We start from the raw sequence: 72,089 nt of genomic DNA, 5'->3' as shown, positions 1-72,089 counted from the left end.
CAGCCAGGGACCAGGCTACAGATCTGCAAACAGGCTGTGAACTCTGCTGCTAAATGGGAGTGCGGCGAAAGTTGCATGTTTGCAATCTATGATTAATCTATTCTTAAAAATAGCCATCCATCAATGTAGTTTGAATGTAGAAGAGAAGAAAAGCTGACTAGAGATTTGCAGTGGGAGAAGGATTTTCAGGACGCTCAGCCCGTTCGCTGGGTTCAGCCGCGGAGCCTGCAAAGAGCGGAGACTTGCGAGCTGAAAGAATGAAGGGCTTGTTCATTTATTTGATTTCCATTTCTGCTCTGGAGAAAGAGGCCCATTTACACTGACACTGGCTGTTTTAATGTGTGAAGTAATACAACAAGCTGAAATGCCAAGATGGTATGTTGTAAATTCATTATTTCATAAGCCAGCTGCTTCTTGTTGGAAAATTCCTTCTAACTCCCTTTTGAGACAGATATTAAGCAAGTTCTATGACAAGACTGTATGGACTGTATATCATTAGATACTTCTTAAAGCATAAAATATGACTGCTGTTTTTCAGAATGGAAAAAAAAAAGAATAATTTCAGACAAGCAATGCCACAAATAATAATTCCACTTCTGCTGTTTCAGGAAATGAGGAATGACTCCCCCAGTGGCTCTCTCAGTAACAATCCAAAGATGATTTCAAACCCCTCAATCTTAAAAATATTGTTCCACAATATTATTTCCAATGTGTTTTTAATCTGCATTTGATTTATTTTTGCAAATGTCCTAATTTAATCAAATTGGTAGGATATTTGGCTATGTTTCTTCATAGTCATTTTTTGAATGAATTAAAAATTCTGCAGTGGCTTTGTCAAAAACTAAGTTATCAAAAGAAATTTCATTAAGATGCATAGTTAGTAAAGTCCCTATTCACTATATTAGATATTTGGTCTCAGGAAAGTTCCTTAATTTCATAATCTTCTATCTTTCATACAAATTGTATTATTCTGTTTCTACATTTTTGATGTTAGAATAATTCATATTTTAAAACACTATTTCTGTCATTTATGAATATTTGTCAGAGTTGTGAATACTTGTGACATTTTGTAACTATTTTCATTAGTCCTGTTCCTTTGCAGGCTTATTAGTATACTGTAACTTAAGGACATCCTAAGAATATTTTCACAAAATGAAATTATTTTTCTTGATGTATTTGCACAATCGTGCCAGCATATAATAAAAATATTTCAATTATGTGGATTTCATGCAGTGTTTGATTGCCTCTGCCTGCACAAAGATAGCAAAAAATGAAGACAGAAAGGAGAATTGTCTGCAATTCTGCCAAGGCCTGGGGATGCTGCTGGATCCTGAAGGTTAGACATGAAAATACGGCACAAATGAAGAGCTGTGCAGGGAAACATGCCTTTTCCAGATCTACAGTTGTTCCTCCTTCTCGCTATCTACTTCACAACAAAGATCTTTACACTTCACAGAATCTGCAGGCAGGTACTGGGAATGAGCCTGACACTACTGTTCTTCTCCAATCTGTTTGAGGCACCTCAGTCTTGAAGGAAAACTGAACCCCGTGGCACAGGAACATACTGAAACACTCAGTGATCTTGCACCTAATTACCTGTCCCTCTTCTTTTGCACGGATTCTGCATTGTCAAATGTCTCTTGTTGCTTGGGACTATTTGTATGGAAATAAAAAAACACAAGTAACCAACTGAAGGCTGGCCAAAACTACATTTGAATTAGACGTAAGATCTGCCAACACTGAAGGCAAGAAAAACTAGTTACAAAAAATGCTGAGTTAAAAACAAAACCCTTGCCTTCCCTACCTACATTCACCTCTTTATGTTTCCATTATCTGCCCTCCACTGCAGCATCTAATTTTGTGTAAACAACTAAAGATCCACACAGATTTCTGTGAAGCAGATTTCTTGTGTTTACCACGTCAAAAATTTCTCCTGGTTGTTGAGATACAGAGCAGTATAAACTGTTCTGATTTGTCTTTGCAGTCACTTTCATTAATACCACTGAAGGTAATTATAAATTGGAATTTCCTATGGGAGTGGTAATGTTAAAAGCGGAATGAGACACAGTCTCCTATGTGGCTTGTTTACACCTAAAGATGACTCACCAACTCTTTTGCTATGTCTGTAATCACATTTATCACAGCGCCAAACAAAAAGCCCAGGACCTATTTGTACCACAATCTCTACAGACTGATATGGGTTATAAAAGCAGACCTGAATTTATTCTTGCAGCACAGTGTTATAAGAAATCTGGGGACAGAGCAATGACGTGTGTAGTGAGAAGGAGTCACAGGAGAGAGTTAATAGCAGCTGTAATTTCTTTACCTATTATTTCCTGGCTTTGAAGTACACAAAATGATTTTATTTGCCTGTTCCCGCTTGCTTCCACAGTTGCAGATAGCAATTAAGCTGCTTTTGAAGGTAGGAAATGTTATTTGATTCCAGAACTTGAGTTAGTATTCATTCAAAAACAGCCTTAGCTGGCAAAAGAGGCCACCACAATGAATTATTATTTGGAAAGCAGCAGTTATCTGTACAGCATGGCCTTCACCACCACCACCACCAGTACCACCACTAAGCTGGCAACCAAAACGAGGTGACTCCCAGAGCCGACTGACAACATCTGTGCTGGTGTCTTAACAAGGGAGCCACTACAGGTCATCTCTGGCAGGGATTTACCTGTTTTGGGTTTCCTCCTGTTGCCGAAAGTAGCCTATGGCTTTCTTTTTTCTTTAATGCACTAAAAATACCTAGTTAAATGGGGAAAAAAAAGAGGAACAGAAAAAGAAAGAATGATCAGGGCAAAATCTGCTTGTTAAACTGTCTGGATGTGTTTATTAATTTTAAGAAACGGTCGTTATTTTTTGGGTAAGAAAACAGCCTTCTCCTTTGGGAGATATTACTGATAAGAGTTTTTTCTCAGTCCTCCAGCTCACCTACAGTCACCCTTTGCCTTCGTAGAATCATTAAGGTTGCAAAGGGCCTTTAGAGATCATCTAGTCCAACCCCACAGGACTTAGCGCTTCCCTAAAGGACTCTGCATCCCACACCCCGGCGGCGGCTTGATGTGCGAGAGAGCGGACGCCGCGCGTGCTGCAGCGCCTTCACTCACGAGGGCCTCAGGAAACCCGCGCTGGGCCCTTCCACCACCTTCCCTATCCCGCGGCCGGGCGGCTCGGCAGGGAAAGGGAATGGGAGTGGGAAAAGGAAGACACACGAGACAGCGGCGCCACATCCCGGGGGACACCCCGGCGGCCGCCGCCTCAGGGCGCCGCGCGGCGCATGCGCAACACCCCGCCGGCGTCTCCTAGCAACCGGGACACAGCGGCGCGGGCGGCCGCGGCGCCATCGCCCCCGGGCGGGCGGCGGGTGAGTGAGTGAGTGAGTGAGTGGGGGCCGCTCCGCTCGGTCCGGCCCCGCTTCGTTCTGACCGGCCCCGCTCCGCTCCGCCCGGGCTGGGGTCGCGGTGGAGCCCGGGGCCGAGGGCAGGAGGCGCCGCAGCAGCAGAGCCCGCCAGCAAGCGCGGAAGGCGGCGGCGGCCGCCGGTAGCCCGCGGGCCCCGGTGCGTTACTCGCCAGTGCTGCCTTCAAGCCAAATTCCTTAGTTTCTTTTCCCCTCCCTGCCGCTTTTTGGTTCACAGAGTTTTGAGTTAATTAAGAGCTGGGCAGTTGTGGTTTTTGAGAGGTCCCAATCAAAGTGAAAAGAACAGTCATGTGTTTTTTGCTTATTTTTTAATATATATTTTTTCCTCAGGACGTGGCTAAAGCCCCCCAAATGTAGTATCTGATGTCGGCGTCTATGCTTTTAAGAGAAGCAGCAGAAGGGGCAGGATTTATAATAAAATCATAAGACTTAGCGACAGCGGGAGCAACTGGAGCATGTGCGAATGAGCATAGTTAAATCTGAATTAAAATTTAAAACTACAAAATGCAAAGTTCTGCCCTTCGGGGCTGAGGAGGGTATTTCCTTCTAGACGCTGTGAGCTTAGAAACGTGTCAGCACGGGGAGGGATGGACACGATGAACTTGTTCCTCAGAGGACACCTGAGAGCAGTGCTCAGACCTACCCCACGGAGGTCTGTGTGGCAGCCAAAAACATTGGGTTTAATGTCCCTTCAACAGGGAGTGCTGGCGAGGAAAAACAGTGCGATACAGGCAAGATAAGCTGAGCTGGTGTGCGACAGTAACATGCAAGGTATGGTATCTAAAAACGTATGGATAAGAGATGAGAAGGGGAAAAAAAAAACAGGTGCCTTGCCTGCTAGGGAAGAAATTGCATCAAAGTTAGAACAGAATATAGGTACAGTAAATTGGTAATAAATAGATGTAGATGGAAACATTTTTAAAAAGTCCCTGGTCACTTAAGCCATCAGCTTGTGGAACTGCTTTTCAGTGAGACAAGGTGGGAACAAAATATCTAACAGTTTTTAAAATACAGGAGGTTGGTTTCTGGTGCGAGCGATGGGCTGTTTGGCAGGGAGAGGAGGGGATGGGATGTAGTTGTGCAGAGTGCCACCATCAGCCCTATGTGCCTGTGAAACTGGAGTGTGGGACACTCGTTTTAAGACTTTTAGATGGCACAACTGCTTAAAAATTTAGGAGTATCTTTAATTTATACTGGTCTTTAAAATGTCTGTCTTTTATGGCAGACTATCTTTGGCTTTATATGAAAAGTATGCTGCTATATAAAATGGTTGCATAACTACTATCTCTCACTTATTATAGATTAATATTAAGTTAATTTTTCTTCATCTCTCTCTTATGGGATGAAGGATTTCGCTATGTGGCTCAGTGATACATTTAAAATTTTACACATTATTTCTAAAAGTCTCCTTCATTCAGATTGTCACAGCTTTGATTCTCCAAGGATATATCCTAAGTCTGGTATTATTTAATATGTTCATTAATAATTTGGAAATGAAAAATAACATAGAGAAAGCAAAACTTGCTGATGAGATAAAATGATTTAGATTAATCAAGACTAAAGAAAATTATTAGAATTTCCCGAGAGACTTTCTGCAGTTAGGTGAACACCCTGACAGATAAAAATTTGCTTTTGACAAATGAAATATAATTTACTTTGGAAGGACTATTTGAAACAATATACTCCTCTGTAGCCAACCTAAATCAACTATAATCAACAGAAAAATTGACCTGTTTACAATGTGTGGATAGGTTGGTAAAAATCTTTGCTGAAGAAATTGGGTAAAAAATTAATAGTCAAAAAGCTATAATGTCACTAATAAATCAGTAATGTTCTAAAATTGCATACAGTATTTCAGGTTAGTTTAATCATATCTCAGAAAGATTTAGCAGTCGTAGGGGGGCCCTGATGCAAGAAACACATGTCTGCAAAAGCTATATGGAAAAAATAAGTTTAGAAAGGTGATAAATCACAATATACAGGGAGTTATAAAAGAAAGTAGAAAAGATCAGATCAGGTCTTCTTTTAGCTAAATTTGTTACACAAAAACAAGGAAATATTGTGTAGAATTAGACACTTAAACTGTTTTCATAGTTTTGAAACATAAAGAGCAGTTGTTTAGTTGGACCTGTGCCACAGCATATAACAAGCTAAGAAAAGTTTAGACATTTATGTAGACAGTAAAAATAATGACCATTGTTAGGAAGAACATAAAAACTTGAGGAGATCTAAACTTTCAGACTTTGGGGAAATAGAAAACCTGAAACAGATGGAGATGGATTTCAAGGTTTATCAGGAGCATTTGGCTCTTCCCACTCTTGAAGCAGGAGACTGGCCTGCTGAGGGCTTGGCCTTGTTCAGGGCAGCAGGTTCTTGTGCTGAGGCATCTCAGGTGCTCTGCGCCTGGGAAAGAATGTTACCCTGTTCTTCAATTCCTGACACCTCTTTCTTTTTTTTTTTTTTTTCTAGCAATCACCTACCATCTCTCACACGGTACAAATTGGAAAATTACATCGTGCTTCTGTAGCTTAGAATCTTAACAGGACTTTATTTAAATGTTTTAGCACGGCATTTGCAGAGGGCAACTTATCTGCTTGTCATTGTGGCCTTAATTAGAGATCAGACTTTCAGTTCTTGTTGCTTTTGGTGATTTATCTGAAAGGAACTAGTAGTCAATTAATTAATTGACTGATATTGAGACAGGGTATCAGAAGCGATAGACAAGAGGCAACAGCTACAAACTGAAGCACAAGAATTTTCTGAAGTTGAGGAAAAACTTCTTTACTGTGAGGGTGACAGAGCCCTGGAACAGGCTGCCCAGAGAGGTTGTGGAGTCTCCTGCTCTAGAGATCTTCCAAACCTGCCTGGATGCCACCCTGTGCCACATGTCCCTGCTGGAGCAGTGGGATTGGACTAGATGACCTCCAGAGGTCCCTTCCAACCTCAACCATTCTGTGATCATCTGAGTCAGCATTTCTGTTGACAGGACTTGAGAGGACACGGAGACTGAAATACCCTCATGTTAGGAGTGCTGGTCTTCAGAAGAGGAGTGTAGAAACATGAAAAAGGCCCTGCTATCAATCAGAGAATCTATGGTTCACCGTTTTTGTTACAATCTCAGGTCCTGTTTACAAATTCTTATTTGTAGTCTCAGGTCCTAGAATTTTACAAATACCTGAGAATCTCAGCTTTTATTGAAAATATAAGAGTCTAATTTTGGGGATTTTGGAAGTCACACTCAACTGAATCGAAACACAAATAGAAAGTACCAACCTATCTTATAATTTTTTGTTTTTGAGGGTGTGTCTGTAGAGTACTCCTCTATGCATCTCTCTATTTTGATTTTGGGTTCTGTATAACTTATAGACACATCATTTGAAAAAAAAGAATTTTTCTGTGAACTCTTACAATGATTAGTGTGTATTTAGTCTTTTTTTTTTTGAATTAAGTGATTTTATTCAGCTGAGTCAAAGTAGAAGCTATTACTTTGCACCTAGGATCAGATTCTGATCAAGTTCAGTTAGTTAACATGTTTTACTAGATAGCTAATGCTTGGCATGATCTTTTGCTACTTTTTTTTTTTTTTCCTAACAGAGGCATGGACACAGATAAAAGAGAATGAATGGGTAGATTCAAAGGTGTTGACTTAATTGGTGTCACTTATAATGTATTGTTTTCATACAATGTAAGGAATTGAAGTTTAATTTGAACCAGATGTCCCTTTTAAACTCTCCTATGAAGTCAAGTTTTTATAATGTATTAATGTTTTGAGGTTTCACAGAAGAAAATTCAAGGAGTAGGAAAGAAGAGAGCCTGCCAGAAGTATGGGAAGAGAAGTAAGAGTGTTTCAAGACTGCTGCCCATTGCTCTTATGATAAAGCTACATGGATTTGAGAAAGGAGTGGCCTAGAGTGTCCAAACAGAAAACAATTGAAAGAATCAAAAATGACCAGATTAGAAAAAATAATTTGTCTGTTATCGCAAGAAAAAAAAAAGAAAAAAGTTTGTATTTCAGTGAGAGAGGAAGAAACAGGAATACTTCACTAAAATTAGCTAGGCTAAATTAAGATTACATAATTATCACCTGGAAGGGAATAGGAATCTGTCTTGTAGATAAGAATTTGAAAATTAAGGCAAGGTCATAGTCACACAGCTTAAGATTCTTTTTAAAGCATGGTACTATCACCTTCTAAATTAAATTGTGTAAGAAATTACTGTTTAGAAGCTATTCTTAAACCCTTTTCTTTGCATTGTTTTTTCATAGGAAGTAGGTGCTTTCAGAAGAAACGTTTGATTCCGTGACTAGGAGGTAAGTTCCACATTTGGCCATGTGTTTAACTAATTCCTTTACTGTGCCTCATTTTCACTCAACATTTGCAGGATCTTAGATTGTTCTGTTATTTGACATTTTAGAAAATGAAAGTGTGAATGGAGCAGATACTGTTTTGCAAATGCGTTATCTGACTCAGAGACCACGTTGTTTTGTGCTTTTAGGGGTCTCCAAAAGACTGCCTCCTGAGATTGGTCCTGTAAAGGAATTGTTCATAAGCTATTGATATTTGAACAGTGCAGCCACCATAAGATTTCATAAAACTTCAAACTGTGATTTTACAGACTTTTTTTTTTTGGTTGAAGGTCTCTTTTCCTTTTCTTTTCAGAAGCACACTCATTAGTCAACAAATATATGAGGAAAAATGTGTTGAAAAGCCAGTGTCAGACTACTTTAAATAAAAATTATTTAGCTGTCAGTTGCCATAGATATAAAAAACAAGTTAAAAGCAGCAATGCCTAATGTCTCGCTACTACTAATCAGAGAAGTCCAAATCTTAATTCTTTATTCAGTAAGTAGGAAAGGTTGGTCTGATTTGCAGTCCAAGAAATTGTACAGTAGAAAGGTTCTTAGAGAAGGCCAATAAAGTGAAGCAAGCACAATGATCAGGGGCATCATCATCTTAAGCTCTTTCCAGTACTTGGAGTCAGCTGTTCTGCAACCATTCTTTCTAAAAACTAAATAAAATAAGCAAAATGTATTTGAAATGGCAGAAATGCCTGTTTTTGATATAAGAGTCAAGGGGATATGCCTTTTTTTGATATAATAGCCAAGAGAATGGAGGGATCTACTCTTGAACTGAAAGGTCCATTTTTAGTTTCCTCAAAGAAACATGGATATGTTTATCTCACTCACTTTAGATACTAAGAGTATAGATGGGAATATATGAGGTAGCTGCTCTAAACACTTTTTGTCAGTGGAAAAATAGTAACTTCAACGTGCAATTCACCTGTCTAATTTTAGATACCTACTTTAGGGTGAGTGTGCCTTAAGAGTTATACATAGGTGACTAATTTATGTACTGACACTTAATTTAGTTGAATGGGTCCCACACAGATTTTCTCACTACCTGAAAGGAGGTTAGAGCAAGGCGGGGTCGGTCCCTTCTCCAGAGTAACTACCAATAGGGCAAGAAGAAATGGCCTCATGTTGCACCAGGGCAGGTTCAGATTAGGTATTAAGAAAGATTTCTACATGGAAAGAGCAGTGAAGCATTGGAACAGGCTGCCCAGGGAAGTGGTGGAGTCACTGTCCCTGGCAGTGTACAAGAGATGTGCAGATGAGGGACCTGGGGACATGATTTAAGAGGCCTTGTGGTGATGGGTTTACGACTGGAGTCGATGATCTTGAGGGTCTTTTCCAACCATAATTATTTTATGATTCTGTAACTCCATGATACTGATGAAACAGAACTTACCTTCAGACTAAAGTATTTCTGGTGATATGCAGAAGCTGGAGCCCCTAATTAAGTTAACTGTGAAACAGGGAAGCGTCTACAGATCTTGAGCAGCAAGATTAGCCAGAACTGAGAGAAAGTTTTGGAGGCTCTGGTTTTGAAATGAGTGTGTAATGACTGTCCTGTTGGCTGAGAAACCACCTGATCATATCACTGCCCTAAGAAAGAGCTGGAGCAAAATAAAATAGATCAATTTGTCTGCCACCAAAAGTGGTAAGTTCCGACTGAAGGACTATAAGTAATATAGGCTGATAACATCCCATGTCCTTGACCATGTATTGATTGCATCAGTTATGTCTAAGTCTTTTATTACCTCTATCCCTACCTGATTTTAAAATTAAAAAAATGAAACCTTTAATATGTTATAAAAATGAAATATCCTGTGACACAATCCTGTGATTTGAAAAACTTGCAGATCAGAAAGGGGAGAGTATCACCAAAATGGGAATATTCTTTATTTGATATTAAAAATTTAATTAATTATACTTAATTTCTAAATAGTAGAGCGCTTTATTTTTTTAAAAGAAGTTTTTCAGAAAACGCAGATCAAGCATTCAATGATATTTCCCAGTGAAAATTATGTCTGAATTCTAAATATATATAATAATAAAAGTTTTCATGCGTTGCAATCCTAAATGATCCATACTTCGATTAGCAAAGCAACATGATGTTTAAGTTAACTCCTCCTCAACAAGGGATTCCTCTCAGAACTAAGCCAGGCAATTTACAGTTAATTTATACGGGTTCAAATTGTGGTCAGAAATGGTTTTAGAAGCAGTGAAAGTACAGTAAAATGACAGACTAAGAGTTTTCCAAAATATGGCAGAAGTGTTCACATACATGTGGAATTCTTAGGCTTATCCTTCAGGGAGAAAGCTGGTCAGAGGGCATCAGGCTGAGAAGTAGAAGAGTCTGTTATGGACCTGGTGCAGAGAATAGTAGGAGCTGAGAAGTGAAGATGTAGCGCCACGGAGAACAAGGTGACACACAGTGATGGAGAGAAAGAGATTTGAATAAGCAGTTTGCTTAGGGGTCAGTAGCCATTCAATACCTGTGCACATTGATTGTCTGTGATGATTAAAATTCAATACACAAGACACATTTTTAATTAACAGTAAGCCAGAGAGATCCGTGTGCATCATTGCCTCAAGTCAGAGAATGGTTGCTGAATACAGAGAGCTTTATGGGGACCAAGCTCACAACAAAATTTGGTGACAAAAGGCACTGAAATCCAGAAGAAACACAGCAGTAAAAAGGCAGACTAAGGGACATAATCCACAATAAAGTAACTGTACACAGTTTTCTCTGATCGTTGGTACAGATCACGCTGGTTTTTTTTTTTTATATTATCAAAGAACCAAAAGTTTTTGAACATGTAGAAAAATATATATGTTTCTTGAAAATATTCTCAAAAGCTAAATACATTTATATTCATGATTAAAGGCTTTGGTTATCTTGGAATATGTGTAATTATTTGAATCTGCTCATGTTAAAGGTACAACATTATGAATACCTTTACTTAAATTAACTTTTTAAATAGTTTAGTTTAAACCTTATTAAACCTATTCAGAATTAAAATTCTAATGGTTTTAGCTTAATCCATATCTAAAATAAATTAAACTGAACAGAGTTGAGGCTATGTTAATTCTGAATATGTGTGCATATGCCCTTACCATTATTTATCAGTTTAAATAATCCAGTTTTTCTGAATGTCTTTTATAAGCAAACCTTATTAAATTTGTTTAATGTTGGTGCTCACTTTGCACAATGACTGCATAAGTAAGAAGGTAGAATGTCCATCATTTTTACCGAGTACACCTTCAGTAATTAGTCCTCTATTTTTTTTTTGCTTTTATGAAGTTAACTATTGCTTGTCCAAAGCTGCACTTCCTGAAGCAGTGAAGCTTGTGTGTGTGTGATTATACAGCTGTACCTCTTAAAACTCTAAAGTACTTAGTGACCAGTCTATGAAGTGTTGAATTCAGATCCATTTTTCATCTTCATGAGTAGTCTTATGAAGCAGATTTACTGCTGCTGTTTGTTACAGTTCTAAGGACCTATTGGTAGGAGAACAGTGCCTGGAGGAATTCAGGGAGGTCAGCTCCAAAAACACAACAAACAACAGTCCTAAGTTTTGAATTTGTGCAGGTTGCAGCTCATATTGAACTAGATAATAATCTCTTAAACCACAGGAAGGCTGTAAAAAGTTGTCCTAGCAGAGAGGTAATAGTACCTTTGTGTTCATGTCTAGTTCATACATGCAAATAAAACTGACTTATAGAAATGCATGTTCTATGTATTTGTACAACATTATAGCTTGAGTCTGTGGTGTCTTACATCCTTCTTCTAAAATATATATTTTGTTAGATGTATTTTACCAATTGTGTTCAAGTGTTAGGAAGTTTGTTTTGTGGCACAAATGAAACTTTACGGTTTAAAGGGAATGATTTACTGCAAAGAAATTCTGTCTTGCAAGCTTCCCTAAATCACCAGTAAGCTGATTCCTAAAACACAGGAGGGAGTTTGTCTGTTTTATATTCTTGTTTGTTTGTTTTTAGAATGGGTAAAAAAGTGAAGAAGGAAGTAGAGTCTCCACCCAAGGATGTGGTAAGTTAATAAACTGCTGTGCACTATAAAATATACATTACACAATTATGTGCCTGGCTCTACCATCCTTACATAGTTCCTTACTCCACTAGTTTACCCACATAATTCTAAAAATGTTTTTTAACGATGATTCTGTTTATTTTGGACAGCATGCAAACCAGGGTAACTGGGTGTGTCTGGTTCTTCGTGGAGCTTGTTGTCTCTGGCAGGCTTTGCAAGTAGTAACCTATGAAACAATCTGGGCTTATTTTTATTGGAAGAACAGTATTGACCTTCCACTTGTAAAAAATCAAAGGAGAGAAAGGAGAAGAGAGCCCCAAAATCTGCCAGTAGTTTGGATCTTTTGCAAATATACAAATTCACTATCAGCGGTTCGAGGTCTTCTGTTGTCGTTAAGGGTACTATGGTGAGAAGTAGTGGGACTGCAGCCAAATACAGACTCCAGAGGTTGGAGGTCTGGGATTTATGTATACATACATACATACATACATACATACTTTTTTGAGAGTCTATGCAAACCCATGAGCTAGAGCGGGACCCAAATAATGATAGCAATTCAAAATATAGACATTTTTGGAGTCTAATTGGTTTGTTCAGAAAGAAAAAGAAATAAGACTATTGACCAGAGTATAATGTAAATTCTGTACCAGATGATAACTAAATTGATGAGGAAGTAGAACCCCAACCAGACCATGAAAAATCAGTCACTTCAACTCATATCCAAAGCCATGATATCACTGAGACTTCGCAGCTGATAACAGTTCTCACCCAACTGTTCTATGGACAGATGAATATTAAAAATGTAATACATAATCTGAAGACACCAGTGAATCCTCATGAAAGGAGGCTTGAAATAAGACTGTTAAAGAAACATGAGAGGATAAATAAATTTAAAGTCTTTTCTGCATGGAATAACCTAAAAAGCAAGGAAGGAGGTGAAGGAGTCAAAGTAGTTGTCTGTGTAAAATAGGCCTGAAGAATTAAACCAAGTATCTTTGGAGTCTAAGAAAGAAAGAAAAAAAAAAAAAAAAAAAAAGGTAAGGAGACCATTTCAGTAAATATCTAGAAAGTCAGTAGAAGCAGAAGCATAGTTTCTAGATCCAAATGACACTATGAGAGTTTCTGAAGAAATGTGTGGTACCACCTCCTAACTACTATAGTAACTATGGATAATGTTAGAAAAAGATGTTTAACAAGTGGAAATATTAAATGAATAGTCAATAGAGTGATTAAAATATAGAGCATTGGAAAGAGTGAAGTCCAGATGGCATCTGCAGTTTTTGGCTTAAATGCTTAACATTACTGTACTTCAGAGTAGCACATTCCCTCTAGCAATCCTATCAGGAGAAAACAACTGAATGTTGCATACCAAAACTATTAAATATGAAAATAGCTTATTGATTAGTTCTAACTAGAAGCCAAACAAATATTCTAGCCAATTGAATATTGGTAACAGTGATCTTGTAAAATCAGATTTCAGAACTCTAAGCTTGGCTGGGGTATCTCAGATGACGGGAAATGAGACGCAGACAAAGTACAAGCTGTAGTAACTAATATCGACTGCGTATTAAACTGTGCATGGAAATCATCAAGTTCAAGAAAAGAGACCTTGAGATAATGTGGCAGATAAGATGGCCTCTGTGCCTGCAGAGTGTCCTGGGAATATGTGGGACTGCAGGTGACCGCTGATTTTTGCAGATTTCTAGAAACAGGTGAAGAACCTGTTCTCAGCTTAGAGAACACTGCTTATACATACCAGAGAGTATTCCTGAGGGCCCTTTTGTCCCTGCCTTTCTTAATTTGGCTTTTATTTTCTGTGTGCTGATCTTCTCTGTATAGTATATAAATACTGCTTTCACCTTGCTGCTCTATATGGATAACCTTAAAATGTGTTTTAGATAGATGAAATATGGTAGCTTTGGCATGATTGATAGGAACTTTCCATACAATATCTTCATTAAGGTTAGTCTAGAAGTTTTTCCTATTTGACCATCTATTGGGGCATAGATATAAAAATGGAAGTTAAAGCTTACCACTTGAGAATGTACTGAGGCGTCAGCCCTGAAAACTATAAATACCTGAATATTTTTGAAAACAGCTTCATTTACAACACAATGTTATAAAGGAAGCGATGCTGGAATATGAGGAGGTGGTACTGTCAACTCCTGAAATTCAGTCTGCAGAGAAACACTTTCTTCTGGAGTCAGTTTGACTCGAGTTTAGCAAGGCTTTCAAAAGTACCTGTTGTGATATACACAAACTGTGGAAGTAGGGACTAGATAAATGGACTAGCTTTCATGAGGCCTGAAAAATGGCTGAACTGCGAGCGGAAAGGGTTGTTATGGGTAGCATGAAGGCTAGGAGGAGGCAGTATGAAGCTGGAAGCCCCCAGGGGCAAATACTGTTTATTCTCCTCGTTAATTATGTGGTTGAGGGGACAGAGCGCACACTGCGCGGGTTTGCAGTCATTGCAAAACTGGGAGGAGGGCTTGATCCACCAGGTGGTTGTGCTGCCATGGAGCGTTATCTCAACAGACTGGAGAAGTGGGCTGAGAAGCATCTCATGAAGTTCAAGGAAGTCCTGCATCCGGAGAGGATAATCCCAGTCTGCAGCACAGGCTGGGAGCTGACATGCTGCAAAAAAAGCTTTGTAGGGGTTTGCCTTTGTACAGGTTTGCCTTAATTTGATTCATTTGTTAAAAGGATTAAATTGTAGAAATGATTTAAAAAATGAAATATGTATGTGATTGCATATTGCAATAGCGGGGCAGAAGCAACCTGACTTGTATGGAGAAAAATCTTATATTAGCAATCTTTTCAAATTGTATAAAGAAATCAGTGAGCAAGGAGATAGTGATGATCTGTTTATTTAGATTTTTCAAGTCTTTAACCAAACTCCTCTTTGACATAAATGCTGACAGGTAAAAAAGAAAGTCCTCTCATGCCTATAATGTCTGGTTATAAAACAGAAAGCAAAGGTGAGAAGACAAATTAGAGTTCAGTTTATGTAATGGAGAGAGGTTGCCAGTGCCCTGTCATGGGGATTTATTCTGCAACCTGTGTCATCCATCCCATGAGGATTAATGGGCTAGCTTCATGAAAATGTCAGTCAGCAGCCAAAAACATGAGTTCAGCCTTCAAATTATTAATGAAAAAAATCAAAGGCAAAACACCACACCAATAACTATTCCATTAGACTTTCATATGTTGAATGCAATTAACAGTTGAGATTTCTGCATCTCAAAAAGGATACAGATGAACTAGAAAAGTACCAAGACAGACAGCAAGAATAATCAGAATAGCTTTTTAGTTGGGAAATATCAAATAGAGTAGGATTCCTCTTCCCAAAAAAAGAATGACTGTGAAAAGGCAAATAATAGAAGCCTAGAAAATTATGCATGTAGAGAGAAGGCAAATAGGTATAATTTATTTCTCTTTCTCACAGTGAAAGAACTGCGGAAGAAGGGAGATAGACAGAATTATCAAGTGATAAATTAATCCGAAGAAAAGGCACTGCTGTTTACCTAAGACATTGTTAACTATGATACTTATGCCTCGGTATTAAGGATAGCTAAAATACAGATGGCTGCAAAAAATATTTACTTAATTAATTGGCAAAAAAAGTTCTCTTGTGCTTTTTAAGCACAGAGGCAGGAGGTGAGGTTAGCAAAGGTTAATAGTCTGCTTGCGCTCGCTGGTTACTGGCCTCTGTACAGGGACAGGATGCTGGGCTAGATGGACTATTTAGTCTGACTAGAAACATTTTATGTTATTTTTGATTTAGCATTTCAAAACAGTGGGTTTATGGAAGCCAAAAATCTGATGGAGATTCCAGAAGCTTCCAAGTTAAATGCACAAAAAAACTTTATCATATATATATATAAATCTCTCTCTATATATGTTTTGAATTATAGCATTTTTTTCATTTATTTTTCTTATATAAAATTAGAGTGGAAATATTACTGTTTATTAAACAAGATTTGGGGATTTATTTCAAGCTTGTGTGTGAGTTCAAACATATTCTAGCACTCAGTCTGGCCTGTATGTACCTGAGGAGAGTCCAGAGAAAATCAAGAAGATTTTGGAGCAAATCTTAAGAACAAAAAAAAAAAAACAAAACAAAATGAACACTAGCTATGCTAGCATCATGTTGAGGAAGTGTTACATCCAGTTCTGTGATATTTTTGACTGAAAATATTACTTTCCAGAAAATCAATCAGGCTCAGACCTCTTTTTAAACATATGTTCATTTCAGTGACTCTTTTTACTACATTTTAAGTCAAACGATACTGCTAATAGGAAGCTGACCGTTAAATATTTCAGGCGGTAGCAGTGAATCTGATGTCTATATAAATGAGTAGATCAATTGACTCTGCTCATGCCCCAACTGTGATAAAGCTGGGGAATTGTCAGTGAATTGTAGTTTATACAATTACTTGTGAGCAGGAGAGAGGCAAAGGAAATGGAGCAGTGTGATAGTGTCTTTGGTATTTAATCAATATAAATAAATTACTGAGACCGAAAACTCTTATTCCATATTTCATTTCTTATTAAACTTTATCTGAGGTCAATCTTTGTGTTTAATTTATTTTTCTCTGAAGGACTAACAGCATTTACTAAAAATTACAATTTCCTCCCAGCACCATGTATGTGGCCAGACTCAAGCATGCTGTTGGCAGTGAAGTTTCTGCAGGGTTGAATTTGTCTCTGCCTATTTAGCTATAAATCACCTTTCATTCAAGGCCTAGTAAGATTAAAATCTCTGAAATAGCTTTTGACAGCTATTAGGAACCCATTTTGAATTTCAGTAGAGAAATTGTAGGTTTAAATTTATTCTTTTATTATTTATATTCTTACTTCATAGCAGAACGTGTCATTAATGGAGGCTCCCAACAATCAGCATGGAGAAGGCCTCCAGGGCCGGGTGGAGGAAGGACGGCCGAGGTGTGGGAAGGGTCCTGCTCTGCTGCAGCCCCTCGGAATGCCCAGGTGGCCCTGAGGAGCAGCTGAAATGGAAGGGAGGATTCAGGGGGGAAAAAGGGTTTATCTTTCGCTAGGATAAAAAGTGCCCTGGCGAGCTCATACTCAACATCTACATAAAGATTTTTGGCAATATAGCTGCCTTGGTCATAGAGAAGTAACCTGTGTGCAGCCGAGCTGCGGGTCAGCTTACAGCAGACACAGTTGTGGTGTCAAAGTGATACAATTTCTTTTGCCTCTTTTGGTAATGCAAACCTGCATCTGCACAGGTTTAACTCTATCCACATTAGGTCCAAACTGCAGATACAGTGTACCCATACTGATAAAGCAGTCGCAGCTTAAACATACTCCTAGTGTCCTCTGCTAATCAAACAGCTAATTGCAACAAAGTAATTGTTGATGTAGAGGTGCACCCTTCCCTTCTTGTGCTGGGGCGCAGAGCTACCTGTTGCAAAGGATACAGCTACGCTGGCTGCAGCCTATAAAGAATCATCTCAAAGGATTTCCTTTCCTGTTTGCCAAAATCTTTTTTTCTCCTCTTGCTGTGACCTATATGCTAAAAGTTCTCAATTTGCAAAATATTTGGAAGGCAGCATTTGTACGTATGGGTTTCGTTAGTGACCCTGTCACATCTGCTTAGTATTTAAGTAATACTTTATTTAAATTTACAATATATACGATTCTGAATTTGTTACCTGAAGGACCATTTAAATTTAAATACATTCTTGAAAAATGTCATGTCTTATCTTGTACTTTTATCTAGCATTACCTCCAAGGGACTAATCTAGGAATAGCCTAGAGTGGACTGGGATTTCTTTTCTTTTTTTTTTTTTTTTTTTTTTTACTTGCTTTGATTTGGGAACCCGTCAGAAATGCACATTGAGATGCCTGGGCCTTAACATCATATTTTGCCTTATTTTTGAACATGTTCAGAAGGAGAAAAAGCTTCCTGTTTTTTCCTTTTCCTTCCTCATATCTTTGATGAAGATTTGCTCCAAATAATTTCCTCGATTGATAAAGGATGTGTGTAGATCTCCATGCCCTCATTGTTCAGCTACCTGATATTTTAAGGAACCCACAGTGTTAGTATATACTGTAACAGCAATGCAAATTATATCCTATCTAAACAAATATATTGATATTGAGAAACTGTGAATGACTGCAGTGTGTATGTAACACATGCGCTCTCTGGCCGTTGAGTGTGAAAAGAGTGGGACAGGAGAGAGTTTTCACATATAAAAAATGTATTTTAATTCCAAATGGGATTAAAACTTTTTATTGGGTAAAATTTTGATAAATTCTTGTGTCTTATTAAAGAACGAAGAGGCTTTTTTAGAAGAATGCCCTTTCTCAAACTATGTTAGTCCCAAAGAGTCTATTAAGAGGGTCAAAGCAGCTGGATTTGCGGGAAGATTTCTCTCAGTGTGAGAGGGGTCGGGGATGGAAACGAACACTTTGTATCACTTCCAGCTGGCTAAGCTGGGATCATATCAAAACGCTGCAGCTAGTACAGGATCATGGTAAGCGAGTGTTTGACAAGTGAACCGAGTTGAAGAAGGCTAAGAAAAGGTCACTGTGTATTTTTGAAACTATCACAAAATAGTAATGACACTGAGAAATCACATCCTTTCTCTCATGCAGCATCTAAGTTCATAGATTTTGTGCACGGCTTCTTCTTGCATTATTTTTCCCAGAGGTTGTTTCATGATTGGTTCTGATGCCTCAGGATGCTTCGCTTTCATACAAAGCAGAATTTCATAGCCTGTTGCCTTCACAGCTCCTTTCATGTACAGGAAATTGCCAAGGTTTCCCAAAATTTTCATACAAAATGAAATCATGAATCAATTTTGAAGTCAATTATTCTTCCTTATTTTTCAGCAACAACTCAACTGTTGTTAAAAAAGTGAAATTCTCTAGGTAAATAGAAAGCCATGATAGTATTTATAGTTCACTGCAGATCTCAAATTACTTTTTTATAATGAAATATGAGAGTCTACCAAAGCACACCGTAAGGCTCAGTATAAACTCTGACTGTTCTTTCCTTGTTTTGGTTGTAGTTTGATCCTTTATTAATTGAAAGCAAAACAGCAGCAACGGCCGTGCTAATGCTCAGTTCTCCTGAAGAGGAAGTTTTGATCAAAGCATGTGAGGCCATATATAAATTTGCATCAAAAGGTTAGTCTTATTTTGATAAGCGTTGTTCTGCCTTGCTTACAGATAGTTGTTCAGAATTTTTTAGTTTGTTAGTGTTAACATCTTTGTTATCAAAGATTTCCATCAATTTTTTGGGGGGTCCTGCAGTATCGATCACACCTATGGTTGCTGTAATAAAGGACCGAAATCTTGTGAGTATTATGAAGTAAATTTTTAATTTTGTGCTTTCAGATTTTATAGATATTCTCTTTTTAATGGAGCTTCCTTTAAATGCAGTCTAATTCTGTTTCGTTATGGGTAACACACTAGCATCTTGGATTAGATTCTAATTTTCATACTAGAATTTGAAAGTTCTGCACTAGTAATAGTTCAAAATGGGAAAACAATTATTTCAATGTTCTTGTGTTTTGGTAGGCAGTGTATTTTGAATGAAAATTGCTTTTTAGTCTGTTTATGTTAGTTTTTCCTATTCTTTGTAAGAACTTCTATGATAGATAATTGCTGGTGATCTCTTAGCCTCCAGTATGTAGCTTGTTTCTGCGTGTGTGGGAAATCTAACAAGTCTCTAAGATACAAATCCTCCAGGTCCCTGTGTGAATCACATATAATTAAGCATCATGTTCTGGATGCCCATTAGACAACTGTCTAACAAAGGCTCAAAACAGTCAAGTACATGATTTCCGAAGTTGTTTCCTACTCATTCCATACCACCCACTCCAGTCAAACTGGCATATGCTATTAGCATCCTTGGTATAATTCATTTATTTTTATATTAATTGTCATTTAATTTATGTTCCCTTAAAAGATTATGTTTTTGTATATGCTGATGATTGTGCTGGTAGTAATTATCAGCACTGCTGACGTTATGAGAGAAAAGCTGAAGGCTTTGACAGTTGTCTAGGGATAATTTGGATTCTGAAAAATGTTTAAGTTCAGCTTAAAAAGGCTAGTTTGGCCAAGGACATGCAAACAATTTGTAAATATGTGAAGAGAGAACTTGAAATGTTGGGAGACAGCTCTTAACCGCCCACTATACGCTGGCTCCTTCCCTAGTGTCCAAAGTAACATATGGAATGCAACAAGATGACAGATATTTTATTTTACTGTTTCTACTAAATGAATAATCCTTTAAATTATTAATGTAGGTATTCCTGTAATCTTCCAGAAGACTAGACTATCGCTTCTTGCAGTATTGTACAAGGGAAGGGTTTTTTTCACCTCAAAATTTATTTATTCCTTGGATATTGCTAATAATTTAAGCCATACTCCTCAATAAGAGGTAGTTCCTGTCTTAATTGGCTGGGTTTTGGCCTGAAAGTGATTGTAGTTCTCTGGTTTCTTCTCACATTGCCTTATTTTACCCTGAAAGGGTAGGCAGCTTGTCCCACTGTTCTTTAGAGAATAGATTATAAGGCTGGTGCACAAACAAAGGGAAAAAAAAAACAGGTTTGGGATTTTTTTTCATAGGATGTAGAGGGTTTTGAAAGAGCAGAAACAGACGAGACTAATCATACAAAACACTTGCTTACCTGGAGTCTATTCAGGTATGAAGTTCTCCATTCTCAGGTGGTGGAAAACTCAGAATTTAATGATCCAAATCCTATAAATTGCTTCAGTTGAGGAAAAGTGCGTGTCCATAGAATGAATTAGCTGTTGTTTTGTTTTGTTTTGTTTTTCCAGTAAAATAAAATAGGCAGGTAAGAAAAGAGGAAAGTAAAATGAGGTGCTATAATAGCTTTCACCTCTACTTCCCCAGGTAGGAAGGTATCCTTCATACTATTCCTGCAGCCTCCAGGAAGTGGGAGTTCAACAGAAAGAAGCATCCTTTTATTATACAGATGTGAATCAATCCTAGAGGCTGTTCCAGTGCTACATTCCAAGGAAATAGTAATATCTGATGGTGTTTTTAAGGACTATCCATCATACACATTAAGATGGGAATATTTTAATTTGAATAGTAAACTCTAGTACCGGAATTTTTGGCTTCTGAGTGCTTGACTTTTCTCTCATTGATGTTTCTTAAAGTAATTATTTTTACCACATATATTTGAAATATCCAGGTTGAGGTGAACTCTCTTATGACTGGATGGATTAAGGGCATCAATGACCCTAAACATACCTGATGGTGCAGAACCAAATTATATCCTTCCCTGCAGCATGCAATGGTTCTTCCTTACCATCACAGAGTACAGACAGGTTCTTCCTGACTCCTGTATAAATTTGTAAAAGTGTCAGCACTGGAGATCTCTTGTGCTGTAGTCTGTCTTTCTGAACAATTGCTTTGAATTATCTTTAAATTCAATTAATAGCATGCATCAACAAGGACATGGTCAAGCATGGAACCAGAAGCAAGGACTTCTTTGTTTCTGTAGTCCAATGAAAGATTGGTAACTACTACTAACTTTGTTACATTAGAAATGTTGACTTCCCATTACATTTTTACCAGATTTCTAACCTAATTACTATTCAGGTGATGAAAACAAAGTGACACTTCTTGGTCTTGGAGCAGTGGAACCTCTATATAAACTCATCTCACATGAAGATCCAACTGTACGCAGAAATGCCGTTACAGTATTTGGGATCATGGCATCGAATCGTAAGAGTCTCAATTTCTTAATATTTTTCAATGTCCAAGAGTATAATTGTTAAAGGAACAAGTGATCCATGTGAAAAATTCCTGTACTAACCTCCAAACAAAGGACAAGTTTACCTCTAATGATCTCCACTAATTTTGAAAAAAAAATAGGAAAAAGTGGATTTCCCTTCAGTTCTTATTTTTGATAATTCCAGATAATTCCTTATTTTGATAATGTTCCAGATCGGAACAGCCTATTTCTGGAATTCTGTCTGTCTGGAAAAGCCTGACTAAATAAGTGGACATAACATTCATCTTTTACATGATATTGATAGCAGTTGAAGTACTGAAATGTCAAACATTGGCATGCAGATTTACTGAGCTTCACTGGCAAGTCAGTGCTGATGTAGATGCTCTAGCAGTATCTGAGCTGGTAAAATTCAGCATGTCTCAAGTACCTTTTGGAGACATTGCATTCACATCAGTGTAGGGCATTTTCTAGAGCCATAACAGCGTATGTAGAGTATATAGAGAGTATACGTAGAGTATATAGAGTATATGTAGCGTTTATGTAGGCAGATGATCTGCCCAAATGATCTGTCCAGATTTATGTAGGCAAATGATCTGTTTTTCATGGTGATGCCCTAATCCCTATTAATGTTGCTTTCACCAACTGCTCTTTGCTTTTCTTGTTGCATTGAACCTTATGTCCTTTACGCTACCTTCAGCTCAGCACTAGATCACAGTTATTCCCATCAGACCTTGGCATGCTTTGCTTCCGCAGAAATACAGGTCTGAATGACTCTAGCTCTTCCATTTTAGTCACAGCTTTATTTTTTTCCCCTTAAAAGTATATTCACTTCATATCTTTTCTCTTGCATGTTAACACTGTGATGTGTTGACAGTCACAACACATCCCTTAAGATCACGACGTCTGTCCCAAAGAGTGCTTTTCAGTATTTCTAGCTAGTCATCATGTTTTTTTTTTTCCAGTTTGCTATTGACTACAATAGAAGTGCTTTCTGAAAGTCATTATTGAGGTTTTAATAAGACAAATATAATTTATGTTTTCAATTTGCAATCTGGGCTGTGTTAGCAGAAAATTAGAAAATGATGGCTTTAAAATTAAATAATGGAAGGATTGTTTTTAGTTCAATAGAAAGCCTTAATACCTATAAATAATTTTAATTATTAGGGCATGACTTTTTTGACAACTAAAACTGTACAGTGCTTAATAAGAACTAGCTAGATGCAAGTGAATGAAAATTTAATGAAGAATCAGGGAACTCTTCTGTATATCAAACAGCACTGAATATGTTGTCTGGTGCTTGAGAATCTCCTGTATATGTTTTCTGAGCCCATTATCATCTTCCTATAATTTGTGCTGGGTGTCACTCCCAGTTGGACCTTTTCCTCACCCAGGGAGTAAACTTAAGTGCTTTTTGTTTGAAGCAGAAGTCCTGTTTCTTTACTCAGTTCAGTTAGCCAAAGAAAAGACTTCATATCTATGTTTATTTCCTTGTAGCTGATGTAAGGAAGTTGTTGAGAGAACTGGATGCTACAAATTCCCTTATATCACGGCTGGCACCGGAAGGTAACTTGTAGTATTCCTTTCTTGTATGAAAATGCTATTGGAAATAATGTACTATTGCCATTTGATCAGGAACCTTAATAGAACACTCTTTATAGCTGGTGATTGTCGCAATACATATTAAAGTGGTAACTGCTTTTATAGGCACAGCTCAGCTATTCAGTTAGTAGTATTTTATATTGGACAGATGGAACAACATGTATATGAAAAGGTATGATATGATTAACATTAATGCTTATTGACTTTAAATAATGCTAAATTTGATACTAAAGTATCAAATTAGTGAACATATACTGTGTTGAATAAAAAAAAATGTTTCTTTTCCCCATAGAAGATGTAGTCATCCATGAATTTGCTACGCTATGTCTAGCACATATGGCTTCTGAGTATACTAGTAAAATACAGATATTTGAGCAAGGCGGACTAGAACCACTTATCAGACTACTAGGTAGCCCTGATCCTGATGTTAAGAAGAATTCGGTTGAATGTATCTATCTCTTGGTGCAGGTAAAGGCTTTTTTTTTTTTTTTCCCCCCTTCCCAATTGAAGAGGCAGATAAGCTTTCTCTGCCAATCCCCTGCAGGGTTAATCGTTTAAAAATATTTCATTCTTGTACTGTCCCTTATACATGAATGTATTTGAAATCACTACACCCAAATCTTTGATGGTAACATTAGTTTTAAATTAGCTTATTTGACTCTAATTTTGTTGACCTTAATGCACTTATCCTCACAGTACAGCAATGTAAGTAAGATCAGAATCAGATTCAAATGTGTTCTTAATTAAATATGAATTTGTTTTCTTATGTGGAAAATGTTAATCTCAGTAATGAGAGCATAATGCTTCTATCCAAAAGATAGGAATAATCCTGTGAATTAAAGAACCACAATTTGCATTCTGCCTTGTTTTGACCAACAAGTCCCATAGTCGAGATTTTAAACATCTTTCTAATGATAGGTGAATGTTGTTAACAACTGCTTTCCATATTGGAAGGAGTAGATTTGTTATTGGCTTCTTTCACACTCAGAGCCAGTGTCATCCATATGCTGCTTAGCAGAAGAATGATGCATTTGTATGGCAGTTCTCTTCCCAGGCTGAAGCGACTCCATTCAATAATGAATTCAGTTTATAACTCTATCTCTTTTGGGGCATCAGAGCATGTCTATTCAGAATCACATTTTACTCTTTCCCCTTTCTTACTATCTCACTGTCTTTGTTGTGGGGTATATCTGGATAACTGCACCTGGTGCTTGCTTATATTGATAAGGATAATTGCATGCTGCACATGTGCAATAAGCTATTTAAAACCAAATTGTGATTTATTTATACTTTTTCTTTCTTAGTATAATCTACTACTGCTCTTTATTAAGCAGCATATACACTGTTTAAATTTAATTTTTAAATTGTTATTTTATAGCTATTGAAACAAAAGAAGATGCAACCAGGCAACCATAATAATAATCTTTTCCCTCCAAATGAGGAAAATCAAAATGGTCAAACTAAATTTAAAAAACTTTCTCAAAGAAATATGTGTATGTGCAGACAAAAAAAAACAAAAGCAAGCAGGCTCCCTTAGACAGAATGAGATACTGCAGTGTATACCTCACTCATGAAAAATAGTTGGATTTTATGTTTGAGGGGAGTTTTTTATACAGATTGTTTGATTCTTAGCTGAAAAGAAAGAAATCTTCAGAACTGGCAGTTCTGGAGTATTGACTCAGTGTTGTGTATTTGAAATCAGATTCTCCCTGTTCCTTCTGTAAGTCAGGAATTGTTGTGCTGTTATGTTCTCCATCACTTACACTCTTCCTTTGAATATTTTACTGCAGGATTTTCAAAGCCGGGCTGCAGTTCGTGAACTGAATGTAATTCCAGCCTTGCTGGAACTACTGAAATCTGAATACCCAGTTATTCAGTTGTTAGCCCTCAAAACCTTGGAAGTAATTAGCAATGACAGAGAAACCAGGATAATACTGACAGAACACCAAGGGTTGGATTATCTCCTTAAGATCCTAGAAACCAAGGTACAGTTTACTTGCCTTAGAAGTTGCTGTTCCTGCTGTTTATATTTGTATTACTGATCAAAAATACTGTTCATATTATGGGAGAATGAAGGAAAAGAAGGAACTCCTTACATATTAAACAATTAGAAGCAGCATACAGTTTGGTTTACTTTCTCAGATTTTCACTTTGCCACAGTACAGTAGATAAAATAAAATTATGTAGCATTAACAGTAGATATGGAACAAAGGAATTCACCCAAAACTATGTTTTATTTGCTTAACGGGCAGTTAGTATAACTAATTGCTATTAGTTATATTGATTTGCATTTGCTATCCAATTCTCAAGCTGTTGTAAATATCAGAAAAATCGTAATGTAACTATTTATACAATGTTTTACCCAAATTGCTGGTTACATGTTGAACTATACTTGGTGGTCATTCCTAGTTTGAAAGTTAGTCTTGCTTTCTAAATTTACTTCGATAGCAACAGCTATAAATATAATTTCTTACCTTGGAAATTTAATTGTTTATGTTAATATGAAACTCACTTTAGTGCTTCTTGCCTTCAGATATCCCTATATATTACCGCTACTTATTTCATCTCATGGGAAGTATGTTTTCTAGCAAAATTAGTAAAGTATTTGAAATATTTTGAAAAGTTTACTATCATTCTGAATACCTTCTGAAGCCACTCAGAAATAAACAATAACTTCCCTGTTTTTTCGCTGTTTTAGACAAGTTGTACTGTATCTTAAGGAACATTAGGGAAATTATATGAACAACATGAGAATTAAAAGATATTCTTGGTAATCTAAGCAAACTGTCCAAAAGACAGGTATGCCAATTATGCTACAAAGATAAAAGCTAAACATATTTTAATGCTGATTGGAAGATTATTTGTTTGTTTTTTCCCTTATTAGGAATTCAGTGATCTACACGTGGAAGCTCTTGCTGTGGTGGGGAATTGTCTCGAAGATGTGGATACTATGCAATTGATTCAGCGGTCGGGAGGCCTTAAAAAGCTGCTTTCATTTATAGAAGTTTCTACTATTCCTGAAGTTCAGAAGAACGCAGCGAGGGCAATTGCCAAGGCTGCTTATGACTGTATGTGACTTTTTAGAAATCTATGCATACTATTTAGTGAATTTGTTTATGAAGTGAATTTTCATGCAGCAGGGTAGTGGTTGTGCTGAGGAAGACATTGGCGAGAATGAGTTAAAATGATGAAGCTTGGCAATCAGAGCAGCAAGCGAATGCTACGTTGTACATATAAAGATTTTAAGATTTTCCCTCAATTCATTTGTAATATATCTTGCAAAGTACTCTCCTCAAAAGCAGAAATGGACCCCAGAAACTGGTCTTTGCCTTCTATTTAGTGATGCCATTTAACTGCCATCTTAAACCTTCTCTGCCAGCACTATTTCACAGTGGTATTGGTTAAGACTTAAGCACAAGCTTACTTCCTTCTACATTCAACTCCTCATCCAAATGCCAAGCATTTTCAAACACAAATTCCTTTAATGGGAACATGAAAAAAGCCCTTCACGTGGCTTGCAGATTAATATTCCCAGTGGAGTTAAATATTTTCATTGTCATCTTTTTATAATTACTCATCCTACGGTTCTTTTTTATAGAGTTTTCTTTAATTCAACAAGGAATTCTGAATTAGGCAGAACAGGCTCATCATTTTTGCCCACAAGGATTCTTTTTAAATAAATCTGCATATGAAAATCCTTCCATACATTGGTTTCTGAGTTGCAACATATGCCTTGTACTGCTATATAGCAAAATTCAATGTAAGAAAGAATATATTTCTGTCTATTGAAGATTTAGATTCTGTGAAGGGATTTTATGACAGTAACTATGACAGTAGAGCTTAAATATTTTGTTCATATTTCCATCATTTCATGGCTGAATCATGCCTTTAATTTATGTATATTTTACAAATATATTACCTAATTGAATACATGGCTAGAAAAATCTCTCCTTTTCTGCAGTATTTCAGACCTTCTTACTTCTTATCTCAACTTATTTGTCCAATTCTTTTCTCACCTTTCTTGGTTTGACATCCAGAATATTTATAATTATTTGGATTGCAAATTATAAATGGAAAGAGCAGAAGCTACCTTTGCTAGTATTTTGTAAGTTTCTGCATGCTTTCTGATGCTTCATTATTATCCCTTGGAAGCCTTACATGTCACTGAAAATTATCTGAAATAATGTTATTAGAGGTATGAAAGATTAGAAGAGTCCTGCTTATGCCAGTGTTTTCTTTTGTGTATTTTTCTTGTAGTTTTATTTTATTATGCAACTTAGGTTGGTCAATATTATTTTTATAGTCCTGTGACACACTTGTGAGTAGTATGCTATTTATATTTGTTCTTACTTTCTACTTCATGTTACTCCGTTTTCATATTTATTTTCACATAAGCGTAGCCTTCTTTCTCTCTCTTCTTCATTTTTTTTTTGTTTCTGGTGGCCTAATATTTTAGCAGCTGTTAGTAAAAGCATGTCTGAACACATTTTTAAAGCACACAATGCAAGATCTAAACATAATATGTTATAGTTCTGCATATGATCCTATATCATTGGATGTTACTGCCAGTGATGATGCATCTTCTTGTCACTTTTCTTTACAAATGGAGTCAATGTGGTTTTATTATAAAGGTTTGCTCTCTTCTTCAACCTGTGACAGTTGGTATGGATGTGCTAAGTTGGGAAAATAGATCAAAAAGAAGATATAAAATATTTGGTTCAAAACTGAAGAATTTTGTTGACAGACAGTTAGATAAATGGCAATGCGTTGTAGTGGCACAGTGGAAAACACAGTCCGGTAAACTTGCTGCTCAGTATGGCCTCTGGAAACATTAAATTTATTTCACATACTCAGAGCTGCAGGTCTAGAGTCAGACAGAATAGTTCAAAGGCAAAAAGCAAGCAGAAGCAAAAAGAAGGCAAAAAAAAAGATTTGCCACACTATGCAATAGTTGTGTCTTTTGATCCTGCTTGGAAATATCCTGAACAGCCAATCCAGTCTACAATGCTATGCTAATTAGTAAATGTATTCATTAGTGCTTGACTTGATGTAGGATCCAATATGATACAACAGAGCTCTAAGTTCATATTTGACATTTTCATTAAATTTGCAATAGCCACACAGTAGCCTGCACTCTTCCGGTTTGATAAACATAGCTGTATTTTAAGAACATTTCCTGCATAGTTGAGAAAAAATAAATGCTGCTTTTCATTAAAATGAAAAACTGAACTGCTGCCATGATGGAACATGTATCTGGTTTTTACTCCCAACAGCTGAATATACAGCAGTGCTCGTTTTTGAAAGGTTTATCAATGACAGATGGCTTTTTTTTTTTCCTCATAGGTGTGATTGTAGCAAGCAGTTTTGTTCTGTGCCCTCTGGAAGGGGGGACTCCTGTAGCTTTTTTGTTTCTTTCTTTAGAAGACAGATGATGGTTTGAGAGCTATTCTCAATATCAAAATAACTTGGAGGCGCAAACGTGACATTCAAATTGAAATTGCATGCATCTTTAGGTTGCTACTTTGTTTAAGTAAGGTAAAATTGATCACATTTTTATACACAATCATTATCACTTTGACATGGAAAAATCATTCATTCTGCAACATAGCTCTACATTAATTCATCAATAGTTTTATTTTGTATTCTCAGAATTATGGCAGTGATTTTTATTCTGATTCTATTATTTTCCAGTAAATAATGCAGTAATTTCAGACCGCAAAATACAGTGTAGTTGTGTGAACTATTGAATATTTCAAGGTGGATTATCTGGACTGTTGATTAAGTAGGGCCTGACATTTCCTTTGCGCTGCTAGCTGCAACAACAACAAAACACTGTGGAGAAAGTGGTCATCGAGCTCCCTTGAGTTCAACCCCACTTCTGATCTGAACCTTTCCCAGTTCTTTACATGTATCTAATTGACCATCTTTTCAAAAGGGAAGATGGTAAAATGCTCTGTAGTCTGATTAACATATTTTTTTTTAATGCAGGGTTTTTTTCTACTTATTTGGGTTATTTCAACTCAAGGTTAGTGGGAGTTCACAAGACCGTAATCTTTTCTTCATTCAAAATTGGTATAAATAATTCTGTAAGGTCATGACAGAGAGCTGAGCAAAAAATGAGTAGAACTCTTTGATTGTGATTTTGGGGCAAGAAGAGGAAATAGAAAAATATATTGAAAAACAAAGGTCAGCTCGTGATGGGGTCAATGCATGAAAAACTGCTCAGAAGTGTTAGTGCTCCAGAGCCTCTGGGTAGGTTGTGCCTGAGTATTTTGCTTGGTGTTAAATCAATATATTCAAATGACTTAGGGGTCAAGAAATTTAATCCCCCCCAAAATGGTGTTGGCACTGAGTATAAGCTGAGAGCAAAGGACACCTCTTAGCTGCACCTTCTTTCTGCTCTATAGCAAGGCCAAAGGGAACAGCTCATGCAAACATAGAAAGGAACTGCAAAAAATGCTCATCTCTTAAATAGAATCGGCGTCTGGATCTGAATACATTAATAATTTTCATCTATCTGTCTCACAGTTTTTCTAGATTACTGAAAAATATTTTTTTATTTAAAACATCTTAAATAACATTTTCAGCAGTTCAGAGGAACTTTTTCATACTACAATTTTTTTCATTTGGATTTAATATAGATGTAAAATACTTTAAAGTGGAATGTTTAGCCATCATCATAAATATCTATATGATTATTTATTACTACTAAAATAAACTCCTGAAACTTGCTGTATCAAAAACACATCCATGAGGCATGAAGAGTCTCTATAGATCATTATTAGGGATTATGGACTAGTTTGGCAAGCAACAGGCCAGAGGCATATTTGATTGCTTGTCAAAGCAGGCTGTAATCCCAATTAAGGGCTTCTCTGGAGAGCTGGCTGAGACACATCAATGTTGCAGCCAAGGTTTTGCTTAAAATCCTCTCCTTCCTGTTCTTTCTGTTACATGTTTAACATTGTAATTTCAATTGTATATTTCTGATGATTCTAAAAACATTTAAAACTGCTAGAGAGGAGAAAAAGTCTATTTTTTACATGATAGGCATCAAGTCATTTCTATCGTAAGTAGATTTTCAGTCAAACCTCCTTCTCATTAACTCTGTTGACTATTATTCACAACATATTCAGTTTTATTGAAAAGGGAACTTAAAATATATCTTCCAAACCCGCTGGATGCCTCCCTGTGCCACGTGCTCTAGGTGTCCCTGCTGGAGCAGGGGGATTGGACTAGGTGATCTCTGGAGGTGCCTTCCAACCTCAGCCACTCTGTCATTCTGTGTGTAATTCTGTGTGAAATCCTCTACAAAATATTCATTAATGAGGAAGGGCAAGGGGTATAGGACTTAAAATGCAATTTTAAATTTATTTTGCTTTCTTGATTCTTGTATTTTAATGGTGCTCCTCTAAGTTCAGTTACTACATTTTATTTGCTTGATTTTTTTATACGGTAAACTGAAGGAAGGATACATTCCTGAGCAAGTATGATTCTGAAAGGGGGAAAAACCTGTTTTCACCAAGCCTCTATTCGTTATGTGGCACTAACTTTGCATTTTACTTGGCTATGTAAACTTAATAGCCACGTGCATTTAATAGGCATCTTTTGAGCTTGATTCAGAGCTCAGTGAAGTCTTATGGGGTTTGGATCAGGTCCTTTGTGCATGTTTCTTGATCACTGATGCCTATGTTACCAAAGTATTTTCATTTCCATGGCATCAAAAGCAAGTGTTACGATGGAAATAAATATGATATTAAATTCATGCCCTTTGTCCAGTTGTCTGTAAGGCCGATTTTGGTGCTTATGGGTCATCTGGAATAGATTGCTTCTCATCAGTGTTGCAACAGTTGCACTATCTCTACTAACTGGTTTAGAAAATGAGCGAAGATTAATGCTATTTTTCTTTCTTTTGTTTAAAGCTGAAAACAGAAAAATCTTAAGTGAGCATGAGGTTGAGATGTGTCTCATAAGCCTTTTGGGAAATGATAATGATGGAGTTAAAGCTGCAGCTTCCCAAGCAATATCTGCCATGTGTGAGAATTTAGCTAGCAAAAGAGCATTTGGACCCCAGGGTAAGTAAGCTATGAACTTAGAACCCATGCTTTTCCTTTTGCAAGGAAGCATATTATTATTTTGCAGATTGTCATGGTTTATTTAAAACTTCATTTAGACAATTATTTTTTTTTCCAAAGGGATTCCCCAGCTAGTACAGTTGCTAAGCAGTGACAATGAAGAAGTAAAAGAATCTGCAGTCGTAGCTTTAGCTAATTTGACAGCAGCCAGTCCTGGTAATGCCAGGTGAGTCTATAATAATCAGATTATTAATTTAAACACTATTATGAACACAAGTGATACTTATGATAATACTTCGATTTAAAAAAAAAATGAACTCATGTTGTTCTCATCCTACAATCAGGTCTGTCTGAATTTGTTTGTAAGGCCCATTTCGGTGTTTATGAGTCATCTGGAATAGGTTGTTTTTCATGACTGCTGCAACAGTTACAGTCTCTCTGCTAACACTTGCTTTATCAGGGGATGGTATGAAGCACATGTAATAGAAGCAGAGATATAAATCATGATTTGAAGAGAGCACATGAGGAAAATATGTTTCATAATATAAGTCATTTGATGTTGGATATTTTTTGAAAATCCCAAATCAGTAAGCTGTTCTTTAAAATTTCATTTTTCATGCAAATTTTTAAACTATTTAAGCCCATTTTTGATTGTGATAAATATCAAATATTCTGAGTAATATCAGCACTGCCCTCCTCTTTCTCTTTTTTATTATTTTGCAGGTAATAGAGATACTCATAATACATTCCCTAAAAACAAACAATTAGCATAACTTTGGTATCCAAAATAGTTAACAAAGGGAGGTTATTTGGCCATAACTGTATCAACTAAATTCTGCTGTCAGTTGCAGAGTTCTGTTATCTCAACTCTATTAAAAGTTCCATTCAGGGAAAAGAAACAGAGCAGTCTGACGTATAGGAGCAATCACACATAACTAACAAACCATAAAATAAAATTCCTTAAAAGTTTCCTGGAATATTCTCAAGGAAGTTGTAATCCATTCGCAGGCATTCTTTGAAGTGAAAAAAAAGTAAAATAACTCACCAAATAAATTATTTGTTTCAATGTATTGATTCAGCTCTAATAGTCACCAGTATTCACTTAATGTTACCAGATGGAGCCATAATTTGACACAAGAGAATAATATTCTGTTCTCAGATTCACATAGTAGATTTTTTGTCTGATATTCTGCTCTCCTCATGTGCATGACTTTCCAGTTGGTGTCAGTGGGAGTTATACACACATAAAAAGAGAACAGTGCTGGAGTCCAGGGGTCAAACTTTCAGCTCAGCTACAGCTGGTTTTTGTAGTGCAGCCCTTGGAGGCTTCACGTTGTGCAAAGGGAATTTCTGGAGAGTTTTGAGCTGGGGCAGCAGCTTATGCCAACTTCTTCAGTTCCTTTTGCCAAGGAGTTGGTGAGGACGCTGTTTAGCTCAACTGCTAGAACAATTCCGAGACCTCAGGCAGGGAAATATCTGTCTCTGTCCCTCTGAATTATAATGGAGGCTGCATTTCTTTCTTGCTGGGCTAAGAGTTCAGGAAATTGTAAGGGTAGCTTACATACGCTTCTCCCTCCTTGCAAGGCTGCTTGAAGTACAATATGGATGTACCAGATAATCTAATCACAGGTCTTCTGTGAAGATCAGGAAGCAATAATTTACGTTAAATATGTATATTGGATGAATGCCATGTGACTATGTAATTACTTCAAAGCTTCATTTCTAAATCAAAACCATTACTAAGTAATAGATGAGCCCAAGTGTGACTCGGAACTATAAATTAATATATGGAGTTGAACCCTCAGCTGCTACAAATTGGTGTGTTTCCAGCTCGCTAGCTGAGTGTCTGGCCCATATTTATTTTATATTCGCATAATTGAGAAAAAAATAGTTTGGAGAAAATGCATTCCAGATTGAGTTACCATAATCATATTTAATTTTGGAAGATTTTCTCTGTGTGTCTTGTAAACTATTGAAAATAAGTGTGTATATAATGAAGATGCTGATATATGTTTATAATGATATGACTTCTCTGTGTAATTATGTTGACAATATTCGAGTCCCAAATGGGACAAATGAAAGTTGAACCGTTTTATTGGTTATGTATTAGATTCTAGTTATAAGCTGTTCCAGAATATTAAACCATAAAGCTAGTAATAGTATACAAACCTTAAGTGACAAAAACAGCAAAATGGCCACATTAAAGGGGAAAGACTAGAGTTGCTACAAATATGTTTTCACTATCTACTGGCCAGCCAGAGCACAAAGCTAGAGCTGCTTGGGCTCAAATACCTGCACCCTGCCGTGTCCGTGTGGAGGATTTTTGCATGAATTGTATTGATTGAAGTATGTATAGCTTGCCCTTCACTATGGACTGTATATTACAGAATGCAAAGAAAGGGCAAGATATTGCACATTTGCTGGAGGTTCTTGTTCTTATCAGGGATATTTGATCAAGAAATATTGCTTGACATTAAAAAAACATACAATTCAAAACATAGTGTGCCATTAAGGCTCCCGCAATAGCTCGCTCAGAGGGAGAAAGTCTCCCAGTGATTTATAACAGGGAACAGCGCAGGCAATGGGCAGTGCTGCCCCCACTAACGTGTGTTAACCTGGACCTGGAGGGACTTCCCCCAGCAGGGACAGGCCGGGCCGTCCCCACGCCGGCCAGCTGAGGAAGGGGTCGGTAACGGGAGGTTTTGGCTCTGTGTCCGCCAGGAACCGGGCACAGACCGGCCTCTCCTTTCACACGGGTTCCAGGCAACCTCTACTCGGCAAAAATCAACCCATCAATCAGTCAAACACTTTGGACTCTGCAGGATTGTGACCCAATGTCTTAAGCCTAAGGACGCATGACCCCAGTGCTCTCTGAGTTTCCTTCGTGGCTCACTGTGAAACACAGATTTGCCATCTCATCTCTGCCAGAATGCATAAAAATTATTGTAAATAACCTTAGAGAAATTCCGGCTTTTAAGTATGTGCTGCATATCTGAATTTGTGTGATGCTTTCTTTGGTAACACAATGCTTTCCATTCACAGAAACAGAGTAGTGTAGGAAGAATATAGGCGACAAATGCCTCATTAGTTTTAAGATTCATACTCTTAAATAACACTTTTATCAGAATTTTATCATAATGTTAGCATTTTACTGGTGGTCTATGCTGAAGATAAAGTCAGTGTACACAAGGAAATAATCAGGCTAAGTAAAAATAAAATTGCAAATTACGCTGCTGTTTAGAATCCCATGTACTTATTCTAACACGTTTTGATTGTAAGGAAATGATTTTGTGATGTTACTTTGAGAATCTATAGCTCTAAAGCTCTTCTTTATGTATGTGTCAGAATTTGTTTCCATGTGTTGACTGCAGGGAAAAGGGGAATTATGTTCAACTGAGAATTTGTGTCCACATAGTGTTTTTTTAATCCACAAGACTAATTTGTCTTATTGAAAACTGTATATAGTTATTTGGACAGCAGCATGCCATTTTAAGGAGTGTGTGAAATCTGCCTTCTTTTGATGTGTCCAAGCATCAGGAAATGCAAGCACAATCACTTCAGTCATATGTATTATGCACAAATTGAAAAATTATGCACAAATAGAGAAACAGCAGTGCCATCTATTGGACAGAAAAATAAATTATTCTATGCTATAAAGTTAGCTACAGAACAATCGTGCTTTGCTCTTTGCTTCTATTTTGCTTTTTAAAGTATAAACAGTTATTTTTGCCTTTTATGTATGTAGGGCAAGTTAATAATGCTAAATATAATTATAAAATGGTATTAATTAGAAGTAATGTACAGAAATAAGAGCTCAAATGTAAAAGCTGGTCAGGCATTAGCTGATCTGGCCAGTTCTTCAGTATTGTATTAGCATGAATGCCGTTTCTAATAACTGTCTTCATAAATCTGGCAATGTATGAATTCCTTGCATCTGTGGGAGTTACCACTAATGAAAAACATGTGCTCTGTAATTTAGAGCTTTGTCCTGGACATGAAGACCCTCTATACTGCTTGTCATGAATTGTTTATTTTAAATACAAAATTTGTAGCATGCAGATAGAGTTTGGTCTGGGGAAAGCAGAAAGGGGTGGTTTTGTTCAGCTGTCCCAGGGACCACAGGGAGTTGTGGTACCTGATGATCTGGGCAGAATTCTTTTCCTGGGAGTTATAGTTAGTGTCATTTTTCTTATTTGTAAGTAACATATCAGAATTCAGGATAGTACAATATCATCCCCCAAAAGCATGAAGTTAAAAAGCTTGATGGTGTATGATTTTCTAAATTTTGAACTCTTCACAGGATTCAGTGTACCTAGGCACACCAGCAAAATTATGTCTGTGTAGGTAGTCCTAGGCATCACAGCAGCACCTGAAAGGGTGTTTGAGTCTGCTCCTGTGTATAAAGATTTGCAAGATTTGGACTCTGGAGGCTTGAAACTCATTGCTTATGGACAGTGCCCAGCAAAGAGAAAGCAAGTTGTTCCCTTGGCTTCCGTGAGCGCCGCATCTGCTCCAAACTGGAATCTGTGCACTGCTCTGTTGACTCAGAATACATCCTTGGTCTGTCCTGTGTGAATATCGCTCACCATTAGGGAGAGTCTCCTTCACAAAAGGGGGTTTTCACCACCTGATAGCAATTCGTGTTATCTTTATGGAGGGTTCTGCTGTCAAGGAATAAATTTTAAAAAACATCCTGTTCTCTTACATTTTGGATTTTGTTACTAGTCAGTAGTGGCCTGCCCTTACGATTAGTAACAGATAAAATGAGGTCAGTTTTACTTCAATGTTTCATTAAAGTGACATTATCTGTCAGAAACAGGAAAACTTAAGCATAGCTCTTCACTTGCAAGACTTAGGTGGAATCTAATTCATATGAGTATCGATGTTGAAGAGTCGGTGCTATATAAGATACTAACAGGAACATATATGAGCCTATGTGAAAATAAACACAAAAATGTCTAGTATGTGAGTGCTAAATTTTAAAACAGAAATAGTAGTAATTTGTAGTATGGATTTTCTTTTCTTTTCTGATTTAATAGTTCCTCTTTTTAACGGAAGTTTCTATTCCTGAAGAGGGGAACTAAGGGCGGAATTCCACTACCAATATTGTATAAAGGTAATGTGTCTTAATACTGACCCCTAGTGACAGAATTAATTATATTTTTGAGCTACGGTGCAAGGTAAGGGGATTTGGTTGTTTTTTCGTGGTTTGTGTTGTTATTTTTTACATCAGCACCTGTTCTGCACAGTCCTTACAAATACAAAGAGCTAATTAATAGGTTCCTCTTTTGACTTTCACTTACTGTGCATCTGTAGTGCCATAGATGCTTTCCAAAGAGAAAAGGCAACGTGCTCGTTTCTCAAGAGACACAACACAAGCTTTTAACACCATGCTAGTAGTTTATGGTTTACATTTTATTTGTTTTTCTTTGTACAAGAAAGCTATAAAAACAGGCACAGTGAACAGTCAGTTACATAATGCCTTCCATTAAAAACTGCAAAAAGTGTTACAATAAATTTCTCCCTTCAAAAATGGCAGAAAAACTGAATCAAGGTCTGACGTTCTGATGTTGTTTAGAAAAGGGTCAGCACTATGACTTTAACATCACATCAGATATCTGACAGACAATTTATGGATAGTTTACTAAATCATCCTCTGCTGACAGGTACAAAACATTTTGTTGAACCAGTTGCTGTTTTTCTGTCCTTGGTTTGTGAAGGTATGGCTACGTGGAAGAGCACTTCTCTCGGTCACTCTAAATGCAGTTTGCTGCCAGTACAGACCTTCTTTTATACACATAAAAAACCCTATGCAATTTTATGTTTTTTTGTTGTTGTTTTTGTTTTTTGTTTCTAACTGTGATGCCTATCAAGAGATATAATGAAGAAAAAGAGCAATATTATGTATTCATCCCTATCTATTTAATGCAAATCTCATGTCACAGTATTTTAAGGTGTGTGAGGACCAAACTGTATACAAAACAGTTTTAGACAGAAAATAGAATACTTCCAAATTGTGACAATGTTAACTGTATGGAAAAAATAACAAAATCTTTTGGATTGCTGCACCCTCAAAGTCTTGCAGTATGTGGTCACTGTTTTTCTTAGCTGTGGAAGTTTGGAATTTCATTCAGAGAATGTGTGTTGTCACTGGTAATTTCCCAGGGTGGATTTTTGTGGGATCAGATGAGACCTTTCTTCTCTTGGATGGCAACTGGGAATAAGATAAGCCTGGGAAAGAAAGCTGTGTTTTACACAGTGGTGCAAGTACCCTGATTTCTCTTGACTGTGTCCCCTATGATGACGTTCGGTGCTAAGCACTGCGGTGAATTATAGCAACAGTTATTTTACATTTCAGGAAAATTCATGAAAAAAATAGTGCTGTTTTTGCATGTATGTCTCATTTGCAATGTTTCTGTAATGAATATAATTAAATACGTGTTATTTAAGCATACCATTTCACTTATTTTACTATAGTATAAGTCAGGTATTCTGTGTATATATAAGGAAATGGCAGATTTATGGTTGTTTCTTACAAGCTCAATTGTGTGCTGCTGTGAATCTAATCTGTGCACTGACAGGTTAGACACATTGACCTGCATATGTTATCTAATTAGAGGCTGTCGTATGCACAAGGGGATAAAATTACGTTTGAAAGAACTTTAAACCTTTAAACTTGCAACCTCCATAACATTATCTTGATGTAGAATTTTCTGTGGACTTCTTTAGAGATTTTATTTGATTTTTGAGATTTGATTTTGATTTTTAAGGGATAATTTTATCCCGTTTAAGGGTAAAAAAAGATATCTTCTTTTAAGGGATAAAACTATCTAACAGTTTCACCACTGTGAATCATTGTATGAACCTGAATATTCAGCAGGGCAAAAGAGATTGCTGCCAGCAGAGATAAGTTAACGGTTGTCTGGAAAAGGCTCATCCGAAAGTGAAAGATCGGATTCAGCTTCAGAGCATGAGGAGTATTTGCAGAGAGACAGGCTTGGGACAACTGAGTTGTCCTTCCTCACCTGGTATTTCCAAAGCAGAAGTGGAACTGCTGGAGAAATCCCTGTGTTCAGCAGAGCTGTTGCAAGGACCTCACATTGGCTCTTTCCTTCCTTTGGTCAGACCTCCACAAAAGCGGCTCCAGCAGCGTCCAAATGTTCTCCATTATTTTCCTCTCTCTTAACAATGTGGATTCCAGACGCTCAAGGTTTGTGCTGGATTATTGATTTTTTGCATGCATTATTTTTTTGGATCAGCGGGAAGGAGAAAGGGGGTAGTGTCTTTCTCATGAGCTTATTTTAGGTGAGACTAAATAGGATTTTGAGGAGTAAAAAGACTTTCTTGATGACTTTCAAGCCTATCTGTTGACAGTGAAAATGTCAGAAATTCTTCATAGAGGTTGTAAAGAGACTTGGAGATCATGAATGGATAGTTCGTTTCCAATGCCCCTGCAATATTTTAAATTAGGTAAACTACAGTATTATAACTGATATCTTTGTAAACTCTCAGATAAATTTAATGACATTCAGAAACATCACTGAATCCATAAAGGAGAGTCAACCGTTACAGTTTCTGTCAATCCAGATAGTTTAACGTTTGATTGCTTTTAGACCATGAGATTTACTGAATTTTGGGTTTTCTGGTGTTTTAAGAGGGTACTTTCTTTTAAAAAATAGGAGTTATTGAAATAAAGAATGAAATGGTTTGTTGATATAATCAAGTTTTTTTCCTGTAGCACAAAGGATCCCCAAATTATAGATCAGAGTCCCTTGTGCCAGATTCTGTTACTCAAAATAATCGAATTAACATTAATTTCCATTGCATAGTGAACAAAACGGAAATAATGTGAGTCATTAATTAAAATATAAGTGGTAATGTACAACAGTCAGTTGCATTTGAAAGTAATGAAATCTCAAAGTGAAATTTTTGGTAAATGGAGAAGACATTTATTGAATGTGATTATTCTGATGGTATAACAAGGTAAATGGAAAAATAACAAACTAATACATTTAAGGGATAAAAAGGAATGTACTTCTCGAGGTTTCCAAGCTTCAGGTTATGATGTTCTTGTTTTGGTTTTTGAAGTTGCATTGCAGTAAGAAATTATGTAATAGAGCAGGATCAGAAGTGCCTTGTGTGAAAATGAAGTCATACGATTTAACACAGCTAAAGCTTGATTTTAAAAAAGTGTGTGTAATTAGATGCATAATTCTTATGCATAATTTACATGCAATTATGTATGAAAATGAGGTATGCACATGCATAAACTGCTAGCTAAGCACCTCACACACAATCACAGTAATTTTCACACAAATTAAACATGCAGTTGCAAATACATTTGGAAAATGAAGTCCATAAGGAGTCCAGTGGTCTTTGTGAGGAGGTAGAATTTAATTTTTTTTTCAGGGAAGAAATTGTGTTAAAACCTTCTCAAGGAGAAAAAGAAAGTAAACGGCATAGAATAGGATCGAAATAGCTTTTAATATAAATCAGTTTACGTTCAGTAGTGCTGGAGGGTGCACAAAAGAACATGCTTGATCGTTCATATGAAGTGTCACTCTTTCAAGTGTTAATTAAGCAGAGTTCAGCGTAAACAGTGGCGTGAAGCTGGGCCACTCCTCTCCCCCTCTGACCTCTCCTCCATGTGAGGTTGCTTCTGCTTAGCTTAGACAGGTTAAAGGGGTTTTTGAGGAGCAGTCTCAATGGTTTCTATCAGATCTTTAGAAGAGTGATACTTGCTTTCTCCACTATGCTGAAACCTCCCTTTCAGGGGAAAAAAAAAAAAAAAAAAAAAACACTAACTGGACCATTTCCTATGTAGTACCTAAAAAAGTAAATAATTCATTATGTGTCTTGCCAAGGCTTAGAGGCTTTGTCAAGGACCAGGGCTGTTTAGCTTGATGTCATGCCAGCAGAAACGTGCTTTTTGCTCCAGAAGGCTTACAGCCCTACTAAAAGGAGGTTCTGTCTGACTTTTACTGATGAAAGTTTTCACAGTACTTTCCACCTTTGTTTGGGCATCCCTATTGCACCCTCAGAAATTAATCAAATATTCAGTTAGGTGAAATGCATATGCATCTTCACCTTAGACACTTAAAAATGTTATTCTTATGACACATTTGGTAATAGTTTTATTGTCAGTTTTGAATATTTCTTTTGCTATGGACGAAGAAAGCGTTTGTTTTCACTAATGTTCAACATGGATTCTTTGAGTCTTGAGCAATCATTTAGAGAATTTTCAGGTAAATATCTTAACAACTTCTAAGTTAAAATGCATGTTTAAAATTAAACCCTTAAAAATAAATATTTCATATCAGACCATTTAATGCTTGCTTTTCCAGTGACACATGATAAAAATATTTTAGGTGTTCTTGAATTACAGGGATTTGAAAAATATTTTAGGTGTTCTTGAATTACAGGCATTTGAAGCAATTCAAATGTGACCAGAATTGTACTGTTTCACTAAAAGGAATAGTTAAGGTCATTAGGCTGCCTTAACTATGTCCATCTATGTTGTTAGATATTTGAATTGTTTTAACTTTAATTTGAATTCTGGGTTTCCTGATTGTGTCAACCTCCATTTTTCAAAGTAACATAGTGATGTTTTGCATATGCAGCATCCTCCTTATTCTTTGTCTTCTTTCCTTTTTCCTAGTCATTTCTTTCCATGATTAGGGAACATGATGTGTTTTGGAACGGCACACAACATGAAGGAAAAAAAAAAGCTGTGGATTTATATAGTTCACTCCTTTTACTTGCTGGGAGCACTAATGAAGTGCATCATACCCATAGGTGGTGTCAGTGCTGGTAAAAGCCTCCGCCTTCGACTTCTATTTCCTTGTACCCTACACAGTGACTATGCAGTTGCATAGCTCCGTACAAGATTGGAGGGGACAAAACCTCTATACTTAGCTCTTAATGCTGGATATTCTAACACCTTAATATCTTGCGTGAATTTCTTCTTTTAACTTTCTTTTGTGACACTACCGTGTGTTTGTAGCAGCTGGAGCTCTGTGGCCCATGGAGGCTGCGGGATGGGAATGGGCTGAACTGATGGGAATGGATTGCCCTTTTTCTCTCATAACCATTTCCGTATGTATTTCTGTTAGTAGGATGCAGTCTTGCCCTTAGGTGTTCTAGCCCCTCATAAATCTGATCCTCCAATATATTGATTACCTTCAACTGTCATTACTTTCTATTGTGACTTTTAACATGAATTCTTCTAGGCTTGAGATCCATTGTGTTGCTTGATGAAGCTATAGAAAGGAAACCATGATTCAATATGATTTTGCACTAAAGTAGGAAACAGGATTAAAATAAATATGTATGATCTTCTAAATCAGTGGTTCTCAACCCTTTTGAAGCTAAGTGGCACTTGAGAAAATTGGCTGTGCTCCGTTCCTCACTGAGGTCAGCGCTGAACATAAGGAGCTAGAACCTTGTTCTTTTGTTATGCATTTGTATACTTGCTGGGTTTGATGCAAATTATAGTAAATCTGCTTATAATATAATTGGCTACATCTTTCAATTCTGTGTATCCTTCCAGAATCAGTCTATTGAGAGCTAAATATTTATAAGGATTGCCTAAGGGGGCCTACATGTGTAGCATAGCAGTAAGTTCAGCCTTTGCAGAGGTGCTGGATATGCTACATGTGAGGTACAGTGGCGCAATTCATGGGTGCGGGTCTGTTGCATAAATCCTGGAAGAACTGGAATTCATCCGTATATCCACTGTATAGGAAAAAATGTCTCCTCCTCTCCCTGTCCCTGTGCCTCTTCCTCTCCCTCTTTTTCTCCCTCTCCTTCTCTGTCTCTTTCTCTCCCTCTTCCTCTCCGTCTCATCTCTCCCCTCCTCTTCCTTTTCCTCTTCCTTTTCCTCTTCCTTTTCCTCTTCCTCTTCCTTTTCCTCTTCCTTTTCTTCTTCCTTTTCCTTTTCCTTTTCCTCTTCCTCTTCCTTTTCCTTCCTTCCCCCTGTGTACATACTGTGTAATAGTGTAAATCTCCTGCCGTATGGACATGGCCGTGTGCAGGTATGGTGAGTCTCTCCCACACTTCTCCAGGAGGTACATCGTATCCTTGTTACATATGTGCTGCGAATCTGATGTTTTCCTGAAAACCTGTGCTACAGATGCTGCGTAGCTGATCCTTACATGCGCTATCAACGTGTCCGGGATATCTTTATACACAGCAGCCTGCACACAGCCTTTCTGGAGTTATGTCTGGTTTAAATTCTCGTGGGAGTGGGAGGGGGGACAGTATGAGGCAGAGAACTCATAAATACAGTGGCCTTGCACACAAAAGTTACATTTTCAGCTGTTCTCCTTTATCTGGTCAAGGAGGGCAGGGGAAGGGGAGACTTAGGTAAGGGGAAATCAGGGGTGCTCTGAGTGCATTGCAGAGCATCGCCTGAAAACATGGAATTCACTAGTATTTCAAGATTATTCATTATTTTAGGTGCAGAGCAACACCAAATAACCTCACCCAAGCTAATAAACTGAATCACTTTCAGTGCACAGATTGCCTCCTGTTCCCCGATTTTCCAAACTGAGGACTGTGACCTGCCCAGCAGCCCTCATTGCACCCATGCCCCAGCACTTCACCTATGAGCTGTCGTCACCTTGTAGTTGAGGCACAGGCTGCCAACCCAGCCTCTATGATTCCTCTGTGATTCCTTCCAGGTCTGCTCCACTCTATCTGCATTTCCCCTCTCTGAAAACGTGGTTCAGAAATGCTCACACTAACTTTGCAGTAAGCTATGCACCATATTGCCCATGCGTTGTGATTTTGTCTATGGGTTGACATGTATCCTGATGCCGTGTATTGTACTTGCACCAGAGAGCAATTATAGGCATTCCTGAGGTTTCCTGCTTTTATGGATGCCTTGATAATCTTTCTTAGCATAACTCTTCCTCTCTCATGTAATACTTGTAAGCTTGTGGTTGTTTTGTAATGGTAAAAGTTACCAAAAGATTGGCTAGATTTTTTGTAACAGGCTATAAAAGTAAGATTTGCAAATCCAGATTTCTGTTATTAATGTCTTGACAGAAAGTTAACAAAACTTATAAAAACAATGCTATTCTATTGCTGAAGTGCTTAGTTACACTTGTATAGAAATGGGAGAGTTTGTTACTCCTTTGATATAGAAAATATACTAAAGTAAAGATATGAAAAAGTAATTGCAAGAAAAATTCATGTGGCCATCTGCGCTTTCCTGGTGCTAAGAATATTGCCAACTTTTGTTTAACAAACAAACAGTTGAGCCTGGTATAAAATTGCTATGAACATATAGTGAGTTGGACATATGCCTCAAATCATTTGATCAAATACTATACATAAATGCATAAGGAGTAAAACTGAATTTTTATATGTGGTGGTATATAACAATGTTGGAAACAGTAACACTGAAATGCGTGACAAGACAATGGCAAGCATACATTAGACACATTGCTTAGTGAAAAAACAGTCTTGGCAAGAAGGCAAACAAAAATATCAAAATATGGAGGACCTTATGGTATTTGAAGAATGTAAACTACATTTGTATTCCTTGCCTAGGGTAAAGAACACATGAGGAGTGGTAACCCAGATCTTTTCAGTATGTGAAAGTCAGGTTTGTTAGAGCACTGGAGAGTCCCCTCAGCAAGTCCAAGTTCTCTCTTCAGTATTTGCATCAGCCATAGTTGAGGATTTCCTGTCATTATAAGCAGTGTCACCAGAGACTTTCAAATATATTCTTTATCCCAGATATTAAATAGGAAATTGATTTTAAAGGCTCTTTTCAGCTGAATAGCAGAAGCAGAACAGCAGTGCTAGCATGGAGCTCTCACAGACTGATTCCTTCTACTGTGACTGAGATGAAGTCCCACATTACTATTAGTTTGGCAGCACATCTGATTTATTTCCAAATGTTCCCAGTAGTGCAGCTGTCCATACCTCCTGCTGTCTCCGGCCTGAAGTTACTGTTTCCTCAGCGCTACTGCTTTGGCTGTCTTATTTGTCTGCCCACCAACCCAGATGTATGAAGTGATCCTTGAACCCTCCTTTCAATGATCTTCCTTCAGTATTGTTTGAAATAGGTGGTTTGCAAGTCACCTTAGACAGGGGCACCCTAGGAGTTGGCTTGGCCCTGCTGAAGAGCCTCAGCCCAGGGCAGCAGGCTGCAATGACCACCTGGGAGCAGCAGGAATGTTTAAAGGGATCTGCTGCTGGTAGCCCCGTAGTGTGGAACTGCAGAAGCAGCCAGCGCAGAGCTGTGTGCCGCTGCGTCTGCTGTGCTTGTGCTGCCTGCATCAGCTCACGTGGAGCTGCGGCGTTAGGTTTCTGCCATCCAGGTATCCTAACACAGAAGTGTAAGGAGAGGGCACAAAGAGCAGAAGTGCGATTCTCTCTGCACTAAAATCTTCATCTGAAAAGTGTTAGAATGAATTTGAGGAAAGGTGATAAGCCTCTGCAGAGGCGTTTGACTGGAAGTATAGATGCGGAAATTTGGCTTCTTTGGAAAGATATGAGATCTAATTCACTGGTTTGAAAGAAAGAAAGAAAGAAAGAAAGAAAGAAAGAGTCGATGTCTTAAGCTAAAGAATCCAGAAGTCTGTAACTTGTTTCATCTGTTTACACTGTGTCTCTTGAGCTTCACAGCTCCCACCCCTTCATGGCATCAGAAAGGTGGGTTTTCACAGTTCAATGTTTAGTTTCACTTTCCTATTGTAATTCAGACTATATGTGTCAGCCTTGCAACTTACTGCAAGTATGCCATATTTTAAGCAATACTTTATGGACTTTCTTCTTGAAGTGTACTAGAGATGTAGTTGGTACATATAATACATTAAGGGGAAAAAAAACAGTTCTAAAATAGCAATTTTTTCCCCTTTTGTTTTACTAGTGCTGTTGCTGAAGCTGAAGGGATTGAGCCATTAATAAATACATTGAGTGCTCAGAGAGACGGAGCCGTTGCGAACGCTGCTGCAGTGCTGACCAACATGGCCATGCAGGAGCCGCTGCGCCTGAGCGCCGTCAGCCAGGGCGCGATGCGCGCGCTCGTGGGGCCCCTGCGCTCCACCAACAGCCACGTGCAGAGCACGGCGGCCTTCGCCGTAGCCGCGTTTGCTTGCGACGCCGACGCAAGAACTGAGGTAAAACTGCCTGCAAGGTTGCGGTTATTCATAGCATTTCTAAGCTCAGAAGTTTGCATTATACCTTGGTACGTTACCTTGGTTGTATTTTGCATATCTGTCTTAAATTCTGTTTGTTCTTTCATCATAGGCTTGTTTAGCTGAATTTGTCATGAAATGTTGAAAGGGTTTTCTTTAATTTTTATTTTTACTGCTGTATTTGCTTTAACTCAGTCCATCTTTTATAGCTTGCCAGTGGCTTCAGTGAGCTTCAACTGAATAGCTGCATCTAGCTAGCTAGCTGTATCTGAATCCCCATTATTTATGAGTATTAAAATGTCTTTCAACTGGGATCATCAATTGCATTTTCAACATGGGCACTTCTACCCTATTCACCTTTCTTCAGTGTTTTTTGCTGTGCATTTTCAAGGCCTGAGTGGCAATGTCTGACTGGATGTGACTGGAGTAAATAAAACTCAAAATATAATGAATCCCTTGATCAGTAGCATCTAGCAAGTTGAACTTAGATCTGTTTATCAATGGTCATGGTATTTTCATAACAAAGGATGGTGCCATCTACATTCATAGAAAATAAACTGGAGATTTCTCAAGCCTCAAGGCTATTAATTAGGACACGAATAAGGGGCACAGTCAGTCTACCTTACTCAGTGTCCTTAAAAAGTATTGCTCTGCAGGAACCCAGCTGACCAGTATTTCCTCTAGCGTTTAGGAGAGAGTACAGCATAGAAGAGAAAGAATGTTATTAAGATTGTCATACATACAGTGTAGTGCAAATTCAAGTATATTGTGATATAAATTAGTTGCTAGGAGGTAGCAGAGCACAGAGCAAGCTGCAGGATGGGTAGTTCAGGAATGAGTTTGCATGGACCATTCTAAAGCCCTCAGACTCCAGCCTCCTTGGAGTTAACAGAAGGAGAAAATCTCAACAAATGTCCGTTCTACCAGCCCAGCAGAGCTTGTCTTCAGGGCTTAAATGTTTCAAAGAAGAATTTCATGGACTGTTCATGTTGGGATTGCTGTTAGTAGCAATCACATCTCTTTTTTCTTCTTCTTTTATTTTAATAGTTAAGAAATGCAAATGGCCTGGGACCACTCATTGAATTGCTGCGTTCTAGGAATGAAGAAGTCAGAAGAAATGCCTGTTGGGCTGTTATGGTTTGTGCAAGTGACGAACCTACAGCTATTGAGCTGTGTAGGCTAGGGTGAGTAGAAACAGTATCAAGGGGAAGATTTGAATGAAAGAGCTCTTTCAATTGAATCATTATATATTTAGAGCAGAATAGCAAAATTAAGATACGCTTTTTTTTGTAAGCTGAAATTACTTTTACACCATAGTTTTTACAGATGAAGTGGTATTGGTTTTAAGTAGCAGAAGTATGAAATAAAACGTGCAAACCAGAAGGGAGAGCTCTCTGTCTGGAATTATAAAAACATATTGTTTCTGTGACTGAACTGGGTTTTACATTGAAGATAGGCATATGTCAATCAAAATTAGGGGCTGCAATGCTACAGACAATATGAAATTGAAATTAAAACTTCAATATAAATTCAACGTTCAATGAATTGTACTTGTTACATTGGGGCTGAATTTGGTTTACAAGCTTTAGTCAACTGCAAGTTAACTGTTGAAGTGCCATGTAAAGGAGACTATTTTACTCTTTCTTAGAAACTCTGAGTTCCATATATTTATATTTGGATTAGAAAAGCTATCTTAGATTGTAAGAATTATGACACAGGGCTTTTGTACAGGGTGATTCTTTTAGTTACAGTTAAATGTGTGTAATTGTGTGCAATTGCCCTGCTGGCTCTGCTGAATGCTTCTCAGGTTACTGAATACATTCACTTAATCTACCTACAACAGCACCTGCAAGGTCACAATCTTAAAAATGTAGGTTTGGATGGAACCTTATTGGCGATGCCATAAGACTCAACCAGCTATGCTGACCTGTTTACATTTATTGAGGATGCTTGTAAATACCAATTCTGAGCAGATTTCACAACTTTCTGAGGTAACCTATTTGAGGGCTTAAATAGAAATTAGAAGGGTTTGAGGGTTATAGATTGAGGTCTTAAATAGAAATTAGAAGGTTTTGGGGCTTATAGATGTGCCTTACAGTAAATCAATCCAATTACATTTTGTCCTACTATCAGTGAGTTTTAATAACCGCCTTTTTTTGTAACAGTTCAGATTTTTTAAGCTATTGAGTTTTCTCATGGTCTCATGGTCCATGTCCGTTTCTCATTTTCCCTTCCATGACAAAATAAAAGCATTGTTAAACTTTTTATTGTTTTGAACTCTTGTATAGTTTTGTCACAGTGCCTGAATTTCTTTCATTTATTTATGACATTTTAAAATGCAGTCTCCCAACCTGGATGAGATACTTCAGTTGAGGTCAAACCACCATCAAATACAGCTCAGTAATTATTTTCCATATCTTGTATATAGCACTGTTCATATTTAATCCCTTCTTTATGACAATATCAAAGTAGGATTCTAATTTATGTATCATTCCAGTTTGACAGCATATTATTGATAATAATGCATTAAGCATAGTTTTTCAACCAGTCAGGCACTACTTCATGTTATTTTCATGTAGATCATATTTCGCTGACTTGCTCATGAGTATTCAAGTAGGAATATGTGAAAAGACATATTAAAGTCAAAACATATCTCAAAGTCAAGACATATCTCACATTTCCTGCTTCTGCCTATACATTACATCAGTTACCCTATCACACAAAGGATTAGATTGGCTTTCCATGATTTATTCTTGACAAATACATAATGGCTATTTCTTACCATCTTATCTCTTGCGTGCTTTCAAACTGATTGTTTCATAATTTGATCTAGAGTCCTTTGGACTCTGAAATTTGGATGAATGATCTCTTTTTATTTCCTGTTTTTTCTTTTTAAATGTAGATACTGTGTTTGCCCTTCTGTGCTCTTCTGTGACCCAATCTGTCCTCTCTGAAATTTCAAAGATATAACATGTATAAAATATATGTACACACACACACTCATTTCCATATGTATACATACACACATGCACATTCACGCTCATATAAAACATGTTAGAATCTCCCTTTCCGTTTTCTGTCTAGACAGAAGGCAGCTCCAAGGCGGCAGCGTGCAGCGCCTGCTTTCCTCCTGATTCAGTTTCTGTTATTTCCTTAGTGAGCTTCTCCCAGAAAGCTACGTGGGTTTCAGCACCAAGAGCAGCTCGAGGAATTGGAGCTCCTGTCGTCCCACGTCCACACGTTATTACCTGCTTTTCCCTCCGCGCTGCGGAAGTGCTGCCATCCTGGCCATGGCTGGCACAAGCGTTAGGTGGCTCTGCTAGCCCGAGTTTAGCAAATCTCTGCCAGCTGACCCTCCCCATGGCCAGCAGCAGTCAGAAAACAGGGAGATTCACACACCTGATAATACAAAACCGGAGCTGGTAAACTGTATCACAACCTGGAGAGAGAGAGATTCCCTGAACTATACCATGTGGTCTGCTCTGCACACTATTCCTTTGCTCTGCTTTTATATTCTTTTTATTCTCGAGTTCTCTGTACTATCTTTGTGATAAAACGTTAGCTGTGGCATCCTGTCAGATCCTTTATGTAGCTGTTTGACTGTCTACAGGAATTGCTTTTGCTTTGCAAGGCATTTTTTCTTCTCTAGAGAAAGGATTGTAGGCAGCACAGTCAGCTCCTTGCTGGCCTGGAGGGCTTGGAAATGAATCTGTGTCTTGGGCTCAGTAATGCTGAAAACCAGCCCTGAATTGTGTAACAATTAGCTGGTACCTAATGATGACTTAGCCTTGGTGCTTTCCCAAACAGGGCTTTAGAGAACTTAGAAGAAATTAATCTGTCAACGGGGCACAAAAATAACTTCAGTAAAGGAGCTCTGGAAAAGCTACTTGATAACAATCTCTCCCAAAAGTATGGCCAGATGGGTTATTTATCATCAAATAACATTATTACTGATGGATTCTATGAGTGTGGTCAGGTAAGCCACTTTTGATAAATTGCTTTACTTAGAAAGAATAACATTTTCTTACAAGTTTCTTTTGATTATCTCTTCCTGTGGGGGTGAAACTTCATCTTCGCGCTATCCCATAGTCAGGACCTTTTGCCAAATCCTCATTCCATTTCAGATCCTTCCTCTTCTGGTCTCTTTCACTGTAGTATAGTTAATACTTACCTAACACTTAATGAGCTTTTTTTTTTTTTTTATGCAAACAAGTAAAGAGCTTGTATTTTCATCTTTGTCACAATCCTTTCTCTCACCAAGCAGTATTTATATAAAGTCCGACTCTACTGTGTATCACCACTTAGTACTGTGTTTGGAATTAAATCAGAGAATTAAATTGGAGAAATTGCAAAATTACCAAATGAATGAGAAATACCAGTCTTATTGAAAATCAGTAAAATCCATGGTACTAAAGCATTCAGTTGCTTTTGAAAAATCCATTCAAGACTGTGAAGTCTTCAGAGGCAAAAACAATTATCTATTCTAGATCTAAGATGACATAATAAAAACAAATTTAAAATAAGTTATAAACCATCTTGCCTAGAGAAAAATAAAGAAGTAACTGATATATTTTGAATAATTTTAAAAGTTTATACATATACTATTCTGTTAAAGATTTGGAATTTTAAATGATGCTTTAAGTGTTCAGCTTTAGAAGAACAGAATCAACTGATAGGTTTTATAATACAATATAATATTTATAATATTTCTGTAGATACAACCTGGAGTGAAATTTTTATCTTTGGAGGAACTGAGTAAAAAAGAGCTTACTGACCGTCGAGCCATAATCTTCATTAATGCTAAACCACAAAATACGTGAGTCACGTTTGATCTGACAGTTTTCATTGCAGTAGCTCACCTTTTTCATCTTTCCACCTTTTCCACCTCGTCCACCTTTCAAATAATACAAAATTACTGTGATATTTGTATTGTGAGAGATATATTTTAATCCCCGCACAATGCTTCATGACCCTGGAGACAATAGATTTGTATTTTATAAAATAATGAATTTTGATAATTACTTTCCCTTTAGACAGAAAAGATATATTCAGTTTAGTTGGGTTTCTTGGAAACTTAGCCATGAAGTCTCCTTCAGCCTTTATTCTGAATGGTGGGACATTCGGTGTTTTATTGGTGTTTTATAGCAAAAATTAACAAAGATTCATCTAAGCTGAATATCAATATGAATGACAACGAAACCTGATTTAATCTTCTTCTTGTACCAACAAATAGATGGAATTTTAAGGAGATCATCCCAGGAAGCAGGACAAAGGCAAGCATCAAATTTTCACGATGCTTTCAGTATTTGTAGTACTATAATATAAAGTATTTGTAGTACTATAATATAAAGAATCTGTACACATTTCTTCTCTATTTAAGTTGAAGCCAGTCTCGATTTGAATGCAGGAAGTTGATATTTGGCTTGTTTAACTAGAAGTCATTTCCTCTAAACAGTCTTAAAGATCAAAGAATGCTCTACCAATATTTTGCAAGTCCAAAACCTTCTTCTCTGTCAACACATCACATATTTGGTTTATAGTATCATTAACTTCCCTTTTAAGATTGTACATGACACTATAAAGATGTCTGAGAACATCTATGACAAATTAACCATCCACACTCTTTGTTGATTCCTAAAGTTGTCTTTTTCTATCAAGTTTTCTTTCTTTGATACAGCTTCTTGCCTTTGTACCTTGTCAACAGTCTTACTCCTGAGTTACTTATGTATCCACTACTGTCCATGCTTCGTTTTTGACCCCTGAATGAATCACAGGTTTTCTAGTTGCTATGTTATTTCTTTAAGTTCCTGTCTTCTTGCTAATATATTTATTGTCCTGTAAAATAAGAAGCCTATTTGCTTAGCTTAATGTGCAAAACTATTTCTAAAAAATAATATGTAAAAATATCTTGTTTCATTTCAGTGTCCCTGCAGCAGAGGAAAAGCCACAAGATGCATCTAATGAACAGGCTAACTTGGCATATTCTTCTTCAAGACGAAGCAGTAGAGAAAAACCCAGGTATGATCTGGAGATTATACTGGACGTCAATGAACGAATATTGTACTAACATCAGAAGCAGAAATCTGATTGAAAATAGTGATAGACAGTTTTCAAACTGAGTAAAAAGGCTCAATAGTGCTATTGAGCATTTATAGTGTTAATATAGTGTTAAACATATTTTCAAAGTCTTCCACCTCTTAATCGCAATGATCTTCCTCTGTCTATCTATCTGAGTTATATATCCCTCCTCCCCATGCTGTATTTGATCATCTCATAATTATTCAGTTTTTCTCCTTTCAGTATCCTTAGGAACCAGGAAAATGCTATTATTGTGCAGCTTGAGAATCAAGATGTCGGCAAATCAGGGCAGATTTTTTTTCAGTTTAGAACCTAGGGCCAGAGAAAGTTCCTATGCTGCCTACATGCATCCTTGTTTCTAGTTTAAATTTCTGCCAGTAAAATTCCATACATGACTAAAAGCTGAGAAGAGTATGCCCAGAACCACCTCAGTTTTGATAATGCTCAGCTTAAAAATGCCTGGCTCATGAAGGACTCCCTGTGATCCATAGAGTAGATACAATTCTCCTTGGAACTTCTTGTGGAACTGCTCTCCTGGACATGTGTGCTCATGCCATGGGAGCCACAATCTCTAAGGCTGCAGGAATTTTATTTCTTTCTTTTATAGAATGAGGACTTGAGCCTACCCCTCCCACCTGCATGGAGCAGGTCACACGATCTAGGTGCCTCACTCTGCTTTGTTGTAGCTGTTCACTAATGATGAGATACAAGAAACAGAGCTTTCTGCTTCAGCTGCTAGGACACTTCTCTGAGAGAGTGGAAACTTCAGTTCTAGTCCTGGCCATGATGACTGTTAATATAAAATACTTAAACCTTAGCTTGTTAAACTGAACCATTGAAACAGTAAGTCCTTATGTAGAACAGTATCACCATCATGATCACAGCTGGGCCTTTCAGAGAAGACTGGAATATGCACCTGATTCCAGGGAAAGAATTTGAGTTTCTGAATCCAGCCCAAATAGAGCCTCCTTGCAGTCAGTGGCATGCTGCCTAATCCTTGATACGAACATGGTGTAACCTATAACCACTCCTGACTACTTCTGTTAGCTAACCTAAGGAATTTGCGGTTTGTCATGCTGGTTTGTGTGGATTCTGGTCTTGGCTTCCTATTTTTTTTTATTTTATCATATAAGGGGGCCTTGGCACACATCAAGGCTGTGAATTTTAACCAATGGTGGACATTATAAAATACTGAGTGCTACAGAACTTGAAAAGGGGGAGAAATTGCGTCCTTGTTTCAGAGACTGAGCTACTATGTTTTCAAATTTTAAGCTGGAGCTCATCCATGAACTAATCCTTTTGACAGAGTTGTTGATTTCTTATGCTTTTTGTATTTACTTGTACGTATATATATGTTTGCATGCTTGAGAGATCAAATTTGCAGTAAGAAAGAAAAGAGAAAATTGGAACCTATTTTGTGATCTCAATAGTTTAACGGCATCTCCAGTGGAAGAAAAACAGGAATTAGCTGGACGAAGGTCTTCACTCAACAAAAGCAGCAGTAGAGAGAAAGGCTCAAGGTATTATATTATGAATTAATTTAGAACTGACATGCAAATTGTTGACAGGTGATGGCTCCTGACTATGAAGATCTGAGTTTCTGCCCCTGTTCAGGACTCAAGTTGTAAGGGTATTCTCTTATAAGTTACAAACTTACAGAGCAGACACTTACATTGATTAGTTATTTAGACTGCAAGCACTTCTGGAATGCAGTTTAAATAATTTTATAGTAGGAATGAATCATGTGAATTGTCTTGATTTTTCAGCATAAGGGGAACATACCCTTGCTAGTTGCTTTTTAGTATAATTTATGTCAATTACTCAGTAAATGACTGCACTGTTAGCAAGAGAAACTTTTGGAAAGCAGAAGAAAAAATGTATTTTGGAAAAAGCAAATGCCTGGCTCAATTTCCTCATAGCAAATTTGCAAGGATACCAAGACTTCTTTTTTCAAGTATGAAATAATTGCTTTTGAATGTCATGATCAAGCTGTATGATTTATAACCCCATTGTCATTCATTTTGAATCCATAATTCATATATCATTATTGCTATTAATTTGTGAGATATATGGGAGTTACTTGAAGGTCAGTAGCTGTCTCCAAGTCTCACACATGCTTTGACTTTTTCCTAAATGCTTTTTTCCTTTGATCGTATGTTTCTGTTTATCACTGTTTTTTGCTAAGTATGACTGAACGCACAGTTTAAAACCATTGTTTTTAAAAAGTGATACTAGTTTATGTAAACTGAAGTTGTAAGGTAAGAAGAAAGGACAGTTATAATTGTCTGCTGGTAAAGTTTTAAGTAGTTGTAGAGGAAGTGCCTAGTAGATAGTTTGACATATATTTGCATAGACAGATAGCAATATTTTTGATCAAACAGTTGCATATCTGATATATACATTGACTGGGTTAAAAGATAATCTTTAATGTGCACTGATAAACATGCATTCTTTATGTGCTATGTTATGATAGAGCATATAAGAAAATACTTTTCAATATTCATTTACTCCTTTTCTAAAAATGGCCAAAATATTAATTTATGAAAAAAAAAGAAACAAAATAGGTGTCATAGCTGATACTATGAAAGCAAGTTCATGGTTCCTTATGAGACAAATATGAGACAGACATGACAGATTGAAGAGCTGAGCAGTAGGGTAGAGAAAGCTGGAAGACAATCTTAAAACAGCCATTCCACCAAGGAGCAGAATCTCAGGGAAATAAGAAGCAAAAAGCAGAAAATTACTGTTCATACTTCCCCTTCTCGACTTTTTTTTTCCCTCCTAAAGACCACAGAGAAATAGAATAAGTGTGATTCAACAGTAATTTGAGTACTCAGAACTAGAGGACACATTTTCCTGAGGCAGTGCAATGATTGAACAGTGCACTTTTCATAGGAAAAAAGAAGTATTGGGAGGATAAAAGGGAAAAGCAGCAGAGAAAGAGGGAAAATGGTAAAAGAACAAGAATCGTAACATTTGCAGAAGGCTGTTGTTTTGAAAAACTGTTAAGTGGGACACCAGAGATGCAGAAAGAGTTCATTTTTAAAAGGTATTTCTGAACATTTAGTATAAGAGTATAAATATGGAAGTAGGTAGCTGTTTAAACTAGCATTATAATGTTGAAAGCTATAGTTAGATAGAATCAATTTAGATAAAGAAAATTGTTTGTCTTCTGTTTTAAGTAAAAATGTAACTAATAGCTGGAACAGTTATTTAAGAGGGTGCTGAATTTATCTGAGTGTTAAATCTAAATTGTTTGATAATCTAAAATGTGTTTTATTTAATCTATACAAAGGGTTTTTGGTGAATGTGACTAATCTCAATAACATAAAAGAAAAGTTTGCAAACTATTCTGAGAACAAATGGCTTGAATTATACTACTGATTATGCCATATGTCCTTCTGCTTCCTACAATGCTTTCAGTCCTCAGAGTGCTGAAATGTGTTAATTGCAAAAAAAAAAAAAAAAAAAGAATAAATCGAAGAACATAAAATAATAAAGATGTGCCCTGGAGCTATGTTCTCTGTAAGTTCTCTGGTGGTCTTTTTTCTTTTCTTTCTTTTTTTTTTTCTTTTTCTTCTTTTTTTTCCTCCAATAATGCCAGAACTGTAAGAGAAAGGGAAGAAGATATTTTGTCATATTTCACAGTAGAATTATTCAGGACATATACTGAAAAGGCTTATGATATCTGTTCAGGATCACAGTCATCTTTCAAATCCTGAGTTTTAGTGGTAAATGTAGTAGGTACAGTGAAAAAAAAATCATCAAAACATAGATTTCTTATAAAATCTTCATCTTACAACCATGCTGTAGTTTGCAAAATACATGAATTTACAGGTACATGGACTATTGCCTGGTATGTCTGGTCAATATTTTAGCCATGGTGTTGATACCAATTGTTCCTTTATTTGAAGTAGATATTTCTGTCAAATAAAAACCCATGGAAATTTGTTATTTTTAACTATGATTGTATGTAAGCTGTAGCAGTCTAAAAATGTTGCCTCTCTAAAAGCTTCTTGTTATTGTTATGTAGCTGTATTTAGATAAGTGACTTCTAGCCTAGATAATCCGTATATTTATCCATACACAAATGTCAAAAAAGATTTTACAGGAGTATTAATATGGAGACAGTGTCAAGTGGTTCTTAACCATCTCTTCCTCAAGTGTTCTCTAAAGTTTTGTAGATTCTGGAGGATTCATTATCAGGAGGGAAGAGTTCTCATACCTTTCCCTCCAAAATCAGTTTGTCTAAAATGTTCTGGAGAGCTATTCTGTTGGAGTACTTTCAAAAATTACAGTATTCTAAAAAAAAGGGTATATTGTTTTCTATGTAAGGAAAGGGAAGGTGAAAAAAGAAGAGGAAAAAGTGAAAGAAGAAGATGTTCAGATTACACCCGAAGTCCAGGATGAAGTAAACCTTGAAAATGTGCCTTGGTCTCCACCACCTGACGCCATTTTACTGGAATACATTAACGACGCTTCCAAAACAATTCTACCACTAACAACTACCTGGAAGCAGGTTGTGGCTCTTGCACAGTGAGTACTGAATTGTATTTTCATAACTAATGCAAATACGTTGGATTGGTCAAGGAGCAATTTTCCAATTTTATTCCTAGAACAAAAAACATCTTATTTTTTTTTCCTATCCTCAGCTGGAATACAAGTCAGATTCAGTCCAGAATCTCAATATAATTTCAGATTTTAAGCTTGGCGTTTCTCATTTTATTGCAGTGAATTTAATTTTTTAAGCAAAATATCACTTGTGATTTTGTGACTCACACAGTTTGAATTTCACATTTTGAAAATATTCATGTGGACAATTTCCTTTTTTTTAAGATTTTCAGAATAAGAACTTACTTATATTGATCCTTTTCAGTGAAAATTTCTGATAAACCAGCTCTTCCAGAATTTTTATTGTGAAGTTCCTTGTTATTTCTCCAAATCCATACATAATGAAGACTATCTTTAAAGTGTTTTAAATGTTTTTGGTTTGTGAATTTTTGGTTTTTTAGAGCAATTGTTTAATGAAATGTGTCCCTCCCACCCCTGTTCACATTCCATCTATTTTGTGGTAATAAAGATAAAAGCCTTCGTTCTTGCTAGTGATCTTGGCATCTTGGCGGTGTTAATGCCCTGAACAGTGGTGAACAGCAGTCAGACATTAAGAAAATAATCAATATTTTTCCCCTGAATTTTAAAACAAATGAGTAGGGGGAAATAACTAAAGCCATTGCTTTGTTACTGCTATTGCTATATGTCCTGATCAGAAAATGGGTTCTGTGAGTCAGTCTTTCTGTTGATTCCATGGGGTTTTGGATGAGGATCTGAAAACTGACCTCAAACACCAACATTCTTTACTGGGTAGAAAGTCCGGATTCCCAGGAGATGCCATTTTAATTCCATGCACATGGAATTTTGTACAATTTGTCACCAACTATGCACATGGCCAGTTGTGTAACGTAGTAAGTGAAATAAAACAGGCTATACTAAACTAAACATTGTCAGTGAAGTAGTGCTGCATTAGAAGATAATAGAATTCAAACACTTAATGTAGTATGTGTTTGTTTGCAGTTGGCAGTGTGATCTTCAGGTGTTGAGAGAACTTTGTGACCTTCTGACTGGACCTTTCCTGCCCTGTGCAGATTGCTTGTTTCCTCCCCACCTCTTCCTTCTCACACCTTCACAGGCTTTTGGCTTCAGCTTCAGGCACTGCCTGTCCCTCCTGTTCCCCAGCCCCTTCACTTCATTCCCCCTCAAGGTATCCGCTCCTGCCCTTGCTTTAGGCTGATCTCCTCCTACTTCAGGTAGGTCCTTTGCCCCAGGATCCTGCCTGTCCCACATACCAAACTGCTGCACACGGGCTGTGTGTAACCAAGGCCTGGGCACTGCAGAGCCTGAACGCTTGAGATGAAACCCTGGCTTAAGACTTAGTGATGCTGCAGGTTTTCTGTATTGCATCTTTCTCCTCTCTTAAGATGTTTCTAGCTTAGCTGAGTTTAAAACCTCTCAGGACAAGACCGTTTTTGTCTTTTGTTTTTATATACTGCCAAAAGAATGGCACATTTATTTAGTATTTAGAGTTACTCTAATTAACATCTTGATATTTAATAGTGCCAGAACATCAGATCGATGCTGTGTGATATAATGAATGTGTCCTGTATACAGGCTGTTGTCATCAAGGTGGGACTCATTAGTTACATTCACTGCTCAGTCCAGGCACCAGTCAGGGCATCTCCAAGCAGTGTGTCAGCTCTCATCTTCTCCTTAGTTCAACCTTTACTTACTGTTCTAGCAGTTCCCTGGTTGGCTTCTCTGCCTGGAGAGTTTGGTGTCACATTCTGCTGCATCTAGCAAAATTTGTTTGTTCTGATCAGCCTCATTTTTAATGGTCTACCTCACTGTGAGGAATGACTTTTCTGTTGACTGTAAAATTTGACAAGACAGGTCTTCATCCTGAACTGTTCCACTGCCTATAAATCATGCCACCTTTCTCAAGGTGGAATCCATAAAATACTATTTCAAAGCCACTTTTCAAACACACCAACGGAGTCTTTGCAAATGCATAACCCAGTGAATCAATCATGAGAAACTTAAGTGGGAATGTTTTCTGGGGGATTTTATAGATGTCTTCCATCTTAAGCTGCATCTTAAGCTGAATAGTGTGTGTTGAATACGAAGGGAAGGAGGAGGCAGACGCAGGAGGCCTCCAGAGCCTGGTGGCTTAAACAGCATTCCCACCATGATCCCAGGGAAGGGAGCCTGCGTAGATCAGGAACACATTAAAAGCCTCTATTTTTAAGCAAACACAGCACCTCTTTGCACACAGAGGGTCTGGGCACAAGCAGCACGAGTGAGTGCTTGGAGCCAGCCCACTCCTCCGGGCTCACGCAGTAGTTCCCAGCTCCGTGTGCCTTGTCTGCCTCGGGATACCTCTCTGGATCCTGCTGCTGCCACTCCTTCAGCCCTGGATACTGAGAAATGAGGCCCTTGAAGTTGCCTTGCAGATACTGTGAGGGCAGAACCTCTTGGTGGAGAGCGATGCAGAGAGGCGATACGGTGTTTAAATGCCTCCCTGAGGCTGTGGTTTATGGCTCCTGTATCAGCTCCACAACACCCTGTGCAAGGTCAGAGTCCTCAATAACGCTGGAGCCTTTGGCTGAGGACACCGTGAGGGACCACGGTCTTTTCATATAGGGACTATGTGAAATACCAGCTTCGACATGCAGAAGCTGAAGTATCTTTTCTGAATGTGATTGCTTCCAGGAGCTGGGATCACTATCTATGGCTTTCTTTGTGCCATCTATATTTTCATAGGTCTTTATTATTATTTCAAGAAACTGATAGGGCTGTATATCGTATCAATAGCTCATGTAATCTGTTAGCTGTGAAGAAGGATGATAATTTCTCAACAATTTCCTCATTAAATTGACTTTTTTATTGATAATTTTTCTATGAGTGCTTGGTACTTGTATTGCTCCTCTCTAGAGTTTCTGCTAACAGCTGGTACGCCTTGGTGCTGCCTGTATTTAATAGTGAGCATGTGTGAATTAACAGTTATTAAAATAAAAGAAAAATAAAGCACACATAACAAAAGTATTATGGCATTATATGTCATTCACTTGTTGATTCTATGCATTTCATTTTGCTGATGTATTTTTTGTGATAAAATGCAAGAGAATTTATAGATTTAATAGATCTTGGTATAAACTGGAACAGGTTTGTTGCAGACAAGATGGGTGGCCCAATTGAAAGAGACAGACTGCATGACTTCAGCTGGGAACTTCACATAAGTGAAATCGAATTTGAGCTGAAATGCAATGTTGTGCCTATTGGGAAAGTCAAAAAAGGAACATTCTACCACAGAGCTCTGCTTTTCAAGGTATATTAACATTTATTTTGCAACATAACATTACCTTATTTTTGGTTAGTGAATCATTTAAACTAAAGTACACTTGCAGTATAATGTAATATTTATAGTCAAGAAAAATCTTTTGTATACATTTAAGTCATTTTTCACTAGCAAAATCAATTTCCCCATGAATGAAAGCCGGCATTGCCGCTTTCTGTAAACATCCTTGTTGTCATTAAATTGTCTTAAGTGATATCAGCAGAATACTTGATAAATGGCAAAAAGCCAAAATATTTGATTGGGAGTCAAAACATTTTACATTTTCTGTAAACTGTAAAGTATTGAATTATGCAGTTTCCTTCTTTTCATGCCACAAATGTAAACCTGTTGGGACAGTTTCTAGTTGGCATCTATCTAGTATTCTATGCGAACATGTAACAGCTTTCATTCACTAGTTTCATAGCCTGGGAAGCTGCACCCCTTCCTCTCTCTTCATGTATAGATGTGCTGATGCAAACTGCTTATCTGGCCCATCCTTTTTCCCTTGGCTGTTGGGTAGCTTGGATTTTTTCAACCCTTCTTGGGTGGAAAGGAAAAGAGAAGTCTTTGGCATTAAGCATGATGGACCTAGGAAACAGTGCACAGGAGCGCAGAAAAAGAGCACAATCCTAAATTTATGGTGCCTGTGGGTGGAGAAAGTTCCTGACTTACTTTGTGGAGGTCTGAAGGAGTGAATTAACTTTAACGAAACAACCTCAATATTCCCTTCCCTACCAGTACCCCCTTTTCCATAATGTCTCACAAGAAATCCTTGTAGAGATTGTCTCCTTAGAGAGCTGCAAGGGCTCCCTAAAGTGAGGGATATCCTTGTGCATTAGTAACATATTAAAAACTGAGTTCATTCCTTTAAAGAGGAAGGAAGCATACTGAGAAAGCTGTTTCGTAGCTGGAAAACATTAGAACTCTGTCAGTGATCCTGCAGCAGGCAGGAAATGCAGGTGCTCCATCTAGCAGACACTGGCCGTGTGTTTCGTTGCTTCACACATCAGCAAGGCTGAAAAGCAGGCAGTGTGCCTCAGAGTGAAGCAGCAGTCCTAAATTTGCACTGATAAAAATGTTACCTTTTAACAGTTAATATTTCATACTCAGTATATGTGTGCAGTGTACCTAACCTTGTTGCTTGTATAGACAGTTTGGTAGAACATTACTCAGAAATGAGTTTAACTAGAAAACTAGGAAAAAAAAGTAGAAAAACTACTACAACTAGAAAAAAAAAAGCATTACTGCATACTGTGGGTGCTGTAGTTCATTTGAGATCTGAAGGAGGGGCAGATATGCAAGTATATCTGAAAAGAGTTAAAATTAAGATTTTTATGCTATGCATAGAATATGGTAGAAATAATATCAATAACCCAACAATTTCTAAGTGAACTAACAACAGAGATTTGCATTAGGGACACCTGAGAGATTTACAAAGCCTCTTTTAAGAATGCCCCTGGGTTTTCAGGTGTCTATTTTCATTTTAAGCATCTCCTGACCTTGCTGTGTATTGTGCAGGCAAAATATATTAACTGTGATTAACTCCTTTTTCCTTCTTTTTTAGGTGATAGCAGACAGAATTGGCATTGGCTGCAGTTTAGTTCGTGGCGAGTATAACAGAGCCTGGAATGAAGTTAAGTTAGTTGATGACTCTCCTCAAGGAATAACTGGTCTTCTGCTTCCTCCTCAGGAGTATATTGTAGATCTAATGTTTGAGCCAGGCAATTTGATGAAGCAAGGGAGCGCAGAGGCAGATCGCTATAAATGTATTTAAGCATCATGCCCATTTCTTTTAAAGATGCTTTCAGTGTTAGTATTTATGAAATGCATGTTTTTTGGAGGGGAACAGCTATCAAAAAGAAAAATGTATTTCTATATTCACTTGCTGAAAGGAGTTCTTCACTTTCTAAAAACTCACTTTATGTATCTGCATATGCCATGTGGTCTAAATGTCAAATTAAACATCATATTTTAGGTTTCCAATTTCAACACTTTAGAAGTTCTGTTTATTTTGTGATACTGCAAAACTATAGATTAAAAATTGGTAGACCAAGAATATTTAGCTTGTATTAACATTATAATACTTATTAAATATATTTGAATTATTTCCAAAGCACAATTTATTCTGGTTTCTGTTTGGCTGTTTTTTTTGCGATGTTCCTTCACTTCCCATGTGCATTTATGGGACTTAAATGTCCCTGAAGAGACTGACACTTTGTAAAACAATGTAACGTAAAAGCCATTAAACATTTTCAGTGTGAAATAATCCAAAATTTGACCATCAGAACTAAGCCAGTAGTGCACTTTCAGCCTCTGTAGAAACATCTCACATTTCTTAGAACTAGATGGAATTGATAATTGGATAATAAAACACTCTGGATAAAAGTAAATACGGTTTGTTCTGGCCTAGAGAAGGCAGGTGCCTGTTAAGTTATTGCTTGCTAGCTCCCTTTAAATGCTTTACTTTTACTTGAAGATAAAACAGGGTCTGAGAAGGGGCGGTTTCCCACAAGGTGTACGTGTTTCTTACAGTCTTTCGCTACATGGTGTAATCAATCACAGCACAGTGGTGTAGCTAAGAGAGGCCAAACACGAGCTAGAACAGTCCAGGAAATGCTCTCTGGTGAAAGAGCAGGAATGTAGTGGAAAAGCAGGAAGTATTTCAGGGAGTACCATTGTCAAGTGGGTTTGAGGTAGAGGGCTGACAAAAACTCCTGTAGGGCAACGCAGGCAACATGTGTGAGTGCCTTTCAGAGGACCACAGTGACATTCTTACATTTACTTCCTGCCCACCCAAAATATGATAAAGAAGTTTGGAGTCTGTGTTTATTTAGTTTTTAATGTGTATGTAAGCAAGGTCACTTCCATATACTGCTTTGGTTTAAAGAGGCTTATATGTGTTGTATTCATTTCTGCTTATGAGCAAGGTCCCACTGTTCCTTTTCCTTCCTCCATTGAGAGGCATCACCATTTCCTGGTGCCCTTTGGGGAAGGTTTTACCTTCTTTAGCTGTAAATTGACTTATGTGACTCCATGTTCAATTTTTAAGCTTGTGTTCAGCAGTACTCTGGACATCAGGATGGAAGAGAAAACACACAAGACCCAAGCAGAAGTCCATGAAAGGCTCAGGATGTGTCTCTTACCACTGCTATTCAGCTGGCAGGAGACTGATGAAAAGTGGTATGTTTTCGCTGATAGGTATGATGGGATATAGAAAACTGCAGCTTTGAATGTGCAGTAAATGGAAATAAAACATGAATTCATTTCCTACTATCATTTTGTATAGTTTTCCCTACCTTAGAATTTCATTGTCTTGTATTGGAACCATAAGGGTGAGAGGTTAGTGTCTTTATTTGAAGAGCTCTTGAAAAACAAGCTATTTTAGTTGTTTCTGATAAAAGACAAACAAAAGGAGACAATGTAAGCAATGCAAGTTTCTTCAAAATTAAAATGAAGATGCCACTTTAAACATACAAGCTAATTTAACAAAAAATGATTAGCTAAACAAGTGAAAAAGTAGTACACAGCCTGGTATAATCAGACTTTGCTCGATAATGTTGGATCCATAATGTTGGATGGGAATAGTTTCGTCTCTGACAATTTTTAGCTTTGTATTAGCTGAATCCTTCCACTTCAAAATTGTCATGGACTTGGGTGCCAGAAATGAGATCTAGATAGAAGTTAAGCACTTTAATCCCAGTGGTTGTTTTGAAAACACCCACCATACTTTTGTATTTGGTGTTTCCCAGGCACTTGCAGTTGTGCCCTGCCCTAGTCCACAATTCCCCCAGACCTGATAAGAGCAACTGAGCTCCTGTTCATTCCAGACCTGGATGTAGGATCAACAGGGCTACAGGAAGAGCAAAGCAGAGCAACCTCCTGAGCTTAATGGTATATGTTAACAATTCGGGGTTTTTTTGGAAAAAAAAGGCCTAGTCTTAAGGCTTGAACAACAGCACTTACTGAATAAAGGTAAGCCCCAAATTCACAACTTAGGCAAGAATAATAAATAAACATCTTTTTTTCCTCAGTTAATCAGAATGCATCTGCCAAGGCTTGTCTTCGTTCCCAAGGTGTGTGGATCTTCTGGGGAAGAGAGCGCTCCAGAATAATCTTAAATATTTTGGTTTACAGAGTCCCACAAGCTTCAGGAGGCATCTCAGTTGCTCCATCTCCTCCATCCTGAAGGGATGACTGTGACAAGGGCATTTCTAATCCTGTGCCAATTCTTAGTGCTACAGAGCTTCGTGCAACAGAATGGAAATTTAGTGACAGCTTTGTTTAAAAATTCAACGCTTTCATTGATAAATGAAAACGAGCAGTCAGCAGAGTAACTACTATTGATTTAGTCTTTCAAGTCAATTTATTTTATGCTACCTATATTTTCATCCTGAATAAGCCATGCAGGCTTGTCTGTAGCAACGTACAGCTACATAACAGGATAGTCAGCAGGGAGGCGATGGTTCAGGCAAGGATAGGATATCTTTGCTCTTGGGTTCTTCAGAAATACTGGGTGAAATAGTGGCTAAAACCCTGGCATTAATGATCACTCGTCAGGCCCTGATTGCACAAACAGGCCTCACTGTCCCTGCGTGGTGCCTGGTGCGGGGGCAGCCCCCAGTTCCCCTTCCCTGGCAGTGGTGGGTCCTGTGGCAGAGCCGCAGACTCGGAGCACCCGCAAGGCTCTGCGGGGAGTGAAGCACGGAACAGGCACGTCCTCTTTGGAGACAGCTGTCACAGAGGAACAGGGCAGAAACCAGAGTGACAGCCTCCGTGGAAGGTGGACTGTCACTTGTTTCAAGAAAAAAGTATAGGGGAAGAAAGTATTTTCATATCTATTTTATGTAGCCATTATTATTTATTCTGATAACGTAACCTTGCTGCTCGTGTCGTGCTGGCACGTGCCTGTACCAGGCTCTCGCGACTCGTCTTTTCAAGGAGACATCGGTGGGGACGTGCGGAGGTGCCAGGGGCTGCACCTGGGTCACACCACCTGGAGAACCAGCGGGTGGTGGGCAAGAGGATGCAACCCCCCAGGTCCCTCCTCTGAGGGCCCCACGCAGCTGGGGAAGCAGTGGGGACAGGAGCGTGAGCTTGGGCCCGCTGCAGAGGGGACGCAGCCACAGGCACTGGAGGGGCTTTTTCTGCAGCAGAATTAGGCCAACACGATTCTGGGCTTTCATCAGGGGAAAAAAAAATACGTATTTGCTAATTAACATTAGTGTGTGCAGGGGTGAAGGAAATTGTAAACCACAAGTATGGCTTTGTAGAAAACACTCGAAAACCTACAGCCAGTGTCCCCTCAACAAGCATTCCTGGCAGTGCAGCAATGGAGAAGCTCAGTGAGCTCCTGAGGGAAGGACGGTGCCCCCCATGCGGGGGTTTCCGCCCAGGGAAGCCAGCGCCCTGCTCGGATGTGTTCCCGCTGGGCGCTATCAGCACCCGGCACCGTCAGGTGCTGCGTCCACACGAAAGCCGTAACCCGGCCCGAGTGCGTACGGACCCACAGCTGCTCCCGGAGCCGCTGCCCTCCCGGAGCCACCGGTCCCGCTGCCTCCAAACGTCCCGCAGGAACGAGCAGAGGAGCTGCTGCCGGCTCTGCTGCCGCGTCGCCGCGCGGACCCGCGGGCATCGTTCCTTCACCCCTAACCGGTGCAGCCGGCACAGCACGACTGTGCAGGTGAATTAAAAGCTCTTTAGCCCTCTTAATGAGCTGATTATATTTCTGTTAAGGAAATGCTGGCCCTGGCACCAAAAGATATCAGGAATATTGGAATGACTTTATTGAGCCTTCCTTGTCCACCTCTAACCAGGCAGAATTTACATTTCAGACATAGGTAAAATAGGCACGGAAATGCCAGAATGATAGGAAGAGAGACATACACACATATGCATGTGTCGACCTATAAAAGATGTTATTTGCAGGACACGGCAGAAGCCAGTGTATTGGAGACACAGTGAACTGGTAAAAGCTTTTCTCTCATTAAGGAGTGCACTTATTTGCATACTAATTAACCGGCTTGTTCTTCCAGCTCATTGATGTTTCACTGACATGCTGAGATGTCATCTATGGAAACCATGTGCAAAGCCTAATTGAAGCCAGCTCTTGCTTAAAGTTAGATAAACACTGAGGGGAAATACATCCAGATGAGAAAAGCGGTCAGACCAAAATAAGCAACAGATCCTTTCCTTGATGTTCCCTCACCTGTGCTCGCGCAGCCCCTTCGCCCGGGTGATAGGTGTCTACCCCACAGCTGCTGGTAGCGAGCCCACCACCAGTCCAGGGCTCCTCAGGCTTGAGGGTATTTCGCTATTTCAGCCCCAACCATATCCCCCCAAACGGGACAGCCATGTTGGCCAAAAGAACGAAACCGCTGAGGAAACAGTAGCCAGTGCGGGGGAGCCGGGCGCCCCGCGTGGCGCCTCAGCGCAGGCCGGGCCGCGTTCGGCCTCCGCGCTCAGCGCTCCCTGCCCACGGCCTCCTCTCTCTGTTCGCAGGTGCCCCTGAAGATCACCCTGCATCCTGCTACAGGTCAGCGGTGCTGCCTGTTTATGAGAGGGCCATGAAAAACAGAAAATACAGTTACAGCAGCCGCAGTGTGCTTTTAATGCATTTTCTAATTTAAACTTCTCTAAGGAAAATGCTTTTAGAGAGAGAGAGTTTTGAAGGAAAGTTCCTTAAAGGGCAGGTGTCAAAAGGATATTCAAGAGTCAAAAGGATTTTCAAAATGTCAAGTCATTAATTTTAATTGGCATTAGGGAGCAAATTATGAAAGGTGTTCTGCTCCAAGTCCCAAGTATAAGAAATTCAGATAATGACATCTAATTTTCAAAATTGGCGACTTAGAGGAGTATTCTCTGACAAATGGCCACTTTTAAGGCACAGTTTATCTATAGTAGATTGCTACTATAGTACAGACGACTCACCTGCTTAAAGTGCCAATTTCTTTCCATTACACTCAATTCACACTGTAAAGTTCTAATATAAATGAGTTGAATCCTACCTCCACCAGCTACAAATGGCACATGCAGTACTTAAAAGAGGTCACTAAATGCTTTTGTAGAGCTTGCCCTTAGGTCCATGAGTACAAGAAAAGTCGGAGACCATAATACTAAACACAGAAGTTCTTAGAAATATTCAGGTATTAAATTCCTTTAGACGTTTCCAATGACAGACAGCTAAGTACTAGGTTTGAACCGGTCTGGGGCTTTCCAGTGCTGGACCATGTATTATATTGGGTGTAGGTATTTTGTAACAGGGTATTCTTCACCAGTCTGTGTTGTCTGAAGCACAAATAACACCAAATAAACAGTGGGTTCAGGACGCAGTGTTACCTGCACCAAGAGCTGCCCTAGAAAAGCTGCTGTGTTGGGTAGGTGCTTTCTGCTTTCTTACAGAGAGACCCTGCACCCGGTGACTCCCTCGTGTGTCTGCGCAGCGACAGGCATGATCCGCTTATTTGGTTTCTGTAATGGAGGTTGGACCTGAGGAGGTGTTCCAGTAAAACTCCACAAATACTCTGCTGTGTTGAGCATCTTCCCTCTCCTTTCTGCTTGTTTGCCATGGAAGGGTCAAATTTGTAGAGTATTTGTGCAAGGCAACCTGTGAATAAATAAGTGCAAATGACACCCAAAAAATATCATTCAAAGAGTCGTGGAATGGAAACTGTGCATGCCATGTGCCCCATTAGAAACCCGGCTCAGGCCCTGAGGACAGAATGCTAGCATTCCCAGTGAATAACATGTGATGCTAGTATTCCCAGCAAATAACTTGTGAACACGCTGGAGCCCAAGGAGTATAACAAAATCATAAACTACACTAAAAGAATAAGTTTAAGGAATGCACTCTACATATGGCAGACCAGAACTGCACACTGTACTTCTGTAAATCCCTCAGGCAAGTTTGCTAATTAGGATGATCTCTGGCACTGCTCCCACCCAACTACATGTTTTTTAATTTTTCAAATAACATATGCAGTTGAGGAAATCACAATCTGTTTCTACATAACTGCAAAAAAAAATCCAAGGACCCAGATGCCAAACGTTTCATGATAAGTTATTTGTGGCCATCTACAGTCCATTTACTTTACCTGCCCTGTTTATTTCTCTGTAGTTCTGACCTGAGCGAGCTCAGTAGGGGAGACTCTGGCCTCTTTTTTGAGGTACTGCTTCATGGTCCCTCAGTTCAACTTGTTCAGCTGCATCCAGATTTGGTCTAAGGTTTCCAGAGAACAGAAAGGACAGACCTTGCCACATAAGTCCTAAAAAACAATATAAAGCAATTCCTAAGTAGCTGGGTATGTTCACTCACCCCTGCCATCATGAAGACCAACTACTAACACAACATCCTCTGATTTAAGAAAGGAGCAACATGGCTTCAACCGCAAAAGAGCAGTTTTGTAGGTGAGATGGAGAGACATGCAGAGTTTCAGGGTTTTTTTAAGCATTTTAAGCTTCTCCTGATTAGAAGATGCATTAGAAATACCACAGTCCCTCTTTTTGGATTCACATAACAGAAAAGGAAGAAAAAAAAAAGGTACATGAATCTCAATTACATATTTAAAAACACACCTAGCATAAATAAGCAGGAATAAAATCTGATCCAGTGAGCTCTGTTCCTCACAAATTCCTGCTTGCCAGGGAAGATTCAAACTTGGTTTTCAGGAAAATCAGACAACTGAAGGGAGAGCAATTCCCCCAGTCAGAGGGTGAAGCATGACCTACCTCACTCTTAAATCATTCAGATTTTCCTTTTTTTATGATGCAATTGTGAATTAGCTCTTTCTGCATTTGCAATTAGGGGCCAGAACAGATGGCCAGGGCTTAGTTCAGACTGATAAATCCATTAAAATAACCCACAGGAAGCTGCTGCTGCTGCAGTTGTTGCCAAATAATTGTTCATTGGATGTTTTGTTTGGGGTTTGAGTGCTGGGTGGAAGAAGAACCATCACAGTTCGTCACTACCCAGGGGTACAAGGCGTAAGAAATCCCACAGAATTTTGGGAAATGCATTATTACTATCCACATAGTTCACAAAACTTGCATTACACAAGATAAGGTATGCACAGGGCAACCAAGGCAAACAGCTGGGAATTGCTGCTCCACACCAGTTCCCTGTGCAGATACACCCATCCCGTACCAGACTGCATGCTTGCTCCTTTCCAAAGCAGATGAAATTTATCTGCACAAGTCGCCTTATAGAGCGGTAAGACCATCTAACATGCAGTGACTGCAAAACACTCACTGTACTTTGAATTCCAGTGTTCACACATTTTGCAAGGGAATTTCTCACAGCCTTTAGAATCCTGGAATAACTTAGGACAGGCAAGACCTCAGGAGGTTGTTTGAGCCAAGCAACCCCCTTGCTAAGCAACCCCCTTGCAAAGCCATTCCCAGAGTGGGCCAAATTCCAGCCACAGGTTCTGGCAGAGGTCACCTGCTTAAGCTAGTGCATAGATAGGACCTATTTAAAAATAATAATAATGATAAAAAAAAGCTAGGTCAATTTTGTACCAGAGAGCTTATGATTAGCAAAAAGAGACATTAAAACACAAGCCAAACACAGCGGAAAAGGCTGTGTGCTTGTTAATTCACACGGTGTTTTTGACCTGAATCACATTGGACTACTACAGAAGTCAGTCTCAGTAGATTCTGTGGGCCATTTTCAGAGATTTTTGGATCCACCTCTCTTGGTGTCCTGGAAATGTGCAAAAAACACTTCCAAAATACTTTTCACTTCATATTTGGACAGTGTTGGAATTCAGTGCTGTAACATGAAGGCACATCTTTGGAGAGCAATTTCATGAGGGAACAGTATCTCCGTTTAACAGGAGTTTGGATTTTCATGATGTCTGAGGGTCTGGAAACTAGATGTGGAGGGATATGAGATGGCTGGTGGAGCAAGAACACTCTGCTGATTCCCGTGATGATCTTCCACAAAAGCAGCGGGATTTCTGTGAGAAAAATGGAGCTAGTCAGAGATACAACCTACATACCGAGGTGGTAGATGGACCCAGCACTATGCTGGTCCCCCTTTCTTCCTTCTCTGGGCATCTGGGCACAAAGTATCACTGCATATGGCAGGTCCAATCCAAATTCCTGCATGCTGAGCTTCTGTTTCAGTGGGAACTTCCCGTAGGAATGGCCATACATTTAGTATGACAAAAAGAGCAGAGGAGAACTGATTACACAGAAATAAATAGGAAATAAAAACACTACTATTCCAATATTTTTCCATGTGTCATGATGCGGAGAGATTTTATTTACAAAAGCTGCTTAAGCAGCGGTTTGAATCTGAAAAGGGTTCATTTGATTTCTGCACCTCACCGCTTCCTGGCTGACTGCTCAGTATCTGCCAGTGCAGGCATTATGTGGTGCTCTGCTTGTCCCCAGAGCTGTCAGTCAAGACAGAGCCTGGGCTGGGAAATGGTCAGAGCCCGAATAAATATTAGCAGAATAGTCTGGACCGTGACCGCTTCCCTCCTACTCCTGCCTTCACCCGCCTACACGCACGCTGCTGCTTCTGCTGCAGTGCAAAGCAACACTGCAGGCAAAGATGGGAGCCTCGCCCCCATATACACATTTTTAATAAGACATTGTGCTTTTGATGGGTGACCCTTCCCTGGATGCAGCTTGTATGTGTGCTCCAGTCAGATGACATTTTAACAATAAACTAGCTGAATTGTTCTGTCTGAACAATTCAGACAGAATTTACTTTAAAATTTACATAATGTAGCTAGGGCAGACTTTTAACTGCTTCCCCTTGTGCATCGGGGAAAAAAAAAAAAAAGGGAGGAAAATTAAGTAACAGCCTAATTGGCTTTTATAACAGTCTATGGGGAGAAACGCAGGCCTGTTCTCTGCCTAGCTACGAAGCTTGGTATGTGCTGTAACCATGGGAAGCAATATTAGAGACATGACAGGACAATGATTTTGTTTTTCAGCATTAAAGTTCTGAAAAATGAAATACCTTGAACTGGGCGGGGAGTTGTTTTCTGCTTAAGGAAGACTCATCATGCTGGTTCAGAGGACTACAGGTCAGCCTTTCACCTGAAAAAATGGAGGATCTCATCTTCCCTGTCTCCACTTACCTGCACTTGGGGTGTTCAAAACGACCTAGTTCAAAACACCTAGGAGGTGTGAAAAAGAGCCATTTTGCCATGATAGCACTCTACAGCAATTTCGCTATGAAGCGGGTACCTCCATGCCATGCCATGGAATAGAGCATTGAGCATAGACCCTCAGACATGGTCATGGACGTTGGCATAGATCAGACTTGTCTGTGGTACTGGTGCGCTTGTGTTAATCAAGGAGCCGCCTGCAGTAAACCGGGCAACAGAGTGACGAAGCCAGGGCCGAAGCACCCAGCGCTTCCTCCTCTTCCTTCCCTGCTCCGCGTGGCCAGCATGCCAGGACTCCTCCAGAGCACGAGAGAGATGGCAAAGCCATTGATCTTTGTCATTTAATTTCCTACTGCTGAGAAACTGCTGCATTCTGGAATAGTACCAATGACAGAAAGCTGTAAGGAAGATATTGACAGTTCATTTTTTATTGAATTTTGCCTTTAAAAAAAGCAGCAGTTAAATCAATGTCAATTACATTAGAACATACACATTTCAGGACTAATCACGTTGTCTTACCCTCCTTCATTTCCAGCATCCTTAAGGGTGAACTCCATCGACTGCCGGGGGTACCTCAGGGACAAAGGCTGCCTGAGCACAAGGCCAGCGACAGCCTGGACAGGCCTCACTGCGGCGGCTGAACGGGAGCCACCAGCAGGGAGCTCCGTCGCTGCCAAAGCCTTTCGGCCCTCAGCCTGAACTGCAGGAGTGTCCAGCTGGGTAGCTCAGCTCCGAAGGCCAGCTAACATGTCCAAGTCCTTCCCAAACGATGGCTAAATGATTGTCACGTGGTGTAGCGATGGTGGTGAACTAGAAGGTTATTGGAAAGACCTTTCTTCACTCTACATTTCCAGGTTGAAAATGGAACAGTTTTGTCCTTCTGCCCAGAACATGAACATCCTCTCTGCCAGCACCACAAACCCTGGCCTGAGCCCTCTCTTTGTGTCCTGTGACACTGCCGTCCTGTCAGGATGAAACAGTTGTCCTCAAGACTCCTGGGCATCACACCTCCAGGATTTTTATTGCGGTGCTGTGGCTTCACTCCACCATGTCTTATTGCACAGAACAAAGCCATTAATCACCGGTGAGCCCCCCTCTCCCCTGCTGCGGCAGACAGCGAATGTGATCGTGTACGAGCCCTACTGCTATCTGTCTTTCCGCGCATGGCTTCACGAACGTGAGCAGAGGATTCGATTACAGCCACGGCACTGATAATATGATGTGCTGGATGTCCTCAGCTGCCATTGAACTTGCCATCTTAGGCAAGAAGGCTGCTTCCATGATAAGGGTTTATATGAACAGGACTGAACATGCAGCAATGTCTTCTAGCCCTGTTTTAAACTAGAAGGACTAGTCTAAAAAGAATGTTTTCTTTTATTAAACACTATCATTAGCTTTTTTACTTTAAGCAAAATAGTTCCAGCTCAGTCAAAATAGTTGTTTCTGTATCATTCGGTAATGATTAACTAATTCCAAAGCAGAGTAATCAGACACAAACACAATAGCATTAAGGTTTAAATTGGCAAAAGGACTCAGATTTAGTTCTACACTGTGAGAACACAATACCGAGCTAAAGTATGGGTACAGTTAGAGATGTATTTATAGGCAAAGCCAAATCAGTTGTG

General features: G+C 38.5%; 1 protein-coding gene across 2 annotated transcripts; it reads left to right on the top strand.

The window, feature by feature from the left end:
- The first annotated feature begins 11,769 nt into the window (after positions 1-11,769).
- On the top strand, positions 11,770-61,268 carry ARMC3 (armadillo repeat containing 3). Of its 2 annotated transcripts, none has more exons than XM_010213865.2 (18): positions 11,770-11,817; positions 18,855-18,972; positions 21,422-21,547; positions 23,052-23,120; positions 23,449-23,624; positions 24,947-25,141; positions 26,041-26,224; positions 31,076-31,228; positions 31,349-31,454; positions 45,111-45,360; positions 46,426-46,562; positions 49,186-49,354; positions 50,094-50,194; positions 51,301-51,396; positions 52,887-52,976; positions 55,792-55,992; positions 59,173-59,335; positions 60,909-61,268. In XM_010213865.2, exons 1-18 carry the CDS (start codon positions 11,770-11,772, stop codon positions 61,116-61,118), a joined length of 2,592 nt encoding a protein of 863 aa, XP_010212167.2. In that variant the 3' UTR covers positions 61,119-61,268. The 2 variants fall into 2 exon arrangements, with proteins under 2 accessions (XP_010212167.2, XP_088390145.1); XM_088534019.1 differs by having other exon boundaries at positions 52,854-52,976.
- The last annotated feature ends 10,821 nt before the right edge of the window (positions 61,269-72,089 follow it).

Source organism: Tinamus guttatus, unplaced genomic scaffold (assembly GCF_059628265.1).
Source record: "Tinamus guttatus ecotype Peru unplaced genomic scaffold, ASM5962826v1 Tinamus_guttatus_pri_ptg000530l, whole genome shotgun sequence".
Taxonomy (NCBI): Eukaryota; Metazoa; Chordata; class Aves; order Tinamiformes; family Tinamidae; genus Tinamus; species Tinamus guttatus.
The sequence above is the reverse complement of the archived record's forward strand: the minus strand, read 5'-3'. Positions and strand labels throughout refer to the sequence as shown.

Excerpts from the sequence above, each read along its gene's own strand:
- ARMC3 (XM_088534019.1), top strand. The coding sequence starts at position 11,770 with ATGGGTAAAAAAGTGAAGAAGGAAGTAGAGTCTCCACCCAAGGATGTG. Across the intron at positions 26,225-31,075 it reads TGCCAAGGCTGCTTATGACT|CTGAAAACAGAAAAATCTTA; the intron begins GTATGTGACTTT and ends TTTTGTTTAAAG. Across the intron at positions 52,977-55,791 it reads AGTAGAGAGAAAGGCTCAAG|GAAAGGGAAGGTGAAAAAAG; the intron begins GTATTATATTAT and ends TTTCTATGTAAG.